The 71,346-nt window shown below is 48.1% G+C and overlaps 1 protein-coding gene and 2 long non-coding RNA genes across 5 annotated transcripts; 1 reads left to right on the top strand and 2 right to left on the bottom strand.

Moving 5' to 3' along the window:
- The first annotated feature begins 32,741 nt into the window (after positions 1-32,741).
- LOC146755551 (uncharacterized) lies at positions 32,742-34,552 on the top strand. Of its 2 annotated transcripts, none has more exons than XR_014938048.1 (5): positions 32,742-32,874; positions 32,976-33,011; positions 33,575-33,610; positions 33,930-33,998; positions 34,384-34,552. It is a non-coding gene; the product is annotated as an uncharacterized LOC146755551 (long non-coding RNA). The 2 variants fall into 2 exon arrangements; XR_014938047.1 differs by having other exon boundaries at positions 34,362-34,552.
- On the bottom strand, positions 34,308-35,172 carry LOC146755550 (uncharacterized). Of its 2 annotated transcripts, none has more exons than XR_014938049.1 (2): positions 34,471-35,172; positions 34,308-34,430 (listed from the first exon to the last, which is right to left on the bottom strand). It is a non-coding gene; the product is annotated as an uncharacterized LOC146755550 (long non-coding RNA). The 2 variants fall into 2 exon arrangements; XR_014938050.1 differs by having other exon boundaries at positions 34,491-35,172.
- Positions 35,173-43,793: 8,621 nt separating this feature from the next.
- LOC146755549 (olfactory receptor 14C36-like) lies at positions 43,794-44,744 on the bottom strand. The gene has a single exon (XM_085525533.1). It carries the CDS (start codon positions 44,742-44,744, stop codon positions 43,794-43,796), a length of 951 nt encoding a protein of 316 aa, XP_085381659.1.
- Positions 44,745-71,346: the final 26,602 nt, after the last annotated feature.

The raw sequence follows: 71,346 nt of genomic DNA, 5'->3' as shown, positions 1-71,346 counted from the left end.
CACACCATGGGCATGGCTTTGCTGAAGGCCCTGTGCTGCTCTTGTAGCTGTGAGTGAATTCACCGGACAGCCGGTGCTATCCCCTCTCTGGCCCTCAGCTGATGCCCAGGAAGGTGGTGTCTATCTCAGGGATTTCCCACACGGTTTACAAGCACTTGCAAACATCAGGAGCAGCCCAGGCACCTTGGGCATCACCCAGTGTCTGTGTGTGAGCAGCTGCCTCCCAGCTGAAGGACCGAGGACTCAGAGCAGGAGCTCACATGCAGGCAACTCCTTGTGCACTTCTGAACTGAACCAGAGAAATCCCAGCTCCTGTGGTTCTGTGGGGAGCCGAATCCCATTTCAGCTCCAGGATTTCTGTCAAGGGATGAGACTCCTGCACTGCCTCAGCTGGATCACTGCCCTGCACAGGGAAAGTCCAAACCTCGCCTTCCTTGTCTGGTTGCCCTTATTGTTTCATCAAACGAACTCTGGGAGCACTCCCCATATGACTCCAATCAGTCCCTGACCACTGGACATGTGGTGGTTAATTGAGCGGATTTCAAAGCACAGTCATGATGCTGTTGTCTTTCAGGAGCTGTTGGCCATGAGGACCCAGGGACATGTCAGGGGAAATGAGTGGGAAGGATAAAAATGACATAATCTGCTGCTTGCTTGTCCAGGTTCCTGGGACACAGGGAGCTCATAAAAGTGGGCAGAGCTGCAGAGAGACAGCTGTGCCCAGGAGCAGATCTCGTGCACAGCACAGCCTGCAGGTGACAGAAGGAGAGGAGAGAAATTGGAGAGAGCTTGCAGGATGTGTGTGGTGTGAGCGGGCTGTGAACTCACTGCAGGAGCATTGCTCACAGACCATGACAAGGTAAGTCTCACAGCTGACCATGAGCTGCTTTTAATTAAGGGGTAACTATAACTGGGACATCCCATAGGAGATCTGACTGCAGGCACTGCATGTTTCTTTACTGTGGAAAAAGCTTTCTGCTCCAGCTGAGACGGGTGCCCAGGGCTGTCCTGCAGAGCAGGGTCCCTGCTGTGCCCCAGGGGCTGTGTGCCGGGTATGGGACTCTGCCGCCTGCCAGGCTCAGCACTCAGCCTGCCCGGGGAGCTGCCCAGGGCGCTGCGGGGAGACGTGTGGGGGGAAGGAGCCCCCGGCAGGGTTTGTGCTGCCACAGCTGCTGCCTGGGGCAGGGGATCACAGCTCCACTGCACAACTGAATGTTTCTGAGGGCACTTTGCAAGAGGAGAGCCAAGGCAGGGGGTTTCCATTTCCTGTTCTGAGGCAAAGAGGTTTGGAGTCAGAAATCTAAAAGGGGCAATAAGAGTTCTGAGAATTTTTCGTCAATCAATTGCTTGTTTTGTGAACAGTCACACATGATGTGCTTTCAGTCTCCCCTTTCTCAAAGGATGGAATTATCATCATTTTCTGTAGGCATGAATAATTCACTTATCCTACAAATAGGCAGCATTTTCTAACTGAAACTGAATGCCACAGAAGCTGGGGTAGGGGGCTCTAAGAGCACTTGGGGTAAAGATATGAGACTTGAAACAGATGAAAATATCCAGGGAGAAGGGATAAGAAAATAAGAGGAAGGTTAGAGCTCCATATGCTGCTTCTGCTTAAGGAATGCTGAAATACATGAAATTAAATGCAAGTAATGGTGCTAAATGTACACTGTTGTAAGAGAATAAAAACATTTCATATTATAGCAGGAGTAGTGCCTCTGAGAATGGTCTGGACTTGTCATTATCTTCTGCACTCTGAGCAGGACTCCAAGCCCAAAAGCAGCAGATGCCCAACAGCTGCTCCATCAGTGAGTTCCTCCTGCTGCCGTTGGCAGACACGCGGCAGCTGCAGCTCCTGCACTTCTGGCTCTTCCTGGGCATCTACCTGGCTGCCCTCCTGGGCAACGGCCTCATCAGCACAGCCGTAGCCTGCGACCGCCGCCTGCACACCCCCATGTACTTCTTCCTCCTCAACCTGGCCCTCCTCGACCTGGGCAGCATCTCCACCACTCTCCCCAAAGCCATGGCCAACGCCCTCTGGGACACCAGGGCCATCTCCTACACAGGATGTGCTGCACAGCTCTTTTTCTTTACCTTCTTCATGTCAGCAGAGTATTCCCTTCTCACCATCATGTCCTATGACCGTTATGTTGCCATCTGCAAGCCCCTGCACTACGGGACCTTGATGGACAGCAGAGCTTGTGCCACCATGGCAGCAGCTGCCTGGGGCACTGGGGTTCTCAATTCCCTGCTGCACACTGCCAGTACGTTTTCACTGCCTCTCTGCCAAGGCAATGTTGTCAACCAGTTTTTCTGTGAAATTCCCCAGATCCTCAAGCTCTCCTGCTCAGAATCAAATCTCAGGGAAGTTGTGTTTCTCATTTTTACTATCAGTTTAGACGTAGGCTGCTTTGTTTTCATAGTTGTGTCCTATGTGCAGATCTTCGTGGCTGTGCTGAGGATGCCCTCTGAGCAGGGACGGCGCAAAGCCTTCTCCACGTGCCTCCCTCACCTGGCCGTGGTTTCCCTGTTTCTCAGCACTGGTGCTTTTGCCTACCTGAAGCCCCCCTCCATTCCCTCCCCACTCCTGGATCTGACAGTGGCACTTCTGTACTCAGTGGTTCCTCCAACACTGAACCCTTTTATCTACAGCATGAGGAACAGGGAGATCAAGCACGCTCTCAGGAAGGTGTTGCAATACTCACTATTCCTGCTTCAATAAAGTGCACATCTTCATCGCATGATTCCCAGTGATGGTTCTTCATGTTTTATGCATCTTTGATTGATTGATTATGTGAGATATAGCAACGTGCAAACAAATGTTATTGAACTTATAAATAAAAATTTGTTTCACTTCTTTCACACCTACTATCCATTTTCTCACTCCAAGAGCTCATGTAAACATGGAACCAGATTCCCCGAATAGGTTAAGAGTTAAATAAATAGCATTCAAAATACGCTTTTCCTTAGCTCTTATCTTATCCAACTTTGTCTGGATTTGGGGAAGGTACAGCCACAGATAGAAGCACAACTAGTTCTTTTCATTCCTCCTCTCTTTACACTGCCACAGTGCACAGAGGATTCGAGTCCTCTCATTTCTACAGGCCTGAAGGTCTTGTGTGTCTCACAGCAGTCCCGTCGTCTCTACAGCAGCACTCAGGGGTTTGCTTAATTTTCTTATCTCAATACTTGGAACAGCTACAGGACCTGTAGCATAAGTGACCGCAGAGCTCCTTATGAGGGGTGGAGTGACAGTGGGATCTGTCCAGAGCTTGGAGCAACTGCAGGATGTGTAGCAAAAACTTGGAGCTATTGCAGGGACTGTGCCAGGAGTTGCAGAGGCTGCAGCAATGTCAGCAGATCCAGCTCTCTTCCCCTTGAAGATGCTGAATAGTGTTGAACACAGCTCAGTAGGTGTGGGCCAGGCCCTGGCACACTGCAGTCATTTGGGCCTTTTTAGGATTACCAGTGCCACAGCAGACCTGCCCCCAATATTCTACCAGTTTATCAGGATCCTGCAGTTGCTCGGAGATGAAGTTCCAAAGCCCTGGGGGTGCCCACCACTCCAGGCAGCTGCCCAGACTGTCCCACACCCCCTGCCATGCAGAGCCTTCTCACCTTGGGGCAGATCTCTCACTGATATTCCTGAATAATTGTTTAACCTCAATCCTAGAATCATAGAATCACCAAGGCTGGAAAAGGCCTGAAAGATCATCCAATCCAACCGTTCACCTATTACCAATAGCTCCCACTTAACCATGTCCCTCAACACAATATCCAGTCTCTCCTTGAATACCCCTGGTCTCCCAGAGACGACAGTGTAAAATGTCTAATTCCTAATCATACCAACAATATTACTTCCAAAACCCAAAGATGTCCAAAGAGCTGAATGTGCACAAAACTTCACTTTGCCAATTTTATCGTGGTACAAACCAAGGTCAAACAGCATAGCAAAATAAATACCCTAATCCAGCATCCAGAGTTGACAAATGATGCAGCAGGGAAAACAAGCAGCAAGCAAGGAGCTGTGAAATGCAGCTTCATGAGAAGACTCAGCAAGCTTCACAAATAGGGAAACTATCAGCACCATGGCCTGCACATCTCCAACTCCCACAAAGCCCTGTCCACTCTGGACAGATGTGCTGTTACCACAACCCTTGGAGCCTCACATCAGGCACCAAAATGACTGTGGTTGTTGAACCCAACATGTGGCTCAGCAGCTCACAGTGCTTTGTGCACTGCCCCATTCCCAGTGGGATGGGGATGAGAACTGGGAAAAAGAGTACAACTTCTGGGTTGTAACAAAGCAATTTACTAAGAGAGATAAAAGGAGAGGAGTAATAGTTATCACTATATATCCGTTGATATAGAATCGTATGTAACAACTGATGCACAAGCACTTGCTCAGCACCACCAGACTGATGCTCAGCTGGGCCCTGAGCAGTGAAGAGACTGAGATGAACTCCCACCCCTTTCAATACAATTTCTGCTTGCTGTCAGCTGATAGACAACGTCTCTTTGGCCACTATCAGTCAGCTGTCCTCACTCTGTTCCCTCCCAGCTCCATGTGCCCTTTACTGACCATGTCCTTGGCTCCGTACAACACTGCTTAGCAGCAGCTGTAAACATCAGAGTGTTATCAATGGTTTTCTCCTAGAACCAAAACACTGCACCATAGCAGGCAGTCTGAAGAAAAAAAATTCATCTGAGCTGTAACTCAGATTCCTGCCTGTCCCCCTCCTCTTGTTCTTCCTGATCAGGAAGCAAGGAACAGAATATGCTGCTCTTCTTTTTGAAACCTTTCCATCAGTATTCAGGTGGCTCCTCTGCCATCCCCAGGCAGAGCTCAGTGCACTCTCACAAATGGCAGCAGCCTTTCTTCATCTTCATTGCCTAATCATAATGAAGAGTCTGTACCTACTTTGCTACAGTTCAGAGGTGGGAACCATCCCACCATGTCTCTGTGAGACAAACAAGACCCTAGGCCTGCAAAGGCACAGAGATTTGGAGTTCGCTGAGTGAATGTTTGTGGTCCTCTCATTAGTGTAAGGATTCTTCAGAAAGCATCCCCTTCCAGAAGCATGCTTTGATTTAGCCTGTCTGGGTCTTGCATCTACACTGTGGTACTGATGTTCAGGGCCTTGCTCAGAATCAGCAGCCTGCATGAAAGGAAAAGCTCTGTGGTTTTCTCTTGATTTGTCCCGTTTATTTCCCATGCTACCCGCACTGGTCTACAGGCACTTTAGGGCAGCAGTAGGTTGGGGTTACCCCCAGAGGGTACACAGTAAGATTTAGGATGGGGTATTGGCAACAAGACTTTCTCTGAGGAATCCTCACACAATCCTATAGAACAACTCAGAGGCTTTCCATTCAATCTCCAACAGCAACAATATCCCTCAGCCCTTCTCTGTCACATCCAATTCCCCACCCTTCCCCATTTGGACCTGGTTTAAAGCCCTATAATCAATCAGTGCAGGAGCATTTCAGATGGGGTCATGGAGGAGGCAGACTGCCATTCTTGGGGTGGCCATTTTCCCAGGAGGGCATGGTGGGAGGGCTTTGTCCCATCTGGTTCCACCAACACTTGCATCCACACAGCAGAAGGCTGTGCCCTCTGTGTCCCACTTGAACTCTGCATGGAGCTTACAGTTGGCAGTGACATGGCTGAGAAGCTCTGGGCATGGATTAAGGGACAGGGAAGTAATGTGCCTTCCTAACTTCCTCCCTGCATGCCTTAGCAACTTCCTTGTAATCTCCCCAAGTACCCAGCCCCTTCTTCCAGAGGACGGAGATTCTCTTTTTCTTCCTGAGTCTCAATAGTTTTTCCCAGTTCATCTGCACTGGTCTTCTTCCCCTATGGCTCACCTTATGGCATTCAGGGACAGCCTGATCTCGTGCCTTTAAGATTTCCATCTTGAGGAGTGTCCAGGCTTCCTGGACCCCTTTACCCATAAGGAGCGACTCCCAAGGGACCTGTGCTACAAGTGTCCTGAACAGGTCAAAGTCCGCCCTCTAGAAGTTCAGGATTGTAGTTTTGCTAGTCACCCTTCTGACATCTCCAAGAATAGAGAATTCTACCATTTCATGGCCACTCTGCCCAAGACAGTCCCCAACCTTCTCAACTCCTACCAGTCCTTCACTGTTAGTGAAGAGCAGGTCTAGCAAGGAACCACCCCTGGTAGGACTTCATACCAGCTGTGTAAGGAAGCTGTCTTGCATGCAATCTATAAACCTCTTGGACTGATTCCTCTGCTATTTATTATATTCCCAGCATATATCAGAGAAGTTGTAGTCTCCCAAGAAAATGTGTGCTGGCAATCTTGCGACTTCAGTAAGCTGCTCATAGAATGCCTCACCCATCAATTAGGCGGTCTATAAGAAACCTTTAGCAAGATGTCACACTTACAGGCCTTTCCCCCGATCCTTACAAACATGCACTTCATTCTGAAGCCCAAGCTCTTCAACATCAAAACTCTCTTTAATATAAAGGGCCACACCACCACCCTTCCTTCCTCCTCTATCCCTTCTGAAGAGCTTGTAACCATCCATCACAGCACTCCAGTCATGGCAGTGGTCCCACCATGGGTCGGTAATAGCAACTAGGTCATGGTTTGTCAGATGCACAGTTGCTTCCAGCTCCTCTTGCTTGTTGACCAAGCTGCGTGCGTTGGTGTAGACACACTTCAGCTGAGGCATCTGCCTGTCTCCCAGCTCAAACAGCATTTCCCTAGGCTTATCTCTGGTAAGCCCTGTTTTGTCCACTCCCCCATCGTAGCTAGTTTAAAGCTCTTTCGATAAGCCCCGCTACCGTCTATGCTAGGATTCACTTCCCCCTTTGAGACAGTTGGGTTCCATTCATGGATAACAGACCATGGGCCAAGTAAACTGCCCTGTGATCAAAGAACTCAAAGTTTCTGGCTCAGTACCAACCTCTGAGACAATTGTTCATTGCTTTGCTTTCCAAGCCTGCTCTGTGTCCCTCACTGCCACTGAAGGTATAAAACAAAAAATCACTTGATCTCCCACTTTGTGAACTAAATGGCCTAAATTCATGAAATCTCTTTTTATAGTTTGTAGTCTTATCTAAGAAATTTCATCACTGCCCACCTAAACTATGAGTAGTGGAAAATAATCAGTGGACCTAACCAGCATTGGGAGTTTCCTCATTATGTCCCTGACCTGAAACCAAGAAGGCAGCAGACTTACTGACAACTGGGGTCCAGTCTGCAAATGGGGCCCTCTATTCCTCTGAGAAGGGAGTCACCCACCACGGCCACCCTTCTTTCTTTCATGGCAGAGGAAGTCACAAGGCTTGGTAGTGACTGCCTTGCATTAGGTTCCCTCCTAGGCAGATCCTCCATTGCCTCCCCATTCTTATCTCCTTCAGATTTCAGAGTGTCAAACCTGTTGCTTAGATGGATCAGGGGTCGAGGGCTAGGCAGGCATGGGGGGGCTCCTGTGATGTTGAGTTGGGACTCTCTTCCAACCCTTCTCATCTTCAGGTCTGTCTGACTGTGACAGGGCAGGGAGTCAACCACTTTTCTGGGGGTATCTGCCTGGCAGCCTTCCCTCGGGGATGCCAGCAAGTCACTCCACCAGTCCATCTCCCGATCACACTCCCTGATGGTAAACTGTGAGTAAAACCTTGAGTAAAGTGAGAGTTCACCTAGACAAAAGTATGAGTAGAAACATGGACTGACGTGAGGGTAAACCCAGAGTAAACCCAGGATCCCATCCATCGGGCATGCACAGCCTCTGAGGGCAACTTTTTCCAGTGTTGCTGTGTAAAAATATAGGTTCCTCACATCTAACCTATGTCTCCCCTTTTTAATTTAAATCCGTTTCCATTTGTCCTGTTATCAACAGACCATCCCATCCTTATTCTAGTGTTAGGCATCTCATCCTCAGATGGAAACCCTGGGGCTGAATTGGGATCAGTTTTTCAAAGAACCACAGGAGCTACAAGTTCACCTAGCTGAGTTCAGATGTGCACAGTGAGGTGTCTGTGTGTGAGTCCCTCATCTGAATCCTTGGTTTTTATTCCACAGGGACTGCACTACTCATACACAGTCTCTCAGTGATGCCCAAGATGCCTTGGGTGATCCTAGTTTTGTGCTAGTGCTTGTAAACTGTGACGGAAAATTTATGAGATAGACACCTCCTTCTGGAGCATCAGCTGAGGGCCAGAAGGGAGGTATTCTTGGCCATCCTAAATACCACCTCAGCCACGTGCTTAGGGCACCCATTGTGTCTTTTGCACCTGACCCCATGGAGTATGTAGTGATATTCAGCTTACCGAAAGGATGAGCTCAGAACAGAAGAGGCAGATTTTCCTCTCTGCTCCATCTGTGGCATAGTCTGGATTTCAAGGCATTGCAAAGCTATGGCACATCTACGTTCTTGCACTGATGACACTTTAGCATGCTCTGGGCTCGCATTTCAATGGCATCTAATAAATCTAGGGTCATACCTGTTGACAGGAAGCTGGCAAATGTTGTCTCATTGTAAGGAAGAGCAAGAAAGATGACACGGGCAACTATGGACCTGTCAGTCTCACTACAGTGCTTGGTAAAATTATGGAGAAAATGACGGTGGGAGTTATGGAAAAACAACTGAAGGACAGGTCACAGACAACACAAGATACAGAGGGGAAGGTCCTATTTAATTTCAGGTCTTTTTATGAGACCTTTATCCATTGAGCTGAACAAGGGAAGGCAGTTGATGTAATCCTTGAGGATTTCAGTAGAGCTTTTGATACTATTTCTCCAGCACCCTTCTGGACAGAAATTCCTGCATACAGCTAGACAGAAACAGAACGTGGTGTGTTGTAATACAAGAAGAATTTTACAGAGCAGCAGCCATGGATTGAAATAAGGAGTTCACAGAGCAGCAGCTGCGGAGCAGGATAAACAGCATGAGAACAAAGGACATCTCTAGGAAAAGAATGAATGGCTCGTGGCTTTGAAGGGGGGTTATAGGGTTGTTATTGCAGTAGCTTTCCTCCAATTAGCGTGTGTGATTTTTGGACACCCTTGTCTGTCTCCTTTAAAATCATGGCTTTTCGGGCAATAAATTGACGCAGCTATATGTAACTATATTGGTGTTTGTCTGTTTGTCCCAGCACGCTGACATTTTGCCTTTCAGGTTCACCAGCTGTGGTGGGTGAGCAATTGGCCAGTAGTTCTGTCCCAAAGGATTATAGTCAGTGGGTTCCATCGGGCTGGTAGATGGTCACTTCCAGAGTTCCCCAGGGTTCCATTTTAGGGCCACTTTCCTTTCATGTTTATGCAGATGACTTGCATGCAGGACTAGAAGACGTTCTGAGCAAGTTTGCTGATGAGACCAGATGAGGAGGTGTTGTTGCCTCCACTGAGGGTGGAGAGGACTTGCAGAGAGATGTGGACAAGTCAGAGAAGTGGGTACCAGTTGGTACTAAGCACCAAGTGCATAACGCATAACAAGAACAAGTGCCTGATTGTGCACCTGGGTATGGGCAACCCTGGACATAAACACTGTCTGTATATTGGACACATGAGAGATGTCTGACTGAAAAGGATTGGGGGTCCTGCTCAACATAAAATTTTAAGTGAGTCAGCAGTGTGCCCAGCCAGCCAAGAAGGCCAACAGTCCCCTAAAGTGCATCAAGCAATTTATTGCCAGCTGGGTGGGAGAAAGGTTTGTCCCTCTCTGCTCTGCATTGCTACAGCCTCACCTGAAGCACTAGGTGCACTTCTGGGCAATGCAGAACATAAAGGACATCAAACTATGGGAGAGTGTGCACAGGAGGGCACTGGAACTGAGAGATCTGAAGTTCAGAGTTTCACTGGGATTGACTGCTTGTTCAGACTGGGCCCTTCTCACACCCCACATCCTGTGATGAGACACAGGGCACATGTGGGATATGAACTTTAACAGCATCCTTGCACCACATGCAAATGCTTTTCCCAGTGCTTCAGTGTTCCACCACCCATTGCTTTCAACATAGTTTTCAACACCCCATTGTATCTTTTAATTTTACCAGAAGCTGGTGCATGGTAGGGGATATGATAAATCCACTCAATGCCGTGAACTTTGGCCCGAGTATTTATTAAGGGAATTTTTGAAATGTGTCCCATTATGAGACTCAGTTCTTTCTGAGGTGTCATGTCTCTATAGGACTTGTTTCTAACAACCCAATATTGTGTTTCTGGCAGCAGCATGGGGTACTGCGTATGTTTCAAGCCACCCAGTGGTTGCTTCCACCATGGTAAGCACAAAACGCTTATCATTATGAGATCCTGGTAAGGTGACATCATTCACCTGTCACTCCTCCCCATATTTATACTTTTGCCTTGGCCTTCCCCCCAGAGAGGCTTCATATTCTTGGCTTGTTTAATTATGGCACATGATTCACAGTCATGAATAACCAGTGCAATAGCATCCATAGTTAAGTCCACCCCTCAGTCTCTAGCCCAATTATATGTTATGTCCATTCCTTGATGGCCTGAGGTCTCATGGAAACATCAAGCTTGAAATAATTCACTCTTGTTCTGCCAGTCCAAGTCTATTTGAGCCACCTCAATTCTGGCAGCTCGATCTACCTGATGGTTGTTTTGTTGTTCTGCAATAGCCCGACTCTTGGGCAAGTGTGCATCCACGTGACACACCTTTACAATCATATCTTTTTTTTGAGCAGTTATGTTTTTCTACAGTTCAGCAGCCCAAATAGGTTTACACCTCCGTCGCCAGTTATTTTGTTCCCACTGCTGTAACAACTCCCATAAGGCATTTGCCACCATCCATGAGTCAGTATAAAGATAAAGCATTGGCCATCTCTCCCGTTCAGCCACATCTAAGGCCAGCTGGACAGCTTTTACCTCTGCAAACTGACTTGATTCTCCTTTACCTTCAGTGGCCTCTGCGACCTGTCGTGTGGGGCTCCAAACAGCAGCTTTCCATCTCCGATGCTTCCCTACAATATGAAATGATCCATCAGTGAAAAGAGCATATTTCTTTTCATTTTCTGGTAGTTCGATGTATGGTGGGGCCGCTTTATTACATGACACCTCTTCTCCTGGTGATGTTCCAAACTTTTTATCTTCAGGCCAGTTCATGATCACTTCTAAAATTCCTGGACGATTGAGGTTCCCCATCCGCGCTTGTTGTGTAATCAGTGCAATCCACTTGCTCCAGGTGGCATCGGTAGCATGATGGGTGGAGGGAACCTCCCCTTTCAACATCCGGTTCATCATTGACAGTCGAGGTGCCAGAAAGAGCTGCATTTCAGTACCAGCTACTTCGGAAGCAGCCCGAGCCCCCTTATACGTGGCTAAGATCTCCTTCTCAGTTGGAGTGTAGCACTCTTCAGACCCCTTGTACACTCAGCTCCAAAATCCCAGGCGTCAGCCTTGGGTCCCTCCTGAGGCTCTTTGCCACAAACTCCAAGTGGGACCTTTCTCCCCAGCAGCAGTATAGAGGATGTTCTTTACATCCTGTCCAGTCCGTACTGGCCCCAGGTCCACGGCACAGGCTATCTCCTGTTTAATCTGTTCAAAAGCCTGCTGCTGCTCTGGGCCCTATGCAAAATCATTCTTCTTCTGCATCACCTGATAAAGGGGGCTTACAATGAGGCTGTAGTTTGGAATGTGCATCCTCCAAAAGCCCACTGCACCCAGGAAAGATTGTGTCTCTTTCTTGCTAGTTGGTGGAGACATGGCAGTGATTTTGTCGATCACATCTGCTGGGATGCGACGACGTCCATCCTGCCACTTTATACCTAAGAACTGAATTTCCTGGGAAGGCCCTTTTACTTTGCTTCACTTAATAGCAAAACTGGCTCATAGAAGAATTTGAATTATTTGCTCTCCAGCACAGCAGCACTCAGTGGGGGTGTGACCTCATTCAGGCCATGGTAGTCTACTGTCAGCCTCCATTCTCCACTGGCTTTACGCACTGGCCATATGGGACTGTTAAAAGGTGAGTGAGTTTTACTGATCACTCCCTGATTCTCCAACTGGCGAATCAAATCATGAATGGGGAGCAAGGAATCCCTGTTGGTGCGATACTGCCGTCTGTGCACTGTCTTTGTAGCAATCGGTACCTGCTGCTCTTTTATTTTTACTCGTAGCAGCCTCACAACAGACGGGTCCTCTGACAGGCCAGGCAAAACAGACAGCTGCTTAATGTTGTCCATATCTACAGCAGCGATTCCAAAGGCCCAGTGATACCCCTTAGTATCCTTGAAATGCCCTCTTCTGAGGTAATCAATACCAAGTATGAACGGAAACCCTGGACCACTCACATAGGATGTTTTTTCCAGTCTTTACCAGTGAGGCTTATTTCAGCCTCCAGCACAGTCAATTCTTGAGAGATATCCAGAAATATGGATTGATTCTGTCCCTTCATGACTGGAGGGCATTAGGGTGCACTGTGCACCGGTATCCTCCAATGCCTTATATTTCTGTGGTTCTGATGTGCCAGGCCATCAAATCCACACAGTCCAATAAACTCTATTATCCCTTCCACTCCCTTGACTGAGGGCAGGGCCCCTCTATTTGTTACCTGTGATAACTGGAGCAGCCGTACTGGTGGTTGGACTGTTTTGTAGTTCCCTCACCCGTGCTCATAGTACAGGAGTAGGCTGGTCATGCCACTTCCTCATGTCTTCTCTGTGGTCACGTAGGTAACGCCACAAGGAAACACGCAGTGCAATTTACTGTTGTTCCTTGCTCGATCTGGAAAGCGTTTGTGTCTAATAGCTGATATTTTTAATGATACACATGAAGGCTTTATGATCGTTAATTTCTTTACGATCTCTCGCTTTCAACTGAAGCAGCAGCTAGGCCAATTACCAAGTGACACCAAGGTGATGAAGTGGCTAAATGGCGATTTATTGAAACAGACTCATCCTTATATAACCTACGCCTTTTTGTCTACACCCACTGTATTACACTAAGATTCTTCCAGAATATGGGGAAGGTCCTGTCACATCACAACAAGCTACAACAAGAGATTCATTCTGGTGCCGTGTGTACTCCTTTCTTACGCCTTGGATTTCAGTCATCTTCAGGGGTTGACAAATAGTAACAGAGATTTCCTCCTCATCACTCTCTTCGTCATGCCACTTTTCCTTTTGCCTTTCTTGGTACTGATCCAGACCTGTCAGCTGGATCTTCTGTTGCCTCCTCCTCCACTTCTTTTTTCCGTTCTAGACGTGAGGACATCCATTTCCATTTCTTGCCTTCCACAGAGGCAACTGATATTGTTGCTGGTGCCTCCTGTGACTGATCAAAATTGACTTGGGGATTTCCCTTTTTGGCTTGAACCTCAGCTCGGAAACTCTCTCTTTTTGGAAAAGTGTTATATAGAGCACGTTAAGCACAATTCAAGCCCCAAATAAGTCATACCCCCTTAGATCTATCTAGGCTGTACCATCCCTGACTCAAATACTGGCTTAGTTTCTCGGGATCCCACAGGTGTTCAAGAGTTAAATCCCATGACATTGCGGGCCCCCATGTGTTGGCAAACCTGAAGGCAAAAGGTCAGTGTTCTAGGACAAACAACCACACACCAATATAGTTAAATATAGCTGTGTCCATCTATTGCCTGAAAAGCCGTACTTTTATAGCAAACAAACAATGGTGTACAAAAATCACACGTACTAATTGGAAGAAAGCTTCTGCAATAAGAACCCTAAAACCCCGCTTCAAAGCCACGAGCCTTTCACTCTTTTGCTAGAGGTGTCCTTGGTTCTCATGCTGTTTATCATGCTCCGCAGCTGCTGCTCTGTAAAGTGCTTATCTTGATCCATGGCTGCTGCTCTGTAAAATTCTTCTTGTATTAAAACAGAATGGCAGTTCCCTGGGGTCTCCAACACACCTCCATCCAGCTGGCAAATGATGCTGAGGACCTTCAGGAAAGACATGCCCAGGGTTGTGACAATGTTCACTGGACAACTGTGAGCCCCAGAATGGGTCTCGTACCTTGTGCCATCTTCTGATCACCAGTAGCACGGTGTAGATGCAAGGCCCAGCAAGGCAAAATCAAAACATGCTTCTGGAAGGGGATGCTTTCTGAAGAGTCTTTACACTAATGAGAGGACCACAAACATTCACTCAGCTAACTCCAAATCTCTGTGCCTTTGCAGGCCTAGGGTCTTATTTGGTTCACAGAGACATGGTGGACATGGAGACACTGTGCATGTTTGGTGGCCCTGCTAGGCAGAGGGGTTGGAACTACATGATCCTTGAGGTCCCTTCCAACCCGGGTAATTCTGTGATTCTGTGATTCTGTGGTGGGTTGATTCTCAGCTCTGTACTGTAGCAAATGGGGTACAGATTCTGCATGACGGATGGGCAAGGAAGAAGAGAAAAGGCTGCTGCCATCCATGAGAGGGCACTGAGCTCTGCCTGGGGATGGCAGAGGAGCCAGCTGAGAACTGATGGAAAGGGCTCAGAGAGGAGAGCGGCAGATTCTGTTCCTTGCTTCCTGATCAGGAAGAACAAGAAGAGGGGACAGGCAGGAATCTGAGTTACAGCTCAGATGGAATTGTTTTCTTCAGACTTCCTGCTGTGGTGCAGTGTTTTGGTTCTAGGAGAAAACCACTGATAACACTCTGATGTTTACAGCTGCTGCTAAGCAGTGTTGTACGGAGCCAAGGCCACGGTCAGTGGAGGGCACATGGAGCTGGGAGGGAACAGAGTGAGGACAGCTGACTGAAAGTGGCCAAAGGGACGTTCTCTATCAGCTGACAGCAAGCAGAAATTGTATTGAAAGGGGTGGGAGTTCATCTCAGTCTCTTCACTGCTCAGGGTCCAGCTGAGCATCAGTCTGGTGGTGCTGAGCAAGTGCTTGTGCATCAGTTGTTACATACGATTCTATATCAACGGATATATAGTGATAACTATTACTCCTCTTCTTTTATCTCTCTTAGTAAACTGCTTTGTTACAACCCAGAAGTTGTACTCTTTTTCCCAGTTCTCATCCCCATCCCACTGGGAATGGGGCAGTGCACAAAGCACTGTGTGCTGCTGAGCCACATGTTGGGTTCAGCAACCACAGTCATTTTGGTGCCTGATGTGAGGCTCCAAGGGTTGAGATAGCAGCACATCTGTCCAGAGCGAGATAACACAGGGCTTTGTGGGAGCTGGAGAAGTGCAGGCCATGGTGCTGATATGTGTGGATGTGCTCCCTATGTGTGGAGCTTGTTGAGTCTTCTCATGAAGCTTCACTGCACAGCTCCTTACTTGGTGCTTGGATGCAGGATTAGGGTATTTATTTTGCTATGCTGTTTGACCTCAGTTTGTACCACGATAAAATTGGCAGCTGACAAAGTGAAGTTTTGTGCACATTCAGCTCTGCGGTCATCTTTGGGTTTTGGAAGTAATATTGTCCATATGATTAGGAATTACACAATTTACATTGTCGCCTCTGTGAGTCCGGGGGTGTACTGGATATTGTGTTGAGGGACATGGTTTAGTGGGAGCTATAGGTAATAGGTGAACGGTTGGAATGGATGATCTTTTAGGCCTTTTCCAACCTTGGTGATTCTATGAATCTATGATTTATCCCCCATACAGATGCACTGATAACTTCCAGCATCATCCATGGAGACGCTGTGAATTTTCAGGGTGTGTTTCTTCCCGACAATTTGCAGTTCATATTTTTCACTGGCCTTGAGCTCCTTCCCATCCTTCATCCACTCCACAGTAGCGCCTGTGTCTGAAAGCTCAGCCTGCAGTTTGGCTTCCTCACACAGCCCAGCGCAGATCTTTTCTACATCTTTGCTCTTATTGGTAAATCTCACTGCAGCACCTGTCAGGAGCAAAGGATGCGTTATTTCTATTTATATCAGGCTAACGTGGTCAATGTTTGCTGCAAGATCTCTGAAAAAGTATCACCTTCTGTTCCTGCACTCATCATTGTGTCACTGCTGAGCAATTCAAAATGTTTCATTTGGTCTTCTTGCTGGATTTACTAAGTAAAAATCAACCAAACATCTCCTTCTACTGATTAAGAATGCTCTAAACATGCTTCTGCAGAGGTTTCCACCCAATGACAAACAGGTCCTCCCATCATGAATGTTCATTTGTTCTATTTTGTCATGCAAAGCTGATTGATAAAGATATTATTGGAATGATTGCTCCCCTACTTCTAAACTATTCCAGTGCAATCAGAAAGGCTGTCTGAACCTGGAGCTGCAAGTACTGCTCTATGGTGATGCAGTGGTAAACCTGGTGACTGAATGCACTGGCCAATAGCTGTGAACTGCAGACATTCATCAGCTGGCATGGAGCAATCTGGTTCAGATACCAAGCAGCTGGGTAGATTGGCTTACCCTACACTCAGTGCTATCATGTTTAGGTCATTACCAGGACTCACGTCAGTCCATGTGATGCAGTTTCAGGTATTTGGTACAGTCAGTGAATGCCTGCAGCCCCAGTTCTAATCATCAGATCACAGCAACTATGCCTTGTCTGTAAGAGGAAAGGAGAATGATCAAAGCAAATACCTCTCACTCTCATCTTGGTGCTGACATCAACATTTTTGGCAACAAATTTCACTTCTGCTCCATCATCGTTCTTTGTGACGATCTTTATGATTAGGCTGTGAGTAGTTTGGGTTCTCTTGATGATGCAAGTCTCGCTTTCCTGTAAGACCTTACTATTGGGTAGTATTGGGTTTAATACTGGGTGATAAGGAGGTTATCAGGAGTACCCAGCATGGGTTCACCAAGGGGAGGTCGTGCTCGACCAACCTGGTGGCCTTTTATGAAGATGTCACTAGCTGGGTGGACAGGGGGAGGGCGGTAGATGTAGTCTACCTGGATTTCAGTAAGGCTTTGGATACTGTCCCCCATGACATCCTTATACCAAAGTTGAGGAAGTATGGGATAGATGAGTGGACAGTGAAGTGGGTCAAGAATGGGCTGACTGGCAGAGCGCAGAGGGTTGTCGTTGGCGGTGCGGTGTCTGGCTGGAGGCCTGTAACTAGCGGTGTCCCCCAGGGGTCTGTGCTGGGTCCAGTCTTGTTCAACGTCTTCATCAACGACCTTGATGAGGGGATAGTGACCACCCTCAGCAAGTTTGCTGATGACACGAAGTTGGGAGGATTGGTTGACATGCCTGAATGCTGTGCTTCCATTCAGCGAGACCTGGACAGGCTGGAGAGCTGGGCAGTAAGAAACCAGATGAGGTTTAACAAAAGCAAGTGTAGAGTCTTGCACCTAGGCAGAAATAACTGCATACACTGGTACAGGCTGGGAGAAGAGCTGCTGGAGAGGAGCTCTGCTGAGAGGGACCTGGGTGTCCTGGTGGACGACAGATTGACCATGAGCCAGCAGTGTGCCCTTGTAGCCAAAAAAGCCAATGGCATACTGGGGTGCATTAAAAAGAGCGTGTCCAGCAGGTCGAAGGAGGTGATCCTCCCCCTCTACTCTGCCCTGGTGAGGCCTCATCTGGAATATTGTGTCCAGTTCTGGGCTCCCCAGTACAAAAAAGACAGGGATCTCTTGGAAAGAGTCCAGCAGAGGGCCACAAAGTCGGTGAAGGTCCTGGAGCATCTCCCCTATGAGGAGAGACTTATGGAACTGGGTCTGTTTAGCCTTGAGAAAAGAAGGCTGAGAGGGGATTTGATCCAGGTTTATAAATACCTGAGGTGTGGGGGCCATAGTGGCAAGGCTGGTCTCTTTTCAGTAGTGCGTGGGGATAGGACTAGGGGTAATGGGATGAAAGTACAGCATAGGAAGTTCCACACGAATGTGTACAAGAACTTCTTTACAGTGAGGGTGACGGAGCACTGGAACAGGCTGCCCAGGGAGGTGGTAGAGTCTCCTTCTCTGGAGATATTCAAGACCCACTTGGATGCCTACCTGCGTGACATGGTGTAGGGAGCCTGCTTTGGCAGGGGGGTTGGACTTGATGATCTCTAGAGGTCCCTTCCAACCCCTATGATTGTGTGATTCTGTGATTCTGTGAGTAATAGGCACCTGAGAGTGCAGAGTTATTCAGCTGACCAAATGGATGAGTACACCAAAAGAAGAGACAGATCTTTCTCTATACGTCTAGTGAAAACTCCAGAGCTTATGCCATTCCAAAGCTGTGACAAACACACATTCTGTCACTGATGGCACCTTTCTTTGTTCTGGGCTCTCATTTAAATGGCATTTCCGTGGGGTCTCCAGCACACCCTAAGCCAGCTGGCAAATGCAGCCAAAGACCTTCAGGAAAGCCATGTCCTGGTAGTGTCAGTGCTTGCTGGACAAGTGTGAGCCCCACAATGGGTCTCGTTCCTGTGTAGCACCTTCTGAACAGCAGTACCATGTTGTAGATGCGAGACCAAGCCAAGCTAAATCTAGTCATGCTTCTTGAAGGAGATGCTTTCTGAAGAGTCTTTACACTAATGAGAAGACCACAAGCATTCACTCAGTGAGCTCGAAATCACTGTGCATTTGCAGGCCTACAGTCTTGTTTGTCTCGCAGAGACATGGTGGGATGGTTCCTACCTCTTAGCTGTAGAAAATGGCATAGAGAATCTTTTTGAAGGATGGCCAAGGAAGATGAGGAACAGCTGCTGCCCTCTGTGAGAGTGCACTGAGCTCTGCCTGGGGATGGCAGAGGAGCCAGCTGAGAACTGATGGAAAGGTCTCAAAGAGGAGAGCAGCAGATTCTGTTCCTTGCTTCCTGATCAGGAAGAACAAGAGGAGGGGGACAGGCAGGTATCTGAGTTACAGCTGGGATGGAATTGTTTTCTTCAGACTGCCTGCTATGGTGCAGTGTTTTGGTTCTAGGAGAAAAGCATTGATAACACTCTGATGTTTACAGCTGCTTCTAAGCAGTGTTCTACAGAGCCAAGGCCATGGTCAGTAAAGGGCACATGGAGCTGGGAGGGAACAGAGTGAGGACAGCTGACTGAAAGTGGCCAAAGGTACGTTCTCTATCAGCTGACAGCAAGCAGAAATTGTATTGAAAGGGGTGGGAGTTCATCTCAGTCTCTTCACTGCCCAGGGCCCAGCTGAGCATCAGTCTGGTGGTGCAGAGCAAGTGCTTGTGCATCAGTTGTTACATACAATTCCATATCAACGGATATATAGTGATAACTATTACTCCTCTCCTTTTATCTCTCTTAGTAAATTGCTTTGTTACAACCCACAAGCTGTACTTTTTTTTCTCAATTCTCTTCCCCATCCCACAGTGAATGGGGTAGTGCACCAAGCACTGTGTGCTGCTGAGCCATATGTTGGGTTTAACAACCACTGTCATTTCGGTGCCTGATGTGAGGCTTCAAGGGTTGAGATAGCAGCACAACTGTCCAGAGCGAGATAACTCAGGGCTTTGTGGGAGTTGGAAAAGTGCAGGCCATGATGCTAATTGTTTCCCTATTTGTGGAGCTTGTTGAGTCTTCTCATGAAGCTTCACTGCACAGCTCCTTACTTGGTGCTTGGATGCAGGATTAGGGTATTTATTTTGCTATGCTGTTTGACCTCAGTTTGTACCACGATAAAATTGGCAGCTGACAAAGTGAAGTTTTGTGCACATTCAGCTCTGCGGTCATCTTTGGGTTTTGGAAGTAATATTGTCCATATGATTAGGAATTACACAATTTACATTGTCGCCTCTGTGAGTCCGGGGGTGTACTGGATATTGTGTTGAGGGACATGGTTTAGTGGGAGCTATAGGTAATAGGTGAACGGTTGGAATGGATGATCTTTCAGGCCTTTTCCAGCCTTGGTGATTCTATGATTCTAGGATTGAGGTTAAACAATTATTCAGGAATATCAGTGAGAGATCTGCCCCAAGGTGAGAAGGCTCTGCATGGCAGAGGGTGTGGGACGGTCTGGGCAGCTGCCTGGAGCGGTGGGCACACCCAGGGCTTTGGAACTTCATCTCCGAGCAACTGCAGGATCCTGAGAAACTGGTAGAATATTGGGGGCAGGTCTGCTGTGGCACTGGTAACCCCCAAGATACACACATGACTGCGGTGTGCCAGATCCAGAGAGCTGGATCTGCTGACAGTGCTGCAACCTCTGCAACTCCTGGCACAGACCCTGCAGCAGCTCCAAGGTTTTGCTACACGTCCTGCAGTTGCTCCAAGCTCTGGGACAGATCCCACTGTCACTCCATCCCTCATAATGAGCTCTGCAGTCACTCCTGCTACGGGTCCTGTAGCTGTTCCAAGTATGGTAATAAGAAAATGGTACAAATTCCTCCCAAGGGAGGAAGTACAGCCCTGCGGTGGCTCCAACCCCTCCAATGAGCCCAGTGGCTGCTCCAACATAGTCACAGGTCCTGTGGTGGTTTCAGCTCTGGAAATGAACTCTGAGGTCACTTCAACTCCTGCAACAGCCCGACAGCCACTTCAGCTCCTACAGTGAACCCTGTGGCTGTTAAAACCCCTGCAACTAGTCCTGGACTTGCAAACAGATGCGCATAGGGATTAGTTCATATATGTTTGCAACTGCATATGTTGTATATGTGTGAAAATACACTAAATATATTATATATGTATAAATACATTTGTCATAATTATTATCCTTTTCTTTTCCTCTTTGTCTCAACCCATAAACCTTAAACCACAGCACTGCCCTGAGACGCTTACAGATCTCCTTGGGACTATTCAATCTGATCTGGTCACACAGTGAAGAACACCTGAAGATCTCAAGGTTTTCTCAGGGAGCAGCTCCTGAGGTATATTCCTTGCACCAGCTTTGGAAGAGGCCTCCCTCCAGTTCTCTGGTCCTTCTCTAAAGGAGCCCTCTTGTTATGGCAGTGCCAGCAAGGAGACCAGCTCTGACACAGCCGTTCGTATTGCTGGCTACTGACTGCAGCCCTGGATTGCTGCTGTAGAGGCAACAGGACTGTCGTGAGACACACAAGACCATCAGGACTGCACAAATGAGAGGGCTTGAGAGCACTGTGGTGGTGTAGAGATCAGAAATGAAAAGAGCAGGTTGAGCTGCTGTCTGTGGCTGTACCTCCCCAAATCCAGACAAAGTAGGAAAAAAGAAAAGCTAAGTAAAAGTCTATTTTGAAACCTTTTTAGGTATACTTTAACGTATTCGGGGAATCTGGATACATGTTTACATGAGCTCTTGGAGTGAAAAAATGGAAATTAGGTAGGAAATAAGTGTAATACATTTTTATTTATAAGTTCAATAACATTTTTTTGCACATTGCTATATCTCACATAATCAAACAATCAAAGATGCATAAAACATGAAGAACCATCACTGGGAATCCTATGAGGAAGTTGTCCATTTTATGGAAGCTGGAATAGTGCTTATTGCAACACCTTCCTGAGAGCGTGCTTGATCTCCCTGTTCCTCATGCTGTAGATAATAGGGTTCAGTGTTGGAGGAACCACTGAGTACAGAAGTGCCACTGTCAGATCCAGGAGTGGGGAGGAAATGGAGCGGGGTCTCAGGTAGGCAAAAATGGCAGTGCTGACAAACAGGGAGACCACGGACAGGTGAGGGAGGCACGTGGAGAAGGCTTTGTGCCGTCCCTGCTCAGAGGGCATCCTCAGCACAGCCACGAAGATCTGCACATAGGACACAGCTATGAAAACAAAGCAACCAAAGCCTAAACTCACACCAAAAAAGATAAACACAACTTCCCTGAGATTTGATTCTGAGCAGGAGAGCTTGAGGATCTGGGGGATTTCACAGAAAAACTGGTTCACAACATTGCCTTGGCAGAGAGGCAGTGAAAACGTACTGGCAGTGTGCAGCAGGGAATGAAGAACCCCAGAGCCACAGGCAGCTGCTGCCATGGTGGCACAAGCTCTGCTGTCCATCAAGGTCCCGTAGTGCAGGGGCTTGCAGATGGCAACGTAGCGGTCATAGGACATGATGGTGAGAAGGGAATACTCTGCTGAGATGAAGAAGGTAAAGAAAATGACCTGTGCAGCACATCCTGTGTAGGAGATGGCCCTGGTGTCCCAGAGGGCGTTGGCCATGGCTTTGGGGAGAGTGGTGGAGATGCAGCCCAGGTCGAGGAGGGCCAGGCTGAGGAGGAAGAAGTACATGGGGGTGTGCAGGCGGCGGTCGCAGGCTACGGCTGTGCTGATGAGGCCGTTGCCCAGGAGGGCAGCCAGGTAGATGCCCAGGAAGAGCCAGAAGTGCAGGAGCTACAGCTGCCGCGTGTCTGCCAACGGCAGCAGGAGGAACTCGCTGATGGAGCTGCTGTTGGGCATCTGCTGTTGTTGTGCTTGGAGTCCTGCTCAGAGTGCAGAAGATAATGACAAGTCCAGACCATTCTCAGAGGCACTACTCCTGCTATAATATGAAATGTTTTTATTCTCTTACAACAGTGTACATTTAGCACCATTACTTGCATTTAATTTCATGTATTTCAACATTCCTTAAGCAGAAGCAGCATATGCAGCTCTAACCTTCCTCTTATTTTCTTATCACTTCTCCCTGGATATTTTCATCTGTTTCATGTCTCATATCTTTACCCCAAGTGCTCTTAGAGCCCTTTACCCCAGCTTCTGTGGCATTCAGTTTCAGTTAGAAAATGCTGCCTCTTTGTAGGATAAGTGAATTATTCACGCCTACAGAAAATGATGATAATTCCATCCTTATGGATACCAGAGCCTGGTATCTTCTGTCCCATGTCTTTCATTTTACATCATACAGACTTCCATCCCACTGCCCCAGGAAGGATCTTCAGTCAGCATGAGGTCCTCCCTGCCAAGGGTCCGGGGATCAGGGCTTGGCCTTTCTGCTTCATGAGACAAAGGAGGGGTTTCTCAGCATCAGAGCCACCATGCCAGTGCCTTTCATTGCCTGTAGTCATGGCTTCTAATTATCGTCTTGTCACAGGTTACCTAGATTTATCTATGCCTGTGACAGGGGGGAGCCACCCCGTAGGGCCCCCGGGGCCCGGAAAGGAGGGGGAAAAGGGAAATGGGATAAAAACAGTGGCAATCTAAGGAGGAAAAACTTATTTTACTAAATATGATATCGGAATACAAGATAACACAATATAATATAATTGAGGTTAATAAATCGAATGAAACAGAGAGAAAGTGTCCCCGAAAACCGAGAGGCCTACTGGGAACTCTAGGCGACACGGCTGGAACGCTTCCCACCCTCCAAGAGTCTGAGAGAGAGAGCACTCCAGCCTGGAAACAAGATCATATAGCGTCCTGGTCCCGTGACTCATCCCTGACCGGAGAGTGAGAAGCATTCCAGCTGTGTCGCCTAGAGTTCCCAGTAGGCCTGTCAGTTTTTGGGGACTCTCTCTCTCTGTTTCATTCGATTTATTAACCTCAATTATATTATATTGTGTTATCTTGTATTCCGTTATCATATTTAGTGAAATACGTTTTTCCTCCTTAGACTGCCGCTGCTTTTATCCCATTTCCCTTTTCCCCCTCCTTTCCGGGCTCCAGGGGCCCTACAGGGTGGCTTCCCCTGTCACGGCCCTAGGTAAATCTAAGTAACCCGTGACAAGTGGATAGACTGTGAGGAGCTCCCTCTGAGAAACAGTCAGAAACAGGTTGAGGGCCTGCGGGTTAGAATTAAAGATGGGACTAATAAAGGTCAGCTGGTGTTAGTGGAATACTACAGGCCACCTGACCAAGGCAAGGCTGTAGATGAGGTTTTCTTGCTCCAGATGCAGGGGGCTTCATGCTCATGGACTCTCGTCCTGGCGGGGGACTTAAACCATCCGGACGTCTATTGGAAAGACCACAGGGCAAGCTGCAAGAGCTCCAGAAGGCTCATGGAATCCATTGATGGTAACTTTTTGGTCCAGATATTGAACAGACCGAACAGAGGTGAAGCGTTGATGGACCTACTGCTCACCAATGTGGAGGAGATCATCAAACGCGTTATGGTTGGAGGCAGCCTGGGCTGCAGCGACCATGCCCTGGTCAAGTTTGTGATCTTGAGGGATGTGGGCCTGGCAAAGAGTGGGGGCAGGACTCTGAACTTCAGAAGAGCAGACTTCAAGCTACTCAATGGATCAAGGGCCTAGATCCCCTGGAGCTCTGTCCTTAAAGACAAGGATTTTGAGGAGAGCTGGATACTCTTCAAGAATGCCCTCCTGAAAGCACAAGAGGTCTCCATCCCTCTGAATAAGAAAGTGGGCACACGAGGTAGGAAACCAGCATGGCTTGGCAAGGACCTGCTGAGTGAGGTGAGGGCAAAAAAAGGGACATACCAGCTCTGGAAACAAGGCCATGTCACCTGGGAAGAATACAGGGATGCTGTCCAGACTTGCAGATGTGGAATCAGGAAAGCCAAGGCACAGGTAGAACTGAACTTGGTGAGGGATGTGAAAAACAACAAGGAGACATTCTACAGGTACATTGGCCAGAAGAGACAGGACAAAACGGGTGTACCTTCTTTGATAAATCTAAAAGGAGAACTGGTTTCAAAGGATGAAGAGAAAGCTGAGCTAGTGAATGAGTTCTTTGCCTCGGTCTTCACTGGCGGGCAGGATTCTAGTTTTTCTCACGTCCCTGAGCCCTGCATCCCCAAACCTCTATTTGGGGACCAGGGAGGTGAATACCTCCCCACTGTAAGGGCAGAGCAAGTCCGATAGTGCCTCATGAGACTGAATGAGTACAAGCCTATGGGGCCAGGCAGCGTTTATCCCAGGGTTCTGAAGGAGCTGGCTGAGGTGGTTGCCGAGACACTCTCCATCGTATTTGAGAAGTTGTGGCTGTCAGATGAGGTTCCAGATGACTGGAGGAAGGGTCACATCACTCCCATATACAAGAAGGGGAGCAAGGAGGACCTAGGGAACTACAGGCTGGTGAGTCTCACCTCTGTGCCTGGGAAGATCATGGAACAGATCCTCCTGGACAACATGATTAATCACATGAGGAATGAGCGTGCAATCTGAGACAGCCAGCACGGCTTCACAAGGGGAAGGTCATGCTTAACCAATTTTGTGGCCTTCTATGATGGAGTGAAGGTATTGATTGATGAAGGGAAGACAACTGATGTCATTTACCTGGACTTGAGCAAAGCCTTTGACATGGTCCCCCACTACATCCTCATCTCCAAATTTGAGGGATGTGGATTTGATGGGTGAACCACTCAATGGATAAGAAATCATTTGAAAGGCCACAGACAAGGGATGGTGATCAATGTCCAGGTGGAGGCCGGTAACAAGTGGAATCCCCCAGGGGTCTGTCTTGGGACTGGTGCTCTTTAACATCTATATCAGCTACATCAATGATGGAATTGAGTGCACCCTCAGCAAGTTTGCTGATGACACCAAGCTGAGTGGGAAGGTTGACATGGAGGAAGGAAGGGGTGCCATTCAGAGGGACTTTGACAAACTTGAAAGGTGGGCCTGGGTGAACTTAGTGAGGTTCAACATGCTAAAGTGCAAGGTTTTGCACTTGGGCCGTAAGAACCCCAGGCATCTGTACAGACTGGGAGTAGTCCTTCAGATCAGCTCAGCAGAGAAGGACCTGGGTGTCTTGATGAATGAGAAACTTAACATGAGCCAGCAGTGTGCTCTTGCAGCTTGGAAAGCAAATGGTATCCTGGGGTCCATCAGGAGAGGAGTGGCCAGCAGGGATAGGGAGGTGATTGTCCCTCTCTGCTCTTGTGAAGCCCCATCTGGAGTACTGTGTTCAGGTATGGAGCCCTCAGTACAAGAAAGACGTAGAGCTCTTGGAAAGGGTCCAGAGGAGGGCCACGAAGATAATCAGGGGGCTGGAGCATGTCCCCTGTGAAGACAGGCTGAGGGAGCTGGGCTTGTTCAACCTGGGGAAAAGAAGGCTGCCGGGTAACCTCATTGCAACCTTTCAGTATCTAGTATTCTAGGGAACCTGGAACCAGGAGGGGAGTAAACTCTTTGAAAGGGCTGATAATAGCAGGGCAAGGGGACATGGTTTTAAGTTGAAAGAGGGAAGATTTAGGTTGGATGTTAGGGGGAAGTTCTTTACTAGGAGAGTGGTGAGGTCTTGGAACAGGCTGCCGGGGAGGTTGTGGATGCCCCGTCCCTGGTGGTGTTCAAGGCCAGGTTGGACGGGGCCCTGGGCAACCTGATCTAGTAAAGGTGTAAGTTTGGTGGCCCTGCCAAGCAGGAAGGTTGGAGCTTCATGATCCTTGAGATCCTTTCCAACCCGGGTCATTCTGTGATTCTGTGATTCTGCGATTCTGTGATTTTGTGATCCAGTGTTGAATGCCCGAATCTTCTAAATGGGAGGATCCCACAGATCTTCTCACATAGGGCCGAGTGTATGCTTGTATTTCCGCAGTAGATGGAACCCAGTGGACTCCTGCATACCTGGTATGGCCATAGTTGCTGCCTACCAGGAGCTTTCAGCCCTGGAGCCCCAGGGATATCTCCAGGGGAAGCAGTGAGGAAGAGAAACTCAAATCCTCAAGTGTGCTGAGCTGGGCCAGGCTACTGGGACACTGGGAGCTCATACAAGTGGGCAGTGCTGCAGAGAGACAGCTGTGCCCAGGAGCAGCTCTTGTGCACAACACAGCCTGCAGCTGACAGAAGGAGAGGAGAGAAAGGGGAGAGAGGATGAGTACAGCGTGAGCAGACTGTGAGCTCGGGACAGGAGAGCTCACATGCCATGATACGGTAAGTCTCACTGCAGACCATGTAGCTTGTGTTCCTATAGGGCTAACTAAAACTGAGACATCCCATAGCAGATCTGGCTGCAGGCACTGCAAGTTTCTTTCTTGTGGAAAAAGCTTTCTGCTTTAGCTGAGGGTTTCCATACTGCACTATGAAAGCACAGCCCTGAGGGCTGCGTGCCCCAGCACGGCTGCAGGCTGTGCAGCCGGGGCTGCAGGTGCCCAGGGCTGTCCTGCAGAGCAGGGTCCCTGCTGTGCCCCAGGGGCTGTGTGCCGGGTATGGGACTCTGCCGCCTGCCAGGCTCAGCACTCAGCCTGCCCGGGGAGCTGCCCAGGGCGCTGCGGGGAGACGTGTGGGGGGAGGAGCCCCCCAGCAGGGCTTGTGCTGCTGCTGCTTGGGGCAGGGGGATCACAACTCCACTGCACAACTGAATGTTGGTAAGGGTACTTTGCAAGAGGAGAGCCAAGGCAGGGATTTTCCATTTCTTGTTCTGAGTGAAAGCAGAAAGGATTGGGGGAAGAAATCTAAGAGGGGCTGTCAACTTTGAACACAGCTCGGAGACTCCCAAATATATCTCCAATCAATTGGCTGTTTTTTGAACAGTCACACAGGCTGTGCTTTCAGCCTCACCTACCTAAAGCAAAAGTTATAGTTGTTTTCTGCTGGCATTAATAGTTCACTGTCCTGCAAACAGGCAGATTTCTCTAAGACAAACTGAAGTGCACAGAGGCTAGGGCTGGGGTCTCGAAGAGCAGCTGCAGTAAAGAGGAAAATACCCAGGAGGTTGGGGTATGATTAGGAAATGAGAAGAAAATAAGAGCTCCCCAGTATTCTACTCCTTAAGGGATGGTGAAGCTCATGTAAGTAAACACAAGTTATGGAGTTAAATAATTATTTTCCTAAGTAAAAGGAAAACTTATATAGTATAGCAGGAGGAATGTCTCTGAAAATGGTCTGGACTTGTCATTATCTTCTGCACTCTGAGCAGGACTCCAAGCACAACAACAGCAGATGCCCAACAGGAGCTCCACCAGTGAGTTCCTCCTCCTGGCACTGGCAGACACATGGCAGCTGCAGCTCCTGCACTTCTGGCTCTTCCTGGGCATCTACCTGGCTGCCCTCCTGGGCAACGGCCTCATCAGCACAGCCGTAGCCTGCGACCGCCACCTGCACACCCCCATGTACTTCTTCCTCCTCAACCTGGCCCTCCTCGACCTGGGCTGCATCTCCACCACTCTCCCCAAAGCCATGGCCAACGCCCTCTGGGACACCAGGGCCATCTCCTACACAGGATGTGCTGCACAGCTCTTTTTCTTTGTCTTCTTCATGTCAGCAGAGTATTCCCTTCTCACCATCATGTCCTATGACCGCTACGTTGCCATCTGCAAGCCCCTGCACTACGGGACCTTGATGGACAGCAGAGCTTGTGCCACCATGGCAGCAGCTGCCTGGGGCACTGGGGTTCTTCATTCCCTGCTGCACACTGCCAGTACATTCTCACTGCCTCTCTGCCAAGGCAATGTTGTGAACCAGTTTTTCTGTGAAATCCCCCAAATCCTCAAACTCTCTTGCTCTGGCTCCTACCTCAGGGAAGTTGTGTTTCTCATTTTTAGTGTAAGTTTAGCCTTTGGGTGCTTTGTTTTCATAGTTGTGTCCTACGTGCAGATCTTCCTTGCTGTGCTGAGGATGCCCTCTGAGCAGGGACGGCACAAAGCCTTCTCTACATGCCTTCCTCACCTGGCCATGGTCTCCCTATTTGTCAGCACTGACTTTTATGCCTACCTGAAGCCCCACTCCATCTCCTCTCCATCCATGGACCTGACGGTGGCACTTCTGTACTCAGTGGTTCCTCCAGCATTGAACCCCCTCATCTACAGCATGAGGAGCAGGGAGGTCAAGGATGCAGTGAGGAAAGTGATGACCAAATGTATTTCAAAAGCAGTGAACTGAATTTTTTTTACTGAATCAAACTCTCCTTTTTGTTTGTTTTGTGCCAATTTATCTGTGTAATTTATTCTTATTATTTTAGAAGTAATACTATAGTGATTTTCATTACAAAGTCATTACTCAAATCATTTCCTATTCAGCTTGTACCTTTGTAGTTTAGCCCAGACACTCTGTATATAGTGAAACGGGCTCTCTGTGAACCATAACATAATAAAGGTCATGCAGTGACTCTGTCCATCCTCCTTCTTGTGAGACGTTTCTGGAGCTGTCAAGGTCTGATGTTCTCAGAAGCCCACAGTCCAGCAGGAATCACACAGCTGTTCATCCGTCTGTGCAATCAGCCTGCAACAGCTGACGGGCCATCCCTGGGCTCCTGGGTGGGGTCTGTGTTTTCAGGCTCACATCGTCAGTGCCTCTGAGTGTCCAGCAGCAGCAGCTGGTTTGTACGTTGGTTGTCAGATTCCTTCTTCCTCATTCCCTGAGAGACCCTGCACTGGACAAGTTCTTGGATATGGGTTATCATGTCAGAAGTGTCCAAGCTTCCTCCAGGGCTTCTTCCATTTTGTACAGAGAGGTGGTCACTGCCTCCTGGATGGTATGTGGAAGAGGAACTGTGCACAAAGCTCTGATAGGTCCTACAGGAGACATTCCGGAACATAGGGATGTAGGTAGAAAGCTGCCCCTAATGAGATGACTGACATGAGGTCAGGAGAATCCTGGAGAATAGAGATCGGAGAGTGAGGGTAAGGAAGAGGAGCCTACATGCCCTGCTTATATGCATCTCCACCAGAGAAGGTGACCCACCATTACCACTGCTGAAACACACCTCGCTCTGCCTAGCTCTGCTCACATCCACTGTTTGGTCTCCAGAAACATTCAGCAAATATTGGTCAGTGTCAACAAATGTAACTTTTTTACACTTGTTGTTTTTGAATGGCACGCTTTTGCTTCATATGCACTTCTATGTCAGATGCCATTCTGTCAGGCTGCCCATCTGCTGACAACTGTCACCCGGCAGCAACACGTAATGAGATGTTGTTGGGAAGGTTCATCCTCTACAGTCACATCTCCAACATCCGCCTTTGATGTTACGGTCCGTGTCACATAAGATGAGGCATTATTTCTGAAGCAGCTCTTATCTGAGTTAACAGTTGGTTGACCTGAGAGGTCATTTCTAACCTAAATGATGCCATGGTGGGGAGATCACTGCAGTGGAGGCTGTATGTTAAGCAGCCTGAGAACTCAGACCACATCACATTTCACTTGTTCAGTGTCTGACTGTTACAAAAGCCTGCTTCTTTTTAGATGTCATCAGTCCAGACGAGGGCTCTCCTTTTTATGGGAAATGCCCCGTGAAAGCTGTGACCAGCTGGCTGTTCTGTCAGATGAAACACTTCAAATTGGCATATCATGTTTCCTTGTAGAATCCTTGAGTTGTTTGCAGTTCTAAGCCATTACCACTGCTGAAAAACACCTCCCACTGACACACTCTGCTCACATGAACTGTTTGGTCTCCAGAAGCATTCAGCAAACATTGTTGAATGTTAACGAGTGCAACCTTTTTCTGCTTGGAGGAATTCAATGGCACACCTTTGCTTCATGTGCACTTCCATGTCAGATGCCATTCTGTCAGACTGCCTCTCTGCTGTCATCTGTCACATGGCAGCAACACGTAATGGGAAGTTGGTTGGAAGGTTCACATTCCATGCAGAAGCAAAGGATCTCCTCAGGGAGCAGCTGACAGCTGCTACTGCTCTCCTCGCAGCGGCAGCTCTCTGACACAGCGGTACAGAGCCCGGAACATTGGGGTCGCACCCCGAGATAAAAAGACGGCCACCAGGGGGCATAGCGACCCATTGAAATCTAGGAATCTAAGAAACGGAGTCCTACCATCCTACAAACCTAAGAAAAGGAAAAATCCAGAATCCTATAAAGCAAGAATCCTACGTGCTGGAATTTCTACACTCCTGCAGCTCTAGAATCCTAGAAATCTACAATTGGAGAAACAACATCAAATATGAGAATCCTACTATCGTGATGGAACCTGAAAGTCCTAGAATCCCAGAATCATCTAGGTACGAGAAGACCTCTAAGGTCATCAAGCCCAGCCAAGAACATGCTTTGCCATGGAAGTCCCTACACCTGTTCCCCAGCACCACAAGTTCAGGGCCCAGCAGGGTGCCATAGCACAGATCAGGTGACGTGTCACAGATACAGCTCTGAGTTAACAGTTAGAGACCTGAGAGGTAATTTCTAACCTAAATGATGCTGTGATGGGGAAATCACTGCAGGGGAGGCTGTTGGCTGAGCAACCTGAGAACTCCAACCATGTCACATTTCACTTGTTCAGTGTTTGACTGTTACAAAAGCCTGGGTGTTTCTTTTTAGATATCAAACCAGCCGAGGGGTTTTCCCAAGGAGAACCTTTCACATCTAATTGCTATCAAATGTCATCCACCTACTTTACACTGATCTCAAAGACAGCCTGTACCTCACCTCAGTCAAGATTCCTCACTGATGGCAGCACGGGCAATTGGCTGGTTCTTTCCAGAAGAACCCCAGAGTAGGGATAATGCCACCTTACATTTAAGTGTAGTGAATGAAGCAGCACTGATCAGCTCTGACAAATACTGCACAGAGCAGAAGCAGCCCAAAGGAAACTCTTCCAGCTGGCTACTCTCTGGGCAACTTCCAACGTAAACATTCAAGCGTTCTTCTCAGAGATTGTCCACAGCAGCTCTCCTGTTTATGGGAAATGCCCCGTGAAAGCTGTGACCAGCTGGCTGTTCTGTCAGATGAAGCACTTCAAATTGGCATATCATGTTTCCTTGTAGAATCCTTGAGTTGTTTGCAGTTCTAAGCCATTTATCAGCTCTCTATTATTTCTTTCCTTTCATCCAGATACAACAACATTCACTTTCTTTGAAGCCATGACAGGAGGCTGGACCATCATGGGAACAAAACCCGTAGGACACCTTTGTTCTGCTGAAGCTCAGGCACACAGCCCAGTGACTTCAGAACTTATTCAGGTACCTTCAGCCAGTTTTCACCCCCAGCCTTGGATTCCGTGCCTGCGTGTCCTAATGGCAAACTGTCCTCATGGACAGAGGCAGCACTACTGCCATCTCAGACATGCAATGCAGATATCTGGACGTAACATGGGGACTTCTGCTCTTGGCTATGTAAAGACAGCAGAAAATACACGACACATCTCCTGACGTGACTTAAGTGGTCTTGTCCCACGTGAATGATGCCATGATTCTATAGTTCTATGGTGCTGTGATTTCATGGCTCTGTGATTCCATGACTTGCTGATTCTAGTCTGTGATTCCATGGTTCAGGTACTCCATGATTTTGAGATTCCATGATTCTAAAAGGCATGGTCTTTGGGTTTTGAAGCAATAAATGAGGAGGAAACCAATCAGCCATAGCCAAGTTCTGTTATTCACTCCTGATCTCCAGCATGATGACAAAGGCACTGAGTGAACACTGCCAACCTTCCTGTGTGTATGTTTCCCCATCACCCAACTGTCCCCACTGCCCACACAGAATCATAGAATGGCCTGAGTTAAACGTACCATAATGATCATCTAGTTTCAATCACCCTGCTATGTGCAGGGTCACCAATCACCAGACCAGGCTGCCCAGAGCTACATCCAGCCTGGCCATGATGGCCCCACCTACAAACTTCCAGATCCCTGTCACCAAGAAGTTCCCATTTGGTTGCACGTCCCCATTTTCCCATATCTCCATGACTTCCCCAAACTGCCGTGACATACTCATGTTCCCATGATGTGTTCGTATCACATGATGTTCTCATATCTTCATGTCCTCATATCCCTGTGTCCCCTTGCCTTCCAAATATCTCCATAAGTTCCTCACTACCCATGTCCCTATTACCCTCTCACCTCCCAGTGTCCCCAAATGCTGTATCCTAGTTCCCAAGAAGAATCAGCCTCACACCTTGTAGTCTCACAGGACAGGACAGAACTCAGGGATGAGTCCTTGGACAAAGACATGATATGAGGACAGCATTATCTCTGGGTGGTCCTGGGGGAAAGAAAGGCCGTGTGTGCTGAGTGCTGGGACCTGAGGGCTTTGGGCTCAATGCCATCAGGATCCCAGCACTCAGTGTTCTTCCTCTGATCCCTGGCTTCCTCATGTTTCCTGGGGCCAAGGAAGGGGACGGCTGCATGCTGGGCTCAGTCCATGTCAGGGGAGTCTGCCAAGCCCAGGGGCATCTGGGGAGTGGGAGGGGCTCAGGGAGGATAAATGCAGACCTTGCCTCCTGCAGCCTCACCCAGCTCCCACAGCACAGAGGAAGATGAAGGCAGCTGTGCTCAGCCTCGTGATGCTCCTTGCTGCCCTGTGCTGCACAGTGGAAGCTCAGGTGAAGCATCTGTGGGGGATGTGGGCTGGGGCTGGAGGTGATTGGCTACTGGGGATCCCCGACGCAATCTCTCACTCTCTCTCCTACTCCTCTCCCCACAGTCACTTGTGCAAGTGCCAGACTCCGAAGTTGCTGTGGTGAGTGCCTGGGCAGCCATGCTGATTGTGCCCAAGGATGGCCCTGCAGGGAGCTCTGAAGGAGCGGGTGGGGTCTGTCCCTGCCTGGCAGAGGCTGCCCCTATATTTGGCACATCCAAATTTCTTCCATTTGCACCCTAGTCATCTTTTCTCTGGCTCCCCCAAATCCCTTTTCTTGGCTGTTCCAAATGCCCTCTCTTTGGGTCCCCACATCCCATGCTTTTTGCACCAACAGATCTCCTTTAATTGGCAACCCGATTCTCATCTCTTTAGGTCCCCAATCCCTTGTGTTTCATTTTCCCTCATTCTCTGTTCCTCTCTGTTTAGCACCCCCAAGACTCTTGGCACCCCTATTCCCCTCCTTTGGGCCCCCCAAATCCCTGCTCTGTCCTTATGCCCAGCCCCAGCCCTGGGCTCCTCCATGGGCAGAGGTGCACAAAGACCTTGGCAACCATGAGGTTGGGGGCAGCCCTGGGACCAACCAGGCTGCTTGGATGGGGTCACCCTGTGATCCCCCAGACTCACAGTTCCCTCATTGCTGCCTCATGGCTCTTCTTCCCCAGGCGCCACCACCTGTTGCTGTTGCCCTTCCTGGATTGGTGAGTTGGGAGACCATGGGGCAAGGATGGGGCTGGGATGTCTTGCTGTTCTCAGTTCCCCTGAGACTTGGAGACACTCCTGCCGCCCCAAAGCCTCTGTTGGGCTCCCTCCAGATGTGGGAGGGCAATGGTCAGGGGGAGGAGGCAATGGGGGGCAGTTGGGGCTGAGCTGGCTACAGGACCGTGCCTTGGCCATGCTGTTCTTGTGCCCACAATGGGTCCCTGCACCTTCAGGGTGTCCCACTGTGTCTTATTGCTCCCAGTGTGTTCCATTCTCCCCATACCCTCTGTGTGTCCCTAACGACCCCTTTTTCCCCAGGATGTGCTCAGCAGGACAGAGGAGAATCCCCCGCGCGTGAGACGTGTGGCCCTGGATTTACATGTCTAGGTGAGCAGCACAGGGATGCTTACAACCCCACAGGGGACTTAGGGAACCCTGGCTGTATCTGGAGCCCTGAGGACTGGGCATCAGGTGCTGGGAATTGATGGTATGGAGGGGACTGTCCCTGACCTGTTCCAGGGGGACCTGGGCACTCTCACCTCCAGCCCTTCCCTTGCAGTCTACAGCGATGTGCAGAGGAACAGATCTGGAGGGGGCAGGCTCAGGGTGCCCTATGGATGGCCCAGAGTCACCATGCAGCTGAGACAGGGGCTATGGCTTCTGTCCCCATGGGACCCACATCCTGCGCTGGATCTCTTGGCTGCTGCCAGTCCTTCTCCTGCCCTAAGTCCTTGGGGACAAACCCTGCAGGGACAAGGCTTCTCCTTTCCAGTGATGCCCTCTGACATCCTCTGATGACCATTGCTGCCCTCTGATGACCTCTGATGACCAGTGTTGCCCTCTGAAGACCTCTGATGACCAGAGTTGCCCTCTGATGACCAGTGAAGACCCTGATGATCAATGACACCCTCTGATGATCAATAAATCCCTCAGCAAAGCTACACTCTGTATGTCTGTGTCCTTGTTCTCATGCTCAGCATGGACTGCTTGGATCTGTCTCTGCCTGGCAGTGGTCACCTCAAAGTGCTGGGAAGCTTCCCCAGCTCCATGCCATGCGCACCATGTCCTGCACCCCTGTGGGCTTCGCCACCCTCTCTCATCATCTGCCTCAAAGTCCTAAAGGATGAAGATCCTCATGCTGCCAAGCAGCCCCAGTACCCTCCCTCTGCTCTCTCTCAGCTCCTCCATACAATTCCTCCCAAACTCGTTACACTTTGATCCATGGACACAGCGTGACTACATCACCCTCCTTTTACCCCCAGTCTTTCTGGAGCCACTTGTCCCTCCTTTGGGTCTGCTTTAGTCCTCTTGCGTCGGTGCCCCATCTCCCAGAACAAGGTCTGCTCACCCCCTCCCATGGACACCTCAAATCTCCTGATGACCAATGAAGCCCCCTGATGACCAGTGACACCCTCTCTTGATCAGTGATCACTAGGAAGAGTGGGGAGTGAGCAGATGAGCATATGTTGCTCAAGCAGCTGCTGGATTAAAACACAACTCCCACAGAGGTTCTGCTCGTCCATCTTGAGCTCTGGATCCAGCAGAGGCACAGAGACAAGGCTGGAACAACCTCCAGCAGTGTAAGATAGCTGCAGCCTAAGCCAATGGCCCCGTGGGTTACCTTGTTACCCCTGCCCAGCGGGGCTGGGTCGGGCACACCTGGCTGGGCATTGACTCCTGCCATCAGCTCTGCCTGTACTAGGGCCAAAATTTCTATGTAGCTAACTCATCACCACAGCCATAAGGCCCATGTAAACTAACAGCAGTCCCAAGAACAAGTGACAGACATCCTGCAAGTCTGTAGAATCATGATTGGGCCTCCACTCTGTGTGGGGGCTGTTTGCTTACTGGTATGCCAACTCCCAGGCCTGCTCTTAACAACCCAGTGCTAATAACTCAGCCTCCACAATTGATGAAGTACATTCCCCAAGTGTATTTGCCTATAGCCCAATAGGACTTCAGTTGTTTAGCATTCAAAGTGAGCTACAAATCAAAGCTTACAAAAGCATTATATTGAATAATACTTACACAGAACTTAATGTGACTTGCTCAGCACCAGTGTCTAAGTTTGCTGACGCCTTAGGCTGCAAGTTGTGGACCTCTACCAAGTCAATCAAAGGAAGACCCTACTAGCTACTTTTAGCCAGAGGATGAGAAAGCCTCACCCACCAGCAGAAGCAAAGCTTACTTGCCATGTTGTTCCCATAAGACTGCAAATATCCAGGTTTGCAGATAAGGTACCACTAAGTCCCAAGGTCATAATGAGCTACACACACACCACTCCCATCTACCACGTGCAAACATAGCCTTTAAACTCTTGTGAATGTCATCAGTAACCAAATGCTTTCTCAGCTGTGTTGTGTCATGCAAATATTTTAATCAGTTTTATTAACCACATGCGTACCAAGGCCTAGTGAATTGTGTGTTTATAAGGCTAGACTTCTTGCCTCTGCATACACCAGAGACTGAAATGTTCGGTACATGTGCAGTCATTGCAGCAACGCTGAAATATTGTTCAGGAAAAAGGATGAGGTCTTAAGTCCAAATGCCTGCACATCATATGTTGCCTGGAGAGAAGGCATTATTCAGACTCAAGTCAAATTCCAATTTCCCAAGTAGTTTTCCTCACCTCAGAGCAACCTGGAGATATGTGTGTGGTGGATCTCCCATACACCTAAGCTGCTGCTTATCTGTAGTACAGCCGAAAATCATTAGTGTGCATCTTATTCATGTTCAGTGTCACTCTCTCCAACAATGACCATACAGGGTCTGGGAAGAAGGAATGGCCATGAGAGTTCTGCAGAACGGGAGCCCCAGGGCAGCTGGGGGGAGGACCAGGTGTGCTCTCAATTGGCCTTATTTTCACTAAGAACCATTTCTGAGACTGGGAGAGTTAGAAGCTGTTTGAAACCAGCCCACTCTAAACAGCATTAGAACCAGCCACCAACATGCAGCTAGCTCTGCTTGACCCATGATTTACAAATTGCACTGATTAGACAAGAGTACCTTCACTTTTCTTGGGATCTAACTAAAGCACTGTAGATATCTTTCCGGTTCTCATAGGCCATATTTCCTTTGGGGCAGTCTCTTGCTGTCCCCTACATTAGAGCCATAGTCAAGCCTGGGTGCCTAACTGGAGAGCTGCTAACTTCAAGGAGAGAAACCTTGAGACTCTAATAATGCACAGTGGAGACAATTTAAACAAGCTTAAACTCAGGCGCTGAGTTGCATCACTGTCATTTGTCAGGCACCAACTTTTTAACCACATCTACTGAGACCTCATTAAAATCATCTCGAGTAATCTCCCAGGGGGGGCAAACTAATATTATTAAATAGTTTGCCTTGGAATACAGGTGGCCAAAAGCTGAATGGAATTTGTGATTTGTGTTTGACTTCAGAGTAATTATTTCTGGTTTCTGCAGTGATTTGTGTCATGCTTCCTTGCAGCAAAGAGGACATAGCAGATAATTCCCCAAGAGGAAATATGAGGCTTAGAAAATAGGAAGCAAAAAAAAAAAAAAAAGAAGAAGAAGAAAATGAAATGTGGGCAATTACAGATTAAAGGAACAAGAGAAATTCAGCACTTGTTCTCATGGACATATTATCATCCAACAGAAGTTTTAGTCATCCACCAAGAGCCATCGGCCCCATTTTGCAGCCCCTCCCTTCTGCCTTCCAGCAAAGACGACTTCACATGGGACATAGCTAAACACCCTGAGAAAAAAAGTGGCAATTGAGGAATTCTCTTTTGAGCTCAAATGTCCATCACTGAAACCATCTGTGATTTATGTTAACTAAAAAACCCCAAAACTTTCACAGTAAACTTTTTGAAGTGTGGCAGTATATATCACAGAATCATAGAATCACAAGGTTGGAAAGGACCTACAAGGGAATCTAGTTCAACCATCCTCCCTTTACCATACCTACAGAAAACCACTAACCCATATCTCCTAGCTCCCTACCCAGACGCTTCTTGAACACTGCCAGGGATGGTGACTCCACCACCTCCCTGGGCAGCCATTCCAGTGCCTGACCACTCTCTGAGAAAAAAAAATTCCTTCGTATGTCCAGTCTAAACCTCATCTGATACAACTTGTGGCCATTTCCTCGGGTCCTGTTTGTTGCCTGGCAGAAGAGGTCAAGTCCCTCCTCATCACAACCTCCCTTCAGGAAGTTGTAAAGTGCAATGAGGTCTCCCCTGAGCCTCCTCTTCTCCAGGCTAAACAATCCCAGCACCCTGAGCTGCTTCTCATAAGACTTGTGCTCCAAACCCTCACAAGTTTTGTTGCCCTTCTCTGGACACATTCCAGGGCCTCAATGTCTTTCTTGTAGTGAGGAGAGCAAAACTGAACACAGTACTCAAGATGCAGCCACACCAGAGCTGAGTACAGAGGGATGATCACCTCTCTGCTCCTGCTGGCCATACTATTTCTTATACAGGCCAGGATGCTGTTGGCCTTCTTGGCCACCTGGGCACATTGCTGGCTCATGTTCAGCTGAGCATCAAGCAACACCCCCAGGTCCCTTTCCTCTTCACAGTCATCCAGCCACTCAACCCCAAGCTGATAGTGCTGCATGGGGTTATTGTGGCCAAAATGCAGGACTTAGCATTTAGTCTTGTTGCACCTCATCCCATTCACCTCAGCCCAGCGATCCAGCCTATCCAGATTCCTCTGAAGGGCCTCCCTACCCTCAGCAGATCGACACCACCTCCAACTTGGTGTCATCTGCAAACTTACTGAGGGTACACTAAATCCCCTCATCTAGGTCATCAATAAAGATATTAAACAAGATGGGCCCCAGTACCTAACCCCCGGGGGACACCACTTGTAATGGGTCACTAGCTGAACTTAACTCCATTAACCGCTACCTGCTGGGCATGACCCTCTAGCCAGTTCCTTACCCAAAGAAGGGTATACCTGTCCAGGCCACTGGCAGCCAGTTCCCCTGGGAGAATACTGTGAGAGACAGTGCCAAAGGCTTTGCTGAAGTCTAGGTAGACTTCATCAACAGCCTTTCCCTCATGGACCAGTCTGGTCATCCAGTCATAGAAGGAAATGAGGTTGGTCAAGCACAACATGCCTTTCTCAAACCCATGCTTGCTTTGCTTGATCCTCTAGATGCCACACAGAAGCCGTATGATCTCACCCAAGATTATATGTTCCGTAACTTTCCCCGGTACCAGGTTCAGCTGACAGGCCTGTAGTTCCCTGGATCCTCCTTACGGCCCTTCTTGTAGATGGGAGTCACATCAGCAAGCCTCCAATGCTCTGAGACTTATCCAGATAACCAGGAATGCTGGTAGATGGCAGAGAGTAGCTCAGCAATCACCCCTGCCAGCTCCCCCAGTACCCAAGGGTGGAGCCCACCTGGTTCCATGGACTTGTGACAGTCCAGATGGAGGCGGGGCTCTAACTGTTCACCTGAATCACTGGGGGTGTATTTTGTGTTCCATCCCAGACTTCCAGATCAGGGTATAAAGTGCCTTGAGGATAACTGATCTGCCTATTAAAGGCAGATGTGAAGAAGGTGTTGAGGACCTCAGCCTTCTCCTTATCCTCAGTAGTCACATTCCCCACTGCATCAACTAAAGGATGGACATCTTCCCTGGTTCTCCTCTTACTATTACATAGTAATATCTGTACATCTTTTACATATCTGTAAAAGGATTTCTTATTCTCCTTTACTGCAGTGGCCAATCGAAGTTCAGGTTGGGCTTTTGACTTCCTAACTTCTTCCCTGCATACCTTAGCAACTTCCTTGTGATCTCCCCAAGTAGACTGTCCCTCCTTCCAGAGGACACAGACTTTTTCTTCCAGAGTCTCAACAACAGTTCCCTGTTCATCCACCCCTTTTCTTCCAGAGTCTCAACAACAGTTCCCTGTTCATCCACCCCCATCTTCTTCCCCTACAGCTCACCTTACAGCATTCAGGGACAGCCTGTTCTTGTGACTTTAAGATTTCCATCCTGAGGAGTATCCAGGCTTCCTGGACCCTTTTACCCCTAAGGAGTGACTCCCATGGGACCCGTGCTACAAGTGTCCTGGATAGGTTAAAGTCTGCCCTCTCGAAGTTCAGGATTGTAGTTTTGCTAGTCACCCTTCTGACATCTCCAAGAATAGGGAATTCTACTATTTCATGGTTGCTCTGCCCAAGACAATCCCCAACCTTCACATCTCCTACCAGTCCTTCACTGTTAGTGAAGAGCAGGTCTAGCAGGGCACCACCCTGGTAGGGGGCCTCATCCATCTCTTCATCCTGATTAGGTGGTCTACAACAGACCCCCAGCAAGATGTCACCCCTACAGGCCTTCCCCCTAATCCTTACCCACACACACTTGACTTCATCATTCCCAACCCCAAACTCATTCAACATCAAATGGTATAAAGGGCCACACCACCACCCTTCCTTCCTTGTCTGTCCTTACAATAGCTATCTATCTCAGTACTCCAGTCATGGGAGCGGTCCCAGCATGTTTCAGTTTGTCACAGAGATCTAGATCAACCTATGTCCATGACAGGGGTGCAGTAGGCCTGTGGGCCCCTGGCCCCCAAAAATGTGATGGGAAAAGGGATAAGGAGTAGGGAAATGGGAGCTGGGCTCAAGGAAATAAAACAGAGCAGTGGCAATTATCTAAGGAGGAAAACTTACTTTACTATGATATCAGAATGCAAGATAACACAGTATAATACAATCTAACTGAAATTGAGGCTAATAAATCAAGTAAAATAAAAGAGAGAGAGGTTTCCAAAGACCAAGAAGCCTACTTTGAAACTGAAGTCAACACAGCGTGGAAGCACTCCCACACCTGCTGCCAGGCAGTGAGAGAGAGAGAGAGTGTGTCACTTCCGTGACGTATTTCCCTCTCCAACCATGACGTGGTAGGAATGCCACGTTGCAACACCGGAGGGCCAGGTTCAAATCCCCCTGTGGCACAAGTGGTAGAAGTGCCGCTCTGCTACACAGGGGCTCGAATCCCGGGGGTTGGACTCGATTATCTCTAAGGTCCCTTCCAACCTGCACGAGACTGTGATACTGTGATACTGTGTGTGTCATTCTTCTTCTCTGTGCAGACTTCTCATGTCTGCAACATGAGCTATTTCCCCAGAGCAGAGGGAAAGTGGGAAAGCGGGAGAGAAGGGAGGGAAAAACAGAGTTTTCTGCTCTGGGCACAACTCAACGTGGCATGCAACAGAACCTTGGGGGGGGGGGAGATCAGCACTTAAAATGATTTTTCAGCAAAACTGGAAAACCTGCATGGTTTTATTTCATTTTATTTTCGGGGAAACCCCGCTCAGGGCTTTTGAGAGTCTGGAGATGGGAGATCAAGAAGCAAAGTGGTGAGCATGCTTTTTGGGGGAGCCTAAAAGGCAGGAGGAGGCACATGGCCAGTGCCACAGGGCTGGAACTCATCGGACACACTCGCAAAGTAAATCAGCCCAGCTCTTGGCTGGGCTGTGGTAGCCAATTGCTGGGGATCCCCACATCCCCCAGCTTCTTGTTCCCTCCCCACGTGTTATCCTTCAGAGCTGTGTGTTCCTGGAAGCCGCAGGGCCCTGCTGTACCTCTCCCGCAGAAGACCAGGCTCCTGCTCCCTGGGATGGAGGAAGCAGCACTCATCCATACTGTGCTCCCCATCTCCTTCCAGCTTGCTGGGGGGGTCAGGCAGCCTTTGGAGAACCCCACATGCGGCGAGCTGCTGCTGGCTTTGCTTGCTTTCCGTTTCCTACAAATGGCATTCCTAGCACAGCAGCCTTAGCTGAGCCTAGCAAACGTGAAGGCCCCACTGCAGGAGGTCTTAACCACGACCGGGAAGATCTCGCCGGCTTAGCCGAGCCGTCCCGGCAGCGACATCTAGCGTCCGCCGCGGAGCACTGCAGTCGCTCGGGAGCCGGGCGGACCGTGCCGGTGCACGGTGTTTTGCTCACTTTACTGCCTTGCTTAATTAAATAAAGCTCTCCCTTTATGTATCACACTGGACTTTGTCTGGTTTTGTCATGAGAATCTATAACAGTAACCTCCTGGGCAGTGGTCCCTCTGAGCAGGGACAGCACAGAGCCTTCTCCACGTGCCTCCCTCATCTGGCTGTGGTCTCCTTGTTTCTCAGCACTGTCCTTTATGCCTACCTGAAGCCCCCCACAAGCAATAGCTTTCCTTTCTCACAACTAAATTCATTTTCATCCTTTTATATTTCACAACAGCTGTAGGAAACTGCAAAGCTCCTCAGAACAGCTCTGCCCTTTCTGAGTCAGGCATGCCTTACAGCACCTCAGCACCTCTAATGAGGGGTATGTAGATGAGAGCAATGTATGTAATGAGAGCAATGTAGGTTGGGCTGAACCAGGGCAGCCACAGCCACTACTGGAGAACTGAGACATGGTCCGATTGTTTGTCCTTAGTGGGCTGATTGGAACAATTTGGGTTTCCATCCGTGTCATCATAGGAATTCCATGTTGTAGATGTCAGGAATGTATTCACAACAATCACTGATGATGATGGCACAGGTACCCTCCTGGATAGCTGTCCATTTTTCCAGTGCTACATGATTCTCCAAGACAGCGTTTCTCATGAGTGGTGCTACCATTCAGTGGAGAGATGTGCAGCTTGTGGCGAGAGGACAGCCATAGCACAGAACCACCAAGCAGTCCATTTATATCGATGTCTGGTGAGAAAAGTATGGCAGTCAGTTGATGTCTGTGGCTATTTGGAATGTATTGCACTAGGTACGTAGGGTCATCCCCAAGTACACTGCCCGGCACTGCCATACCCCAAGCGGGACCTTGGTCCCGGCTCCAGCTCCTGCCCAGTGCAGCAGGTTTACTGGGCCAGACGGGCTGCAACCAGGGGAGCAGCGGTTCCCAGGCGTGTTGCAGCCCGGGTTGGGCTCCGAGGGGCACAGGAAGGTGTTGCAGCTGGGACAGCGAGGAAGGGAGTAGAAGTTAGCATTCTCTGCTGCCCGGTTGGCTCTCTGTTTCAGAGTGCAGCTGGGACTGCTTTACTTGCTCTGGGCCACGGGAGACATGAGATGACCTCACTCCGCAGCTCTACATACATGGACTGTATTGTAGCTTTAAATTCCCCGATGCCTCCTTTTGAGTGTCTTAATGTGAAGTCTCCAAGGGGGGAATTTTCACTCCCCTGCCCACCCCCCGCCCCAGCAGCTCCCAGTTTCCCCTTGGGGACCCCGCGGGCAACATCTGCATTTGTAATCCACATTAGCCAGAGTGTTATCAGTGTTGCTGCTCATTGTCTTCCTGTGCAGGGCCTGCTGTGACACCCCCTGCAGAAGGGCTGGGGAGGGCTGGGCTGGCACATTGACTGCTGTGTTCCCTCACAGCTTCCCTGCCATTTCTCTTGTCCCTGCAGGCTCCAGTTCACCTTCTGCCTTCCAGCCATGATCATCCCAGCCTTCAGGAGAGCAGAAAAATCAAACAAAATGAGAGAGAGAAGAGTACCCAAAGTAGGAGTCAAACCATGATAGTGCGAGAGCAGCACGTGCTTTTCTCTGTGGGGAGCTGAGAAGGCCACAGGCAGAGAGCAGCTGGGGTCTAGTCCGGAGTCTCACCCCGCTTCCTTTTAACGCCAAGTCCTCTGGGGATGATCCCCCCCCTTCCTCCCTGACTATGGGAACCCAAAATGCCGAAAATGGTGGTAACACGGAATGAGAACATGAACTCTTTAACTTCCACTGGTCTGTATGATGTTCTATGTGGAATACAGACAACAGAAATCATAAACCCACAACACAGAGGCACTGACAGATGTGAGCCTGAAAGCACAGATGTCAGCCAGGAGCCCAGGAATGGTCCATAAGCTGCTGCAGGCTGTAGTCACTGCACAATCTGATGAACAGCTGTGTGCTTCCTGCTGGACTGTAAGTTTCTGAGAACATCTGACCCCAACAGCTCCAGAAATGTCTCAGAAGATGCAGGACAGACAGAGTCACTGCATGTTCTTTATTTTGTTAAGGTTCACGGAGAGGCTAGTTCATAATGTACAGTGTGGCTACGCTACAAAGGTGCAAGCTGAAAAGGAATTGATTTCAATCCTAACGTTTTAGTGAAAAACACTACAGTATTAAAAAAAAATGAATAAGATTTAATAAATTACACTTATAAAATTGCACAAAACATACAAAAAGGAGAGTTTGATTCAGTAAAAAGCTCAATGCAAGTCATGAATTCAAAGAGACGTGCAGTTCACTGCTTGTGAAACACATTTAATAATCACTTTCCTCACTGCATCCTTGACCTCCTTGTTCCTCATGCTGTAGATGAGGGGGTTCAATGCTGGAGGCACCACTGAGTACAGAACTGCCACCATCAGGTCCATAGATGGAGAGGAGATGGAGTGGGGCTTCAGGTAGGCATAAAGGACAGTGCTGACAAACAGGGTGACCACGGCCAGGTGAGGAAGGCATGTGGAGAAGGCTTTGTGCCGTCCCTGCTCAGAGGGCATCCTCAGCACAGCAAGGAAGATCTGCACGTAGGACACAACTATGAAAACAAAGCACCCAAAGCCTAAACTGACACTAAAAATGATAAACACAACTTCCCTGAGGTAGGAGCCAGAGCAGGAGAGTTTGAGGATCTTGGGGATTTCACAGAAAAACTGGTTGACAACATTGCCTTGGCAGAGAGGCAGTGAAAACGTACTGGCAGTGTGCAGCAGGGAATTGAGAACCCCAGTGCCCCAGGCAGCTGCTGCCATGGTGGCACAAGCTCTGCTGTCCAGGAGGGTCCCGTAGTGCAGGGGCTTGCAGATGGCAACGTAGCGGTCATAGGACATGATGGTGAGAAGGGAAAACTCTGCTGAGATGAAGAAGACAAAGAAAAAGAGCTGTGCAGCACATCCTGTGTAGGAGATGGCCCTGGTGTCCCAGAGGGCGTTGGCCATGGCTTTGGGGAGAGTGGTGGAGATGCAGCCCAGGTCGAGGAGGGCCAGGTTGAGGAGGAAGAAGTACATGGGGATGTGCAGGCGGCTGTCGCAGGCTACGGCTGTGCTGATGAGGCCGTTGCCCAGGAGGGCAGCCAGGTAGATGCCCAGCAAGAGCCAGAAGTGCAGGAGCTGCAGCTGCCGCGTGTCTGCCAACGGCAGCAGGAGGAACTCGCTGATGGAGCTGCCGTTGTGCATCTGCTGTTGTTGGGCTTGGAGTCCTGCTCAGAGTGCAGAAGATAATGACAAGTCCAGACCATTCTCAGAGACACTCCTCCTGCTATAATATGAAATGTTTTAATTCTCCTACAACAGTGTACATTTAGCACCATTACTTGCATTTAATTTCATGTATTTCAACATTCCTTAAGCAGAAGCAGCATATGCAGCTCTAACCTTCCTCTTATTTTCTTATCACTTCTCCCTGGATATTTTCATCTGTTTCAAGTCTCATATCTTTACCCCAAGTGCTCTTAGAGCCCTTTACCCCAGCTTCTGTGGCATTCAGTTTCAGTTAGAAAATGCTGCCTGTTTGTAGGATAAGTGAATTATTCATGCCTACAGAAAATGATGATAATTCCATCCTTCGAGAAAGGGGAGACTGAAAGCACATCATGTGTGACTGTTCACAAAACAAGCAATTGATTGACGAAAAATTCTCAGAACTCTTATTGCCCCTTTTAGATTTCTGACTCCAAACCTCTTTGCCTCAGAACAGGAAATGGAAACCCCCTGCCTTGGCTCTCCTCTTGCAAAGTGCCCTCAGAAACATTCCGTTGTGCAGTGGAGTTGTGATCCCCTGCCCCAGGCAGCAGCTGTGGCAGTTAAAGCCCTGCAAGGGGGGCTCCTTCCCCCCACCCATCTCCCTGCAGCACCCTGGGCACCTCCCCGGGCAGGCTGAGTGCTGAGCCTGGCAGGCGGCAGAGTCCCATACCCGGCACACAGCCCCTGGGGCACAGCAGGGACCCTGCTCTGCAGGACAGCCCTGGGCACCCGCCTGCAGCCCCGGCTGCACAGCCTGCAGCCGTGCTGGGACACGCAGCCCTCAGGGCTGTGCTCTGACACTGCAGTATGGAAGCCCTCAGCTGGAGCAGAAGGCTTTTTCCACAGTAAAGAAACATGCAGTGCCTACATCAAGATCTGCTATGGGATGTCCCTGATTTGGTGATCCCTCCAGGAAAAGCAGCTCACGGTATGCAGAGAGACTTACCATGTCATGCTCTGTGAGCAATGTTCCTGCATCGATCTCACAGCCCACTCACACCATACACATCCTGTAAGCTCTCTCCAATTTCTCTCCTCTCCTTCTGTTAACTTCAGGCTGTGCTGTGCACAAGAGCTGCTCCTGGGCACAGCTGTCTCTCTACATCTCTGCCCACTTTTATGAGCTCCCTGTGTCCCAGGTGCCAGGACAAGCAAGCAGCAAATGATGTCATTTTTATCCTTCCCACTCATCTCCCCTGACATGTCCCTGGGTCCTCATGGCCAACAACTTGTGAAAGACAACAGCATCATGACTGTGCTTTGAAATTCTCTCAATTAACCACCACATGTCCAGTGGTCAGTGACTGATTGGAGACATATAACGAGTACTATCAGAGTTAGTTTGATGAAGCACAAAGGGCACCCAGACGAGGACGGGGAGGTTTGGACTTTCCCTGTGCAGGGCAGTGATCCAGCTGAGGCAGTGCAGGAGTCTCATCCGTTGACAGAAATCCTGGAGCTGAAATGGGATTCAGCTCCGAGAAAAGCATTAACGTTTGCAACTGATCAACCAGAGTATGAGTGTTATTAAGATTCCAGCTAGAAAACGTTGTCAGCATTGTGTAGTATGAATAAACCATGGTTTTTGATCTAAATGTCAGAGTGAGTGTGGTGTGAGTGAGACACAGAACAGCTGCAGGGTGAGTGCTGAGTCCCGATCCATGTTTCCTTCCTCCTGTGAGGGAAATGGCCGGACACAGACAAAGTGAAAGACTGTGTTGTCTGTCCACTCATATGTACTTTCTGCTTGTATGTAAGAAGACGGGAGTTTGTATTCTGTAGATTAGTAAGATTGTCCTGAGGAGAGGTGTACATTCCACCACCAATGAGTGTCAACCCATTTATGTAATACTATGTACTGCTTGTGAGGAAGTGTGTGAGGGAGGTGGTTCAATCAGTGCTGGTTCTGTGGCACAGTGTTTATAACTGAAGAATACAGACTGTATTAAGGGAGTTTATGTGAACTGAAGAACTGTACTGTTTGACAAACTGTTTTGATGGTATACAAAATTGTAATTGTTAATTATATATGAAAGTGTACTTGAGGGAATGTGGAAGTGTATCTGAGCATACAAATAGAGGAAGCATTTACAGAGGAAAAAGGGTTAAAGTGAGTTTACCTGCACTGACATGAGAGCAACACCCTGCACCGCTGCCCTGTGAGCTGAGCAGAGAAGAGTGGAGACACAGTCCCCGTGTATCAGGTAGTGTTATTCTGCTTACCAAATGAATGAGTTCACTACAGAAGAGGCAAATCTTCCCCTCTGCTCCATTTGTGGCATACTCTGGAGTTCAAGGTATTGCAAAGCTATGGCACATCTACTTTCTTTCAATGATGACACCTTAGTATGCTCTGGGCTCTCATTTCAATTGCATCTAAAGAAGTCTAGGGTCATACCAGCTGACAGGAAGCTGGCAAATGTTGACTCATTGTAAGGAAGAGCAAGAAAGATGACATGGGCAATTATGGACCTGTCAGTCCAGAGCCTGGTAAAATTATGGAGAAAATGATGGTGGGAGTTATGGAAAAACAGCTGAAGGACAATTCTGTCATTGGTCGCAGCCAACACAAGTTTGTGAGGCAAAGGTCCTGTTTAATTTAAGCTCATTCTGTGACACAGTTGTCCGTTTAGTTGACCAAGGGAAGCCAGTTGATGTAATCCTTGAGGATTTCAGTGGAGATTTTGACACTGTTTCTCACAACCACCTTCTGGACAGAATGTTCTGCATATGGCTAGACAGAAACACAATGTGGTGGGTGAGCAGTTGGCCAGTAGGTCAGTCCCAAAGGATTATAGTCAGTGGGTTCCACTGGGCTGATAGATGGTCACTGTCGGGGTCCCCAGGGTTCCATTTGGGGGCAACTTTCCTTTCATGTTTATGCAGATGACTTGAATGCAGGACTAGAAGACGTTCTGAGCAAGTCTGCTGGTGAGACCAGATGAGGAGGTGCTGTTGCCTCCACTGAGGGTGGAGAGGACTTGCAGAGAGATGTGGACAAGTCAGAGAAGTGGGTACCAATTGGTACTAAGCACCAAGTGCATAAAGTATAACAAGAACAAGTGCCTGATTGTGCACCTGGGTAGGGGCAATGCTGGACATACACACTGACTGGATATGGGACACTGGAGAGGAGTCTGACTGGAAAGGATTGGGGTGCTGGTCAGCATCACACTGAATGTGAGTCAGCAGTGTGCCAAGGCAGCCAGGAAAGCCAACAGTCCCCTGGAGTGCATGAAGCAACTTATTGCCAGCTGGGTGAGGGAAAGGATCATCCCTCTGCTCTGCATTGCTACTGCCTCACTAGCAGCACTAGGTGCACTTCTGGGCACCGCAGAACATAAAGGACTTCAAACTCTGGGAGAATGTGCAAAGGAGGGCACTGGAACTGAGAGATCTGAAGTTCAGAGTTTCACAGGGATTGACTGCTTGTTCAGACTGGGCCCTTCTCACATCCCACATCCTGCAATGAGACACAGGGCACATGTGGGATAGGAACTTAACAGCATCCTTGCACCACATGCAGAGCCTAGGATCTTCCGTTCCTATGTCTTTCACATAACATCATATAGACTTCCAACTCACTGCCACAGGAAGTGCCCTGAGCCAACATGACAGACAGGATCTCCCTACTTCTGGTCTTGCAATCAGGGCTTGACCTGTCTGCTTCGTAAGGCAAAGGAGAGGTTTCTTAGCATGCCAGTGCCTTTGCCTGCCTGTAGTCATGGCTTCCAGTTATCTTCTCTAACAAGTCCCTTGGGAAGCTTGCTTGTTCATGTTCCTCAGTGGGCCCATTAGTACTCCAAGAAACTTCACTGTTACTTCTGACTTTGTCTTGTTGAGCACTTTGTGCAAACTTCTCTCTGCACTGGAGGCTGATGAACTCAGCATCAAATGCACCCTCGGACCATTATAACCTAATGAATCTCCTGTGCCTTATGCCATCTTGTTATCTTCTTCAGGTTATCAGAACTTGTTCAGCAAAAAGGAGGGATATCTGGAGAGAGCTTAAAGAATCCATTATAAATTTATTGTCTCTTTATTTATAGCTGGGTTTAAAGCAGCACTGTGCAACTGATACCAATCCAGGATGTCCCAATGAGTTCTGTACTGTTACTGTGTTGACAAAGGTCCTTCTCAACCTCCCCACCCAATTTCTGCTCACAATGGACCTATGGGACTTACATCACTTTTCTTCACATCACTCTTCTCCTCTGCATTCATCCGCTCAGTGTTAAAACTGCTTTGCACCAACTCCCACTGGCTTTCCTCAGAGAACCAGTTGCACGTGAAAAGGAAAGATTTCTCTTTTTTATCTGGCCAGCAAATGGAAAGAAAGGTGATGCAATTGAATGAACAGTAAAACACAGTGATCAACTGCATGCCATGTTCAAGCTGCATCTATTGAAGTTTGTCATTCATATGGAATACTTTTAAAAGAAATGATTTATACTGAGGTAGGATAGGATAGATTGAATCACAGTGAAGTAGTTGAAAACAGAGGCCATCAGACTCTGCGAGATGGAGCAAATTCCAGTAATCTTCCTGCGATAGATCAGCCAGGTAGTTGAGAGGTATCAACTTAAAACTGAACAGGACTTGAGTATTTCACACATTGAGACGGGTTAACACATTCTCACTGATTCTCAGAATTTGGGGAGATGGAACAAATTCCAGTAATCCCCCTAAAAGTCAGAAATCAGACAGATAATTGGGAGGTATCTGACTGAACAAAGAGCAAGGGATGGAGAAATATGGAGGGCAGTGGGAGTAGTGTGTGCCCAAATGGTCTGCTGAAAACATGCCCTTAACCATGGCCATTTATTTAGGAGAGCTGAAAACACTTGGAGGATGAGACACATCAAATAGGCAGCAGGGAAGAGTGGTGCTGGGCACTGGGCTATAGTCACAGGGCATTGGCACTGGCACCGCTGTCTGTGTCTCTGAACCTGAAGGCATTTGTGTCCAGCGAACACAGTTCTGGAAAACATTGTAGTTTCAGTAAAAGAAAAAAAAGAAAGAAAGAAAAAAAAAGACATCAAATCACCTCAAAGATTCATACATACAAATTAAAATGGAACAAGACTCATGAGAATTTCTCATGTTGAGAAGGGTTAACACATTTTCATTGATTTCCATCTTTGTCTTCAATTATTTGTTTCAGTTTTATTGACATTTATGATCAACTATTAAGCTTACAGCCTCAAAATAAATAAAAAGAGATACATTTGCATCTTGCACATGGCCTGATGCCCCTTTGACCTTCACAGTTCCCACAAGTCCTTCCATGCCAGAGAGTATGAGATCCAGCAGAGCATCTCTCCTCTTTGGTTCCTCCACTGCTTGGTCAAGAAGCTGCCATCTGTGCTCTCCAGGGATCTGCTGGATGCCACATGCCCTGCTGTGCTGTCCCTGCCGCAGATAATGGAGTGACAAAGGCCACCAAATGGGACAAGGGACAGACAACATCAGATTCCCATCTGTCTGCAGAGGGCACCTTCCATTGACTGTCCCTGATCAGGAAGACAGGAAAAGACACTGATGGTCTCCTCTGTTGGCCATTTCCATTAGCTCTGACCTGGCTGCTCTTCCATCCCCAGGCAGAGCTCAGTGCACTCTCACAGAGGGCATTCACCCTTCTTTATCTCCTCGCCCATCCATCCTAAAGACTCGGTATCCCCCTTGTGCTACAGTTCAGTTGTGGAAGCCATTAAACTGTGTCCCCATGGTCCAAACAGGAGCTCAAACCAGCAGCTCCACCAAGATTTCTAGCTTCTTGTGTGTTGGTGTTTGCATTAGTGCAAAACCACAGAAGTAAACATCCTAATTGAAAAGCATCACTGGACATAGCCTGACTGGATAGCTCATCTATGGTATCAGTGTGCAGAAGGTGGCACACAAACATTAGACCGATCGTGGGTCTTGGAGGTGACGTAGCAGCACAGACACACCATGGGCATGGTTTTGCTGAAGGCCCTGTGCTGCACTTGCAGCTGCATGTGAATTCACCAGACAGCCGGTGCTATCCCCTCTCTGGCCCTCAGCTGATGCCCAGGAAGGAGCTGTCTATCTCAGGGATTTCCCACACGGTTTACAAGCACTGGCACACATCAGGAGCAGCCCAGGCACCTTGGGCATCACCCAGTGTCTGTGTGTGAGCAGCTGCCTCCCAGCTGAAGGACCGAGGACTCAGAGCAGGAGCTCACATGCAGGCAACTCCTTGTGCACTTCTGAGCTGAACCAGAGGAATCCCAGCTCCTGTGGGTGTGTAGGGAGCTAAATCCCATTTCAGCTCCAGGATTTCTGTCAACGGACGAGACTCCTGCACTGCCTCAGCTGGATCACTGTCCTGCACAGGGAAAGTTCAAACCTCCCCGTCCTTTTCTGGGTGTCCTTTGTGTTTCATCAAATGAAGTCTGGTGGTACTCGCTATATGTCTCCAGTCACTCACTGACCACTGGACATGTGGTGGTTAATCGAGCGGATTTCAAAGCACAGTCATGATGCTGTTGTCTTTCAGGAGCTGTTGGCCATGAGGACCCAGGGACATGTCAGGGGAGATGAGTGGGAAGGATAAAAATGACATCATCTGCTGCTTGCTTGTCCAGGCTCCTGGGACACAGGGAGCTCACAAAAGTGTGCAGGGCTGCAGAGAGACAGCTGTGCCCAGGAGCAGCTCTTGTGCACAAGACAGCCTGCAGGTGACAGAAGGAGAGAAACTGGAGAGAGCTTGCAGGATGTCTGTGGTGTGAGAGGGCTTCGAGCTCAATGCAAGAGGTTTGCTCACAGACCATGACAGGGTAAGTCTCACTACAGACCATGCAGATGCTTTTCATAGAGGGTTAACTTAATCTGTGACATCCAGTAGCAGATCTGTCTGCAGGTACTGCATATTCCTTTACTGTGTTAATAGCCTTCTGCTACAGCTGAGGGCTTCGGTGCTGCAGCATCAGAGCACAGCCATGAGGGCTGCTTGTCCCAGCATGGCTGCAGGCTGTGCAGCCGGGGCTGCAGGTGGGTAACCAGGGCTGTCCTGCAGAGCAGGGTCCCTGCTGTGCCCCAGGGGCTGTGTGCCGGGTATGGGACTCTGCCGCCTGCCAGGCTCAGCACTCAGCCTGCCCGGGGAGCTGCCCAGGACCCTGCGGGGAGACGGGTGGGGGGAAGGAGCCCCCCGGCAGGGCTTGTGCTGCCACAGCTGCTGCCTGGGGCAGGGGGATCACAGCTCCACTGCACAACAGGATGTTTCTGAGGGCACTTTGCAAGAGGAGAGCCAAGGCAGGGGGTTTCCATTTCCTGTTCTGAGGCAAAGAGGTTTGGAGTCAGAAATCTAAAAGGGGCAATAAGAGTTCTGAGAATTTTTCGTCAATCAATTGCTTGTTTTGTGAACAGTCACACATTATGTGCTCTCAGTCTCCCCTTACTCTAATAATTGAACCAATTGTAATTACCTTCATTTTCTGCAGGCATGAATAATACATTTATCTTAAAATCAGGCAGCATTACCTAACTGAAACTGAATGTCACTGAAGCTGGGGTAAGGGGCCCTAAGAGCACTTGGGGTAAAGATAAGAAAAGAAACAGTAGGAAATATCCAGGGAGAAGGGATAAGAAAATAAGAGGAAGGTTAGAGCTCCATCTGCTGCTTCTGCTTAAGGAATGCTGAACTACATTAAAATAAATGCAAGTAATGGTGCTAAATGTACACTGCTGTAGGAGAATTAAAACATTTCATAGTATAGCAGGAGGAGTGTGTCTGAGAATGGTCTGGACTTGTCATTATCTTCTGCACTCTGAGCAGGACTCCAAGCCCAGGAACAACAGCAGATGCCCAACAGCAGCTCCATCAGCGAGTTCCTCCTGCTGCCGTTGGCAGACACGCGGCAGCTGCAGCTCCTGCACTTCTGGCTCTTACTGGGCATCTACCTGGCTGCCCTCCTGGGCAACGGCCTCATCAGCACAGCCGTAGCCTGCGACCGCCGCCTGCACATCCCCATGTACTTCTTCCTCCTCAACCTGGCCCTCCTCGACCTGGGCTGCATCTCCACCACTCTCCCCAAAGCCATGGCCAACGCCCTCTGGGACACCAGGGCCATCTCCTACACAGGATGTGCTGCACAGCTCTTTTTCTTTATCTTCTTCATCTCAGCAGAGTATTCCCTTCTCACCATCATGTCCTATGACCGCTACGTTGCCATCTGCAAGCCCCTGCACTACGGGACCATGATGGACAGCAGAGCTTGTGCCACCATGGCAGCAGCTGCCTGGGGCAGTGGGGTTCTCAATTCCGTTCTGCACACTGCCATTACGTTTTCACTGCCTCTCTGCCAAGGCAATGTTGTCAACCAATTTTTCTGTGAAATCCCCCAGATCCTCAAGCTCTCCTGCTCTGGCTCCTACCTCAGGGAAGTTGTGTTTCTCATTTTTAGTGCCAATTTATTCTTTGGTTGTTTTGTTTTCATATTGGTGTCCTATGTGCAGATCTTTGTGGCTGTGCTGAGGATGCCCTCTGAGCAGGGACGGCACAAAGCCTTCTCCACGTGCCTCCCTCACCTGGCCGTGGTCTCCCTGTTTGTCAGCACTGCCGCTGTTGCCTACCTGAAGCCCCCGTCCACTTCCTCCCCACTCCTGGATCTGACAGTGGCAGTTCTGTATGCAGTGGTTCCTCCAACCCTGAACCCTGTTATCTACAGCACGAGGAACAGGGAGATCAAGCACGCTCTCAGGAAGTTGCTGCAGTACACACTATTCCAGCTTCCATAAAATGCACAACCTCCTCATTGGATTCCCAGTGATGGTTCTTTATAGTTTATGCCTCTTTTGTTGTTTGATTGTGTGAGATATAGCAACGTGCAAAAAAACCAAAGAAAAATATTATTGAACTTATAAATAAAAATATATTTCACTTCTTTCCTACCTAATTTCCATTTTCTCTATCCAAGAGCTCATGGAAACATGTAACCAGATTCCCTGAATACATTTTAAGGTACCTAAAAAGGTTTTAAAATAGACATTTGCTTAGCTTTTCTTCCTTCCTACTTTGTCTGGATTTGGGGAGGTACAGCCACAGACAGCAGCTCAACGTGTTCTTTTCATTTCTGATCTCCTTACACTGCCACAGTGCTCTGAAGTCCTCTCATTTGTGCAGTCCTGATGGTCTTGTGTGTCTCATGACAGTCCTGTTGTCTCTACAGCAGCACTCTGGGGCTGCAGTCAGTGGCCGGCAATACGAACGGCTGAGTCAGAGCTGGTCTCCTTGCTGGCACTGCCATAACAAGAGGGCCCCTTCAGAGCAGGCCCAGAGAACTGGAGGCCTCTTTCAAAGCTGGTGTAAGGAATATACCTCAGGAGCTGCTCCCTGAGAAGACTTCAAGATATTCTGGTGCTCTTCAGTGTGTGACCGGATCAGATTGAATAGTCCCAAGGAGATCAGTAAGAGACTCGGGGCAGTGCTGTGGTTAAAGGTTTATGGGTTGAGATAAAGAGAAAAGAGGAAAAAAAAAAAAAAAAAAAGAGAGACAGAGAAGAAAAATAAGAAAAAGAAGAAGAAAAAAGAGAAAAAGAAAAGGATAATAGTTTTGACAAATGTATTTATACATATATATTTAGTATATTTTCACACATATACAATATATGCATTTGCAAACATATATGAACTAATTCTTATGTTTTTCTGTTTGCAAGTTCAGAACTAGTTGCAGGGGTTTTAACAGCCATAGTATTCACTGTAGGAACTGAAGTGACTGTTGGGCTGTCTCAGGAGTTGGAGCAACTGCAGAGCTCATTGCCAGAGCTGGAATCACCGCAGGACCTGTGACTGAAGTTGGAGCAGCCACTGGGCTCATTGGAGGGGTTGGACCACAGGGCTGTACCTCCTGGCACAGTGCACCTCCCTTGGGAGGAATTTGTTTCATTTTCTTATAGCAATACGTGGAACAGCTACAGGACCTGTAGCAGGAGTGACTGCAGAGCTCATTATGAGGGGATGAGTGACAGCGGGATCTGTCCAGAGCATGGAGCAAATGCAGGACATGTGGCAAAACCTTGGAGCTGCTGCAGGGTCTGTGCCAAGAGTTGCAGAGGCTGCAGCACTGTCAGCAGATCCAGCTCTCTGGATCTGGCACACCGCAGTCATGTGTGTTTCTTGGGGGCTACCAGAGCCACAGCAGACCTGCCCCCAACATTCTACCAGTTTCTCAGGATCCTGCAGTTGCTCAGAGATGAAGTTCCAAAGCCCTGGGGGTGCCCACCACTCCAGGCAGCTGCCCAGACCGTCCCACACCCCCTGTCATGCAGAGCCTTCTCACCTTGGGGCAGATCTCTCACTGATATTCCTGAATAATAGTTTAACCTAAATCATAGATTCATAGAATCACCAAGGCTGGAAAAGGCCTGAAAGACCATCCATTCCAACCGTTCACCTATTACCAATAGCTCCCACTTAACCATGTCCCTCAACACATTATCCAGTCTCTCCTTGAATACCCCTGGGCTCCCAGAGACGACAGTGTAAAATGTGTAATTCCTAATCATACCAACAATATTACTTCCAAAACCCAAAGATGTCCAAAGTGCTGAATGTGCACAAAACTTCACTTTGCCAATTTTATCGTGGTACAAACCAAGGTCAAACAGCATAGCAAAATAAATACCCTAATCCAGCATCCAGAGTTGACAAATAATGCAGCAGGGAAAACAAGCAGCAAGCAAGGAGCTGTGCAATGCAGCTTCATGAGGAGACTCAGCAAGCTTCACAAATAGGGAAACTATCAGCACCATGGCCTGCAGTTCTCCAACTCCCACAAAGCCCTGTCCACTCTGGACAGATGTGCTGTTACCACAACCCTTGGAGCCTCACATCAGGCACCAAAATGACGGTGGTTGTTGAACCCAACATGTGGCTCAGCAGCACACAGTGCTTGGTGCACTGCCCAATTCCCAGTGGGATGGGGATGAGAACTGGGAAAAAGAGTACAACTTCTGGGTTGTAACAAAACAGTTTACTAAGAGCGATAAAAGGAGAGGAGTAATAGTTATCACTATATATCCGTTGATATGGAATAGTATGTAACAACTGATGCACAAGCACTTGCTCAGCACCACCAGACTGATGCTCAGCTGGGCCCTGGGCAGTGAAGAGACTGAAATGAACTCCCACCCCTTTCAATACAATTTCTGCTTGCTGTCAGCTGATAGAAAACGTCCCTTTGGCCACTTTCAGTCAGCTGTCCTCACTCTGTTCCCTCCCAGCTCCATGTGCCATCCACTGACCATGGCCTTGGCTCCGTACAACACTGCTTAGCAGCAGCTGTAAACATCAGAGTGTTATCAACGATTTTCTCCAAGAACCAAAACACTGCACCACAGCAGACAGTCTGAAGAAAAAAAATTCATCTGAGCTGTAACTCAGATTCCTGCCTGTCCCCCTGCTCTTGTTCTTCCTGATCAGGAAGCAAGGAACAGAATCTGCTGCTCTTCTTTTTGAAACCTTTCCATCAGTATTCAGGTGGCTCCCCTGCCATCCCCAGGCAGAGCTCAGTGCACTCTCACAGATGGCAGCAGCCTTTCTTCATCTTCATTGCCTAATCGTAATGAAGAGTCCGTACCTACTTTGCTACAGTTCAGAGGTGGGAACCATCCCACCATGTCTCTGTGAGACAAACAAGACCCTAGGCCTGCAAAGGCACAGAGATTTGGAGTTCGCTGAGTGAATGTTTGTGGTCCTCTCATTAGTGTAAGGATTCTTCAGAAAGCATCCCCTTCCAGAAGCATGCTTTGATTTAGCCTGTCTGGGTCTTGCATCTACACTGTGGTACTGATGTTCAGGGCCTTGCTCAGAATCAGCAGCCTGCATGAAAGGAAAAGCTCTGTGGTTTTCTCTTGATTTGTCCCGTTTATTTCCCATGCTACCCGCACTGGTCTACAGGCACTTTAGGGCAGCAGCAGGTTGGGGTTACCCCCAGAGGGTACACAGTAAGATTTAGGACGGGGTATTGGCAACAAGACTTTCTCTGAGGAATCCTCACGCAATCCTATGGAACAACTCAGAGGATTTCCATTCAATCTCCAACAGCAACAACATCCCTCAGCCCTTCTCTGTCACATCCAATTCCCCACCCTTCCCCATTTGGACCTGGTTTAAAGCCCTTTAATCAATCAGTGCAGGAGCATTTCAGATGGGGTCATGGAGGAGGCAGACTGCCATTCTTGGGGTGGCCATTTTCCCAGGAGGGCATGGTGGGAGGGCTTTGTCCCATCGGTTCAACCAACACTTGCATCCACCCAGCAGAAGGCTGTGCCCTCTGTGTCCCACTTGAACTCTGCATGGAGCTTACAGTTGGCAGTGACATGGCTGAGAAGCTCTGGGCATGGATTAAGGGATAGGGAAGTAAGGTACCTTCCTAACTTCCTCCCTGCATGCCTTAGCAACTTCCTTGTAATCTCCCCAAGTATCCTGTCCCTTCTTCCGGAGGATGGAGATTCTCTTTTTCTTCCTGAGTCTCAATAGTTTTTCCCAGTTCAACTACACTGGTCTTCTTCCCCTATGGCTCACCTTATGGCATTCAGGGACAGCCTGATCTTGTGCCTTTAAGATTTCCATCTTGAGGAGTGTCCAGGCTTCCTGGACCGCTTTACCCATAAGGAGCGACTCCCAAGGGACCCATGCTATAAGTGTCCTGAACAGGTCAAAGTCCACCCTCTAGAAGTTCAGGATAGTAGTTTTGCTAGTCACCCTTCTGACATCTCCAAGAATAGAGACTTCTACCATTTCATGGCCACTCTGCCCAGGACAGTCCCCAACCTTCTCAACTCCTACCAGTCCTTCACTGTTAGTGAAGAGCAAGTCTAGCAAGGAACCACCCCTGGTAGGCCTTAATACCAGCTGCATAAGGAAGCTTTCTTCCATACAATCTAGAAACCTCTTGGACTGATTCCTCTGCTCTTTATTATATTCCCAGCATATATCAGGGAAGTTGAAGTCTCCCAAGAGAATGAGTGCTGGCGATCGTGCGACTTCAGTAAGCTGCTCATAGAATGCCTCACCCAGCAATTCATCTTCTTTAGTCAGTCTATAATAGACCATTAGCAAGATGTCACACCTACAGGCCTTTCCCCTGATCCTTACCCACATGCACTCGTCTCGATGGTTCTGAAGCCTAAGCTCTTCAACATCAAAACTCTCTTTAATATAAGGGGCCACACCACCACCCTTCCTTCCTCATCTATCCCTTCTGAAGAGCTTGTAACCATCCATCACAGCACTTCAGTCATGTCAGTGGTCCCACCATGGGTTGGTAATATCAACTAGATCATGGTTTGTCAGATGCACAGTTGCTTCCAGCTCCTCCTGCTTGTTGACCAAGCTGCGTGCATTGGTGTAGACGCACTTCAGCTGAGGCATCTGCCTCTCTCCCAACTCAAGCAGCATTTCCCTAGGCTCATCTCTGGTAAGCCCTGTCTTTTCCCCTCCCCCATCGTAGCTAGTTTAAAGCTCTCTCCATAAGCCCCACTACCTTCTGTGCTAGGATTCATTTCCCTCTTTGAGACAGTTGGGTTCCATTCATGGATAACAGACCATGGGCCAGGTAAACTGTCCTGTGATCAAAGAACCCAAAGTTTCTGGCTCAATACCAGTCTCTGAGACAACTGTTCATTGCTTTGCTTTCCAAGCCTGCTCCGTGTCCCTCACTGCCCCTGAAGGTATAGAACAAAAAATCACTTGATCTCCCACTCTGTGAACTAAATGGCCTAAATTCCTGAAAGCTCTTTTTATAGTTTGTAGTCTTATCTAAGAAATTTCATTACTGCCCACATAAACTATGAGTAGTGGAAAATAATCAGTGGACCTAACCAGCATGGGGAGTTTCCTTGTTATGTCCCTGACCTGAAGCCAAGAAGGCAGCAGACTTCCTGACAACTCGGGTCCAGTCTGCAAATGGGGCCCTCTATTCCTCTGAGAAGGGAGTCACCCACCACGGCCACCCTTCTTTCTTTCATGGCAGAGGAAGTCACAAGGCTTGGTAGTGACTGCCTTGCATTAGGCTCTCTCCTAGGCAGATCCTCCATTGCCTCCCCATTCTTATCTCCTTCAGATTTCAGAGCGTCAAACCTGTTGCTTAGAGGGAGCAGGGGTTGAGGGCTAGGCAGGCATGGGGGGGCTCCTGTGATGTTGAGTTGGGACTCTCTTCCAACCCTCCTCATCAGTCAGGTCTGTCCAACTGTGACAGGGCAGGGAGTCAACCACTTTTCTGGGGGTATCTGCCTGGCAGCCTTCCCTCGGTGATGCCAGCAAGTCACTCCACCAGCCCATCTCCGGATCACACTCCCTGATGGTGAATTGTGAGTAAAACCTTGAGTAAAGTGAGAGTTCACCTAGACAAAAGTATGAGTAGAAACCTGTATTGACATGAGGGTAAACCCAGAGTAAACCCAGGATCCCATCCATCGGGCATGCACAGCCTCTAAGGGCAATTTTTTCCAGTGATGCTGTGTAAAAAAAATAGGTTCCTCACATCTAACCTATGTCTCCCCTTTTTAATTTAAATCCATTTCCATTTGTCCTGTTATCATCAGACCATCCCATCCTTATTCTAGCATTAGGCATCTCATCCTCAGATGGAAACCCTGGGGCTGAATTGGGATCAGTTTTTCAAAGAACCACAGGAGTTGCAAATTCACCTAGCTGAGTTCAGATGTGCACAGTGAGGTGTCTGTGTGTGAGTCCCTCATCTGAATCCTTGGTTTTTATTCCACAGGGACTGCACTACTCATACACAGTCTCTCAGTGATGCCCAAGATGCCTTGGGTGATCCTAGTTTTGTGCTAGTGCTTGTAAACTGTGCTGGAAAATCTATGAGATAGACACCACCTTCTGGAGCATCAGCTGAGGGCCAGAAGGGAGGTATTCTTGGCCATCCTAAATACCACAACAGCCTCGTGCTTAGGGCACCCATTGTGTCTTTTGCACCTGTCCCCGTGGAGCATGTAGTGATATTCTGCTTACTAAATGGATGAGATCAGAACAGAAGAGGCAGATCTTCCTCTCTGCTCCATCTGCGGCATACTGCGGAGTTCAAGGAGTTGCAAAGCTATGGCACGTCTACGTTCTTGCACTGATGACACCTTAGTATGCTCTGGGCTCTCTTTTCCATGGCATCTAAAAAAATCCAGGGTCATACCAGTTAACGGGAAGCTGGCAAATGTTGTCTCATTGTAAGGAATAGCAAGAAAGATGAAATGAGCAATTATGGACCAGCCAGTCTCACTCCAGTGCCTGTTAAAATTGTGGAGGAAATGATGGTGGGAGTTATGGAAAAACAGCTGAAGGACAATCCTGTCATTGGTTGCAGCCAATGCAAGATACTGAGGGGAAGGTCATTTCATTTCAGATCCTTTTATGACACGGTTATCCATTTAGCTGACCAAGGGAAGCTAGTTGATGTAATCCTTGAGGATTTCAGTAGAGCTTTTGATACTGTTTCTCACAGCACCCTTCTGGAGAGAATGTCCTGCATATGGCTAGACAGAAACAGAACATGGTGGGTGAGTAGTTGGCCAATAGGTCAGGCCAAAGGGATTATAGTCAATGAGTTCCATCAGCCTGGTAGATGGTCACTATCAGGGTCCCCCATGGCTCCATTTTCGGGCCACTTCTCTCATGTTTTTGTGGATGACTTGCATGCAGAACTAGAAGATGTTCTGAGCATGTTTGCTGATTATACCAGATGAGGAGGTGCTGTTGCCTCCACTGAGGGTGGAGAGGACTTGCAGAGAGATGTGGACAAGTCAGAGAAGTGGGTACCAGTTGGTACTAAGCACCGAGTGCATTAAGTATAACAAGAACAAGTGCCTGATTGTGCACCTGGGTAGGGGCAACCCTGGACATACACACTGACTGGATATGGGACACTGGAGAGAAATCTGACTGAAAAGGACTGGGGGTCCTGGTCAACATCAAATTGTGAGTCAGCAGTATGCCCAGGCAGCCATGAAGGCCCTGGAGTGCATCAAGCAAGTTTTGCCAATTGGGTGAGGAAAAGGATCGTCCCTGTGTGCTCTGCACTGCTGCAGCCTCACCTGGAGCACTGGGTGCTCTTCTGGGCAATGCAGAACATAAAGTGCATCAAACTATGGGAGAGTGTGCACAGGAGGGCACTGGAACTGAAAGATCTGAAGTTCAGAGTTTTACTAAAATTGACTGCTTGTTCAGACGGGGCCCTTATCACATCCCACATCCTGTGATGAGATACAGGGTACATGTGGGATATGAACTTGACAGCATCCTTGCACCACATGTAGAGCCTGGGATCTTCTGTCCCCATGCCTTTCATTTAGCATCATACAGACCTCCAACCCATTGCCCCAGGAAGGGTCCTGAGCCAACATGAGAGACAGGATCTCTCTACCACTGGTCTTGTAATCAGGGCTTGATCTGTCTGCTTTGTAAGGCAAAGGAGAGGTTTCTTAGCATGCCAGTGCCTCTTCCTGCCTGTAGTCATGGCTTCCAGTTATCTTCTCTAACAAGTCCCTTGGGAAGCTTGCTTGATCATGGCCCTCAGTGGGCCCATTAGTACTGCAAGATACTTCACTGTTACTTCTGACTTTGTCTTGCTGAGTACTTTGTGCAAACTTCTCTCTGCACTGGAGAGATTGATGGACTCAGCATCAAATGCGCCCTGGGGCCCATTTATAATCAAAGAGTCTCCTGTGCCTTATGCCATCTTGTTATCTTCTTCAGGTTATCAGAACTTGTTCAGCAAAAAGGAGGGATATCTGGAGAGAGCTTAAAGAGAAAGAATCCATTATAAATTTATTGTCTATTTATTTATAGTTGGGTTTAAAGAAGACATTAAAGCAGCACTGTGCAACAGATACCAATCCAGGATGTCCCAATGAGTTCTGTACTGTTACTGTGTTGACAAATGTCCTTCTCAACCTCCCCACACAATTTCTGCTCACAATGGACCTATGGGACTTGCATCACTTTTCTTCACATCACTCTTCTCCTCTGCATTCATCCGCTCAGTGTTAAAACTGCTTTGCACCAACTCCCACTGGCTTTCCTCAGAGAACCAGCTACACATGGAAAAGGAAAGATTTCTCTTTTTTATCTGGCCAGCAAACGGAAGGAAAGGTGATGCAATTGAATGAACAGTAAAACACAGTGATCAACTGCATGCCATGTTCAAGCGGCATCTATTGAAGTTTGTCTTTCATATGGAATATTTTTAAAAGAAATGATTTATACTGAGGTAGGATAGGATAGATTGAATCACAGTGAAGGAGTTGACAACAGAGGCCATCAGACTCTGGTAGATAGAGCAAATTCCAGTAATCTCCCTGGGATAGATAAGCCAGGTAGTTGAGAGGTATCAACTTAAAACTGAACAGGACTTGTGAGTATTTCACACATTGAGAATGTTTAACACATTCTCATTTATTTATATCTTTGTCTTCAACTCATATTTTTAACTTTTACTGACATTAATTAACATCTTTTAGATACTGTGCTTTAAAAAAATTAAAAAGAAAGACAATGAGAAAAAGAAGTAAAAGAAGGAAAAGAAAAAAGAAGATAAAGAAAAATAAAAAAAAGTAAAAGAAACAGAAAAAAAGAAAAAGAGAAAGGAAGAGGAAAAGGAAAAAGAAAGAGAAAGAGAAAAAGAAAAGGAAAAAGAAAAAGAAAAAGAAAGGGAAAAATAGAAAGAGAAAGAGAGAAAGAAAGAGAAAAAGAAAAGATAGGAAGGGATAGATAGAATTATGGTGAAGGATTTGACAACACAGTCAATCAGACTTTGGAGAGACAGAGGAAATTCAAGTAATCTCCTTGAAAGTCAGAAATCAGACAGATAATTGGGAGGTATCTGACTGAACAAGGATGGGGAAATATGGCAGGCAGTGGGAGGAGCGTGAGTCCAAATGGTCTGCTGAAAACATGCCTTTAACCACGGCCATTTATTCAGGACAGCTCCAGACACCTGAAAAATGAGGGACATCAAATAGGCAGCAGGGAAGAGCAGTGGTGGACGCTGGGCTTTAGTCGCAGGGCAATGGCAATGGCACCACTGATGGTGTCTCTGTACCCGAAGGCATTTGAAATATAGGAAAAAAAAAAAAAAAAAAGAAAAAAAAAAGACACAAAATCCCTACAAATTCTCATATTTACAACTAAAAATGGATCAAGACTCATGAGAATTTCTCATGATGAGAAGAGTTAAAACATTTTCATTGAATTCTTTGTCTTCAATTCTTTGTTTCAGTTTTATTGACATGTATGTTCATCTTTTAAGCTTACAGCCTCAAACCAAACAAACAAACAAAGAAATGAATAAATAAAATTAGATCCATTTGTCTTTTGCACGTGGCCTGATGCCCCTCTCACCTTCACAATTCCCACCAGACCATCATTGCCAGAGAGTATGAGATCCAGCAGAGCACCTCTCCTCTTTGGTTCCTCCACTGCTTGGTCAAGAAGCTGCCATCTGTGCTCTCCATGGATCTGCTGGACGGCACATGCCCTGCTGTGCTGTCCCTGCAGCAGATACTGGAGTGAAAAAGGTTCCCAAACGGGACAATGGCCTGACAACATGAGACTCCCATCTGTTTGCAGAGGGCACTTTCTACTTGCTCTCCCTGATCAGGAAGACAGGAACAGACACTGTTGGTCTCCTCTGCTTGCCATTTCCATTAGCTCTGACCTGGCTGCTCTGCCATCCCCAGGCAGAGCTCAGTGCACTCTCACAGAGGACAGTCGCCCTTCCTTGTCTCCTCGCCAACCCATCATAAAGAATCTGTATCCCCCTTGTGCTACAGTGCAGTTGTGGAATTCAACTGTGCCACTGTGGTCCAAATAAGAGCTCAGGAGGCATGTAACTCTACAAAGATTTCTAGCTCCTCAAGTCTTGTTGTTCTCATTAGTGCAATAATACAGAAGTAAACATACTCATTGGAAAGCATCACTGGACAGAGCCTGACTGGATAGCTCATCTATGGTATTACTGTGAAGAAGGTGGCACACAGACATTAGATCCATTGTGGGTCTTGAAGTTGACACAGCAGCACAGATGCACCATGGGCATGGCTTTCCTGAAGGCCCTGTGCTGCATTTACAGTTGCATGTGAGTGTGTGGGAGAGCCCAGAGACACTAGGCTGCTTCTGAAGCCATTCACTTGAGAGCCCACCGAAAACTGAGGTTATGTCTGTTGAAGCATAAAGATGTATGTTATCTTTGTGTTGCCTTGAGCTCCAGAATATGCCGCAGATGGAGAACAGAGAAAGATCTGGCTCTTCTTTTGTGAGCTCATCCATTTAGTCAGCTGTGTAACTCCGCATTCTCAGTGGAGGTGGAGACAAAGGCACCATGAAGTGCCCTAAACGCTGGGGTCTGTTGTCATTTAGGATGGTCGATAATACCTCTGTTCCCTCTCTGCCCCGCAGCTGACGCCCAGGAAGGAGCTGTCTATCTCAGGGATTTCCCACACAGTTTATCAGCACTGGAACACATCCAGGAGCAGCCCAGGCACTTGGGCATCACCCAGTGTCTGTGTGTGAGCAACTGCCTCCCTGCTGAAGGACCGAGGACTCAGAGCAGGAGCTCACATGCAGGCAACTCCTTGTGTACATCGGAGCTGAACCTGAGTAATCCCAATGATACTGTGTGTCCATGGGGAGCTGAATCCCATTTCAGCCCCAGGGTTTCCCATTAGGGATGAGACTCCTGCACTGCCTCAGTTAAATCACTGCCCTGCAAAGTGGCAGTCCACCTCTCTCTGTCCTTGCCTGTATGCCCATTTTGTTTCATCACAGGATCTCAGGTATCAGGTCTGGAATCAGTCACTGACCACTGTACATTTGGTGTTTAATTCATCAGATTTCAAAATACAATCATGATGTGGCTGTTTTCCAGGATCTGATGGCAAAGAGGACACAGGGACATCTCAGGGGAGACGAGTGGGAAGGATAAAGTATGACATCCTCTGCTGCTGAGCTGGGCCGGGCTCCTGGGACACATGGAGCTCATACAAGTGGGCAGTGCTGCAGACAGACAGTTGTGCCCAGGAGCAGCTCTGGTGCACAGCACAGCCTGCAGCTGACAGAAGGAGAGGAGAGAAAGGGGAGAGAGCTTCCAGGATGTGTACGGTGTGAGCAGACTGTGGGCACACAGCAGGAACATTGCTCACAGACCATGAAAAGGTAAGTCTCACTGATGACCATGCAGCTGCTTTTCATAGAGGGTTAACCAAACCAGGGACATCCCGTAGAAGATCTGGCTGCAGGCACTGCACGTTTCTTTACTGTGGAAAAAGCCTTCTGCTCCACCCAAGGGCTTCCATGCTGCAGTGTCAGAGCACAGCCCTGAGTGTCTGCACTCAGCCTGCCTGCAGAGCTGCCCAGGGCACTGAGGGGAGTTGTGTGGGGGGAAGGAGCCCCCCAGCAGGGCTTGTGCTGCCACAGCTGCTGCCTGGGGCAGGGGATCACAGCTCCACTGCACAACTGAATGTTTGTGAAGGCCCTTTGCAAGAGGAGAGCCAAGGAAGGGATTTTCCATATCTTGATCTGAGCGAAGGCAGAAAGGACTGGAGGTAGAAATCTAATAGAGGCTGTAAAATTTAAAACACAGCTATGTTACTCCCAAATATTTCTTTAATCAATTGCCTGTTTTGTGAACAGCCACACAGGTTGTGCTTTCAGCCTCTCGTTTCTAAAAGGAAAGAATCAGTTCATGTTTTTCTTGTTTTCTGCAGACTTCAATAGTGCACTTATCCTGAAAGCAGGCATATTTGACTAAAACATATTGAAGTGCAAAGAGGCTGGGGTTGGGGGCACTAAGAACAGTTGGAGTGAAGATATGAGACATGTAAACAGTTACCAAGAGGAAAATATTCAGGAGTCTGGAATATGATTATGAAATGAGAAAAAGTAAGAGCTCCTTAATCTTCTATTTCTTCAGGAATGGTGAAGCACATGAATATAAATTCAAGTTATGGAGTTAAATGAAAATTACCCAAAGGTAAATGAAAACATTTCACAGTACAGCAGGAGGAGTGTGTCTGAGAATGGTCTGGACTTGTCATTATCTTCTGCACTCTGAGCAGGACTCCAAGCCCAACAACAGCAGATGCCCAACAGCAGCTCCATCAGCGAGTTCCTCCTGCTGCCGTTGGCAGACATGCAGCAGCTGCAGCTCCTGCACTTCTGGCTCTTGCTGGGCATCTACCTGGCTGCCCTCCTGGGCAACGGCCTCATCAGCACAGCCGTAGCCTGCGACCGCCGCCTGCACACCCCCATGTACTTCTTCCTCCTCAACCTGGCCCTCCTCGACCTGGGCTGCATCTCCACCACTCTCCCCAAAGCCATGGCCAACGCCCTCTGGAACACCAGGGCCATCTCCAACGCAGGATGTGCTGCACAGCTCTTTTTCTTCTCCTTCTTCATCTCAGCAGAGTATTCCCTTCTCACCATCATGTCCTATGACCACTACATTGCCATCTGCAAGCCCCTGCACTATGGGACCTTGATGGACAGCAGAGCTTGTGCCACCATGGCAGCAGCTGCCTAGGGCAGTGGGGTTCTCAATTCCGTTCTGCACACTGCCATTACGTTTTCACTGCCTCTCTGCCAAGGCAATGTTGTCAACCAGTTTTTCTGTGAAATCCCCCAGATCCTCAAGCTCTCCTGCTCAGAATCAAATCTCAGGGAAGTTGTGTTTCTCTTTTTTGGTGCCAGTTTAGTCTTTGGGTGCTTTGTTTTCATATTTGTGTCCTATGTGCAAATCTTCATTACTGTGCTGCGGATGCCCTCTGAGCAGGGAAGGCACAAAGCCTTCTCCACGTGCCTCCCTCACCTGGCTGTGGTCACCCTACTTACCATCACTGGGTTTTATGCCTACCTGAAGCCACCCTCCATCTCCTCTCCATCCGTGGACCTGATGGTGGCAGTTCTGTACTCAGCTGTGCCACCAGCAGTAAACCCCCTCATCTACAGCATGAGGAACAGGGAGGTCAAGGATGCTGTGAGGAAAGTGATTACCAGATGTTTTTCAAATGCAGTGAATTGCCTGTCTTTTGGAATTTATGACTTGTAATGCAGCTTTTTACAGAATCACTCTCTCTCTCATTGTTTGTTTGTTTCATGCCACTTAGTATGTGTAATTTATTCTGCTTATTATGATGTTTTTAAATACTGTAATGTTTTTCACTAAAACTTCATTATTAAAACCAATTCTTATTCAGCGTTTACCTTTGTATTGTAACCCAGATACACTGTGCATAATGAACCAGGCTCTCTGTGAACCTTAAAAGAATAAAGGACGTGCAGTTACTCTGTCTGTCCTCCTTTTTGTGAGACATTTCTGGAGCTGTTGGGGTCGGATGTTCTCAGAAGCCCACAATCCAGCAGGAAGCACACAGCTGTTCATCAAACTGTGTGGTGACTTCAGCCTGCAACAGTTTCCAGCTGGTCCCTTGCCCAGTGTTCCCCGTAACCCTGACAATGGAGTTTCAAAATATTCTTTTCTTATCTGATCTGACATCCTGCTTACCCAAGCCCCTCTGCAATAGTTGAGCCTTAGATTGTCCCCTTGTTCGAACTCTATCCCCCTTTTCTTAGACTTTGCAAATACTTTTGCTAGATTGCTACATTCCGGGAAAGGGGAGATTTCAAATAACTTCCGCTCTCCACTTTCTGTCTTAGCTTGTGCTTTTTCTATTCTTCACAGCTATTCCCACTGGTTTTACACTGCCGTAATGCACACCTCATTTCAACGTACATTAAAACAAGCAAGATGTCTGCAGTAATACAAAGCAACAAAGAGCTGCTTCAGCCATGCAAACTGTGGTAGCCAAGCAGTAAGTTTTTCACACAATTTGGTAAATCCAAATAAAGTATCATCTATCGATACTTGATGAAATAGTTTAGTATGTTCCCATATTGCCTGTAGACCAGATTCTCTCTTTTGTTGTTTTAAGAGATGTAGTTAATCCAGTCCACATTGTTGTTAATTGTCACCCACCAGAACAGTGATTCAAACCCTGCAGCAATTGGATTTCTTGCCTTAAATTTATCAGAGAAATCTCTGAGCATTCCCATCAAATCTATATCTATATACAGCATTATCAAATGAGAACCCTAAGCTCCTTTTGTTCCTTCTGGGGGTGTGTGACATCCCCTTCGTGAATGCCAGGGTGAATGGTAGAGCTCGTTGAGCAAGCACACAGGTACCTCCCCAGTAAGATGGGAGAGTGGACTGTAAGATCTTCCCACACACCGCAACAGCACCAGAGATCTGCTCTACAGATTCCCAATCTCAAATAGTTTCCTGCTGAATCTTCCATGACATTCAAGGTCTCACTGCATAGGGAGAAATTCCCTGTATGCCTGGTAGCTCTTACACCCTGTCTTGAGAGGCAAACTGTATGGTTACCCGTGGCCATGGGGAATGCAGGAGGGGTTTTGGCATCCACCTCAGGCATTGGAGAGAGCAGTAAAGATAGCAATTTACAGGCTCTGTTTCCCTAAGCGGCTTTCTCCTGATACAGGAGACAAATGGTGGCAGATGAGCAGAAGGTGGATTGCCAAATGGTTTAAGACCCCATCACTTGTGCATGGAACCCACTCTATATTGTACTGGTCAGGACAACAGGGGGAGATGTCTGGGGGAGATGAGCTGTGCAAAAGGAGGTGAGCTTGAACATAGAGCTGCATCTCCCATGGGAATGGTTCCATGGCAGGCTGGGAGCAGGGTGCGGTGGGCGGCACATTGCTGAGTGGCTGCTGACAGAGTACTGCACTGAGATGGGGGCACCTGATGTCTCCTTTCTTGTCAGGAAGAACTAAAAATTCATTGGGGAATGCATTCTGTCCATCTGGCGTAATAGGAAAGTGCAGCATTGTCACATCCACAGGCGGCAGGACACCAGCATCCACAGTTTCTTTCTGACTGACAGCTGAGAATTTGACAGCCTCTACGACCTCATCACCCACCACCGGGAGACGCTGCTGTCATACAACAAACTTGAGATGAGGCTGACAGAGCCGGTGCCTCAGTCCAACCCTTGCAGCAACACAGTCTGGGTGCCATGGGATGGTACAAGAGGGACCATGCCAATCCCCCTGATGATTTAGTAAGCGGTGTATAGGGATATGCTACCAATGGATATAAATCCTCCACAATTCTGTTGATAACCCTTGAATCTTGTAGTATCTGGTAGTTCCTGTACATTTTTCTAATCATGAGGATGGGTGAGTTGTATTTTTGACTCACTCCACCAACATCCAGAGTTTCTGAAAATGATCAATTATTGGCTGGATTTCTTTCCTGTCTTTGAATATGAGGAAGAACTGTTTAATCCAAACTGGCTGAGCTCCCTGCTTTATTCTGAATGCCATTGGTGCTGCAGCCTTAGCCCTTCCTTGAGTTTGCACAACAAACACCCCAGGGTGAACATGATCACTTACTTCATCTGAAATCCCAGTCCCTGCAGGGGTAGTGATCAGTGCAAAACTAAGCAGTTCTATTAACTGTTCTTCTTTTACTTCAGACTCCAGTTTTCCTTTAGACTTTATTTCAACTTCCATTTTTTCTAGTAATTCTTGCCCTAGCAAAGGCTTTGGTGAATGTGGCATCTACAAACCTTTGTGTATTCCTACCTGTCTACCTAGAATAAATTGTAAATTCTTAAGAAAGCAAGACTTTTCACTTTGGGGCAATAGATTCTGCTGCTGTTAAAAAGCCATTTATGCATAGTAAGAAGCACCCATATCCACCAGGAAATAAACCACCTTATCCTGCTTCCCTAGCTACAATTTCACCAGTGGATCTGCTAGGGTAAACTTTGAAATCAGAGAAGGTTCCCTCTCACTTAGCTTGGTAGGATTTCTCCACCAGTGTCCCACTGCAGTTTGCACACTGCTTTCGTTCCAGTTGGGCAGAGAAATCTTGGGGTGAGCCGAAAGTGTTCCCCCTCTCAGCTGGTCCAGCAGCCGAACAGAGCAGGTCCCATCTGGGTCACCAAACTGACTTGTGGAATCAAACTCTGAAACCCAGAGTTAGGTTATAAAGCAGGGATGTGTTTATTCAGAGCAGGGTACAAAGGGGAATCACTCCTCCTGTCTTGCACACAAGCATGCAGAATAATTATATATTTCAAAACCAAGCTCATACATATTCAACAAATCTACAGGAACTCATCTACATATTCATAGGCAGTAGATGCATGTTTTTGCTACATGTTCTGCAGTTGCTCCATGCTCTGGACAGCTCCCGCTGTCACTCCACCCCTCATAATGAGCTCTGCAGTCACTCCTGCTACAGGTCCTGTAGCTGTTCCAGGTATTGTGATAAGGAAATGAAACAAATTCCTCCAAAGGGAGGTGAACTGTGCCAGGAGGTTCAGCCCTGTGGTCACTCCAACCCCTCCAAAGAGCCCAATGGCTGCTCCAATTCAGTCACAGGTCCTGTGGTGATTGCAGCTTTGGCAATGAGCTCTGCACTTGTTCCAGTTCCTGCAATACCCCGACAGCTGCTTAAGCTCCTACAGTGAACCCTGTGGCTGTTAAAACCCCTGCAACAAGTCCTGGACTTGCAAACAGCTTTGCATACGTATTATTATCTGTGCATATATGTTTGGTAATTCATATGTTGTATATATGAGAAAATATTCTAAATATATTATGTATATATAAATACATTTGTCATAATTATTATCATTTTCTTTTTATCTCAACCCATAAACTTTAAACCACAGCACTGCCCTGAGTCCCTTACAGATCTCCTTGGGACTCTTCAATCTGACCTAGTCACACAGTAAAGAGCACCAAAACATCTCGAAGCATTCTCAGGGAGCAGCTCCTGAAATATATTCCTTACACCAGAATTGGAAGAGGCCTCCAGTTCTCTGGTCCTTCTCTGAAGGGGCCCTGTTGTTATGGCAGTACCAGGAAGGAGACCAGCTCTGACACAGCTGTTCGTATTGCTGGCTACTGACTGCTGTGCTGGAGTGCTGCTGTAGAGACAACTGGACTGTTTTGAGATACATAGGACCTTCAGGCCTGCACAAATGAGAGGACTTCAGAGCATTGTGGTAGGGTAAATAGAGCAGGATTTAAAAGAGCACTATGTTCTGCTGTCTGCGGCTGTACCTCCCTAAGACCCAAACAAGGTAGCAAGAGAGAAGGGCTAAGGAATAGCAAATTTTGAAAGCTTTTTAGGTATCTTTTAACCTATTCAGGAGATCTGTTTACATGAGCTCTTGGAGTGAGAAAAAAGAAAGTGGGTAGGAAAGAAGTGAAATAATTTGCAAATTTTTTTTCCTACAGATTGCTGTACCATTCACAATCAAACAATGATGTATCAATAAAACATAAAGAACCATCACTGGGAACTATGTGAGGAAGATGTGCACATTATTGAAGCTGGAATAGTGCGTATTGCAACACCTTCCAGAGAGCCTGCTTGATCTCTCATCATCCTCATGATCCCTCATGCTGTAGATAATAGGGTTCAGTGTTGAAGGCACTACTGAGTACAAAAGTGCCACC

The sequence above is a fragment of the Coturnix japonica genome, chromosome 32, assembly GCF_054131305.1.
Source record: "Coturnix japonica strain WE chromosome 32, WE-NBRP24, whole genome shotgun sequence".
Classification (NCBI taxonomy): Eukaryota; Metazoa; Chordata; class Aves; order Galliformes; family Phasianidae; genus Coturnix; species Coturnix japonica.
This window is presented reverse-complemented; position numbering and strand designations above follow the sequence as displayed.

Coding starts and splice junctions, on each gene's coding strand:
- LOC146755549 (XM_085525533.1), bottom strand. CDS start 44,744: ATGCACAACGGCAGCTCCATCAGCGAGTTCCTCCTGCTGCCGTTGGCA.